At 34.0% G+C, this 71,811-nt stretch overlaps 5 protein-coding genes, 1 non-coding gene and 2 pseudogenes across 6 annotated transcripts; 4 read left to right on the top strand and 4 right to left on the bottom strand.

Moving 5' to 3' along the window:
• Positions 1–19,278: 19,278 nt before the first annotated feature.
• Positions 19,279–22,156, bottom strand: LOC140177695 (uncharacterized). Its single transcript, XM_072210842.1, has 4 exons — positions 22,049–22,156; positions 21,502–21,991; positions 20,825–21,219; positions 19,279–20,058 (listed from the first exon to the last, which is right to left on the bottom strand). The coding sequence occupies exons 1-4, from the start codon at positions 22,154–22,156 to the stop codon at positions 19,279–19,281; spliced, it is 1,773 nt and encodes a 590-aa protein (XP_072066943.1).
• An 853-nt stretch (positions 22,157–23,009) lies between these two features.
• Positions 23,010–27,292, top strand: LOC112732953 (calnexin homolog). The gene is made up of 6 exons (XM_025781787.2): positions 23,010–23,448; positions 23,546–23,615; positions 25,136–26,265; positions 26,389–26,460; positions 26,566–26,682; positions 26,807–27,292. Exons 1-6 carry the CDS (start codon positions 23,344–23,346, stop codon positions 26,936–26,938), a joined length of 1,626 nt encoding a protein of 541 aa, XP_025637572.1. The 5' UTR covers positions 23,010–23,343; the 3' UTR covers positions 26,939–27,292.
• LOC112739678 (small nucleolar RNA Z221/R21b) lies at positions 24,265–24,350 on the top strand. The gene has a single exon (XR_003170613.1). It is a non-coding gene; the product is annotated as a small nucleolar RNA Z221/R21b (small nucleolar RNA).
• Positions 27,293–29,732: 2,440 nt separating the features above from the next.
• LOC112732952 (succinate dehydrogenase assembly factor 2, mitochondrial) lies at positions 29,733–31,794 on the top strand. Its single transcript, XM_025781786.2, has 4 exons — positions 29,733–30,088; positions 30,158–30,284; positions 31,147–31,215; positions 31,323–31,794. Exons 1-4 carry the CDS (start codon positions 29,910–29,912, stop codon positions 31,467–31,469), a joined length of 522 nt encoding a protein of 173 aa, XP_025637571.1. The 5' UTR covers positions 29,733–29,909; the 3' UTR covers positions 31,470–31,794.
• A 1,625-nt stretch (positions 31,795–33,419) lies between these two features.
• Positions 33,420–34,489, top strand: LOC112735303 (uncharacterized protein At4g14100-like; annotated as a pseudogene).
• A 1,234-nt stretch (positions 34,490–35,723) lies between these two features.
• Positions 35,724–38,357, bottom strand: LOC112732951 (uncharacterized; annotated as a pseudogene).
• Positions 38,358–49,027: 10,670 nt separating this feature from the next.
• Positions 49,028–49,890, bottom strand: LOC140177694 (serine/threonine-protein phosphatase 7 long form homolog). Its single transcript, XM_072210841.1, has 3 exons — positions 49,424–49,890; positions 49,262–49,352; positions 49,028–49,174 (listed from the first exon to the last, which is right to left on the bottom strand). The coding sequence occupies exons 1-3, from the start codon at positions 49,888–49,890 to the stop codon at positions 49,028–49,030; spliced, it is 705 nt and encodes a 234-aa protein (XP_072066942.1).
• Positions 49,891–54,440: 4,550 nt separating this feature from the next.
• On the bottom strand, positions 54,441–57,299 carry LOC112732950 (probable beta-1,4-xylosyltransferase IRX10L). The gene is made up of 4 exons (XM_025781785.3): positions 56,873–57,299; positions 55,863–56,251; positions 55,453–55,694; positions 54,441–55,193 (listed from the first exon to the last, which is right to left on the bottom strand). Exons 1-4 carry the CDS (start codon positions 56,976–56,978, stop codon positions 54,680–54,682), a joined length of 1,251 nt encoding a protein of 416 aa, XP_025637570.1. The 5' UTR covers positions 56,979–57,299; the 3' UTR covers positions 54,441–54,679.
• Between the last annotated feature and the right edge of the window lie 14,512 nt (positions 57,300–71,811).

Raw genomic sequence — 71,811 nt, 5'->3', positions numbered from 1 at the left:
ATCAAGTCCCAATACTTGGCCAATTTTGTTGCCGAACTCACAGAGCCATACCCGGACAAAGAAAGCTCGGAATGGACCTTGTTTGTTGACGGAGCATCAAACCCCCACGCATCTGGAGCGGAGATATTATTAGAAAGTCCAGAGAGCATAATCCTGGAACATTCTCTATGGTTCTCTTTCAAAGCCAGTAATAACTAAGCTGAATACGAAGCCCTCATTGCTGGGCTCAGGTTAGCCATCGATTTACACATCACTAGCTTAAAGGTCTATTGTGATTCGTTGTTAGTAGTTCGACAAGTAAATCAAACTTTTCAAACAAAGGATCAAATTTTGTCAAAATATTTAGATATTGTTCAACAGTTGATAAGCAGTTTTTCAAAAATTGAAATTTGCCATATCCCTAGAGACCAAAATAACAGGGCAGATATTTTATCAAAGTTAGCCACTACACAAGCACACACAGCAACACTCTTGCAATCAACTTTAGATAAGCCAAGCATTCACACAGTTAACATTTTAAGCATTTCAAGTGACAAAGGTTGGCAGCTGCCTTATATGCAATATCTCCGAGATGGTTCCATCCCTGAAGGGATCTCAGATGAGAAGAAATTTAGAAGATAGGCCTCTTTCTTTACACTAATGAATAACTTCATATATAGGCGGCGATATTCCCGACCACTTTTGAAATGTTTAGACAGGTCTGACGCCGATCTTGCATTAACTGAAGCTCACGAAGGAATTTGTGGAATACACTCTGGGGCAAGAAGCCTGGCACAGAAAATACTTCACGTCGGTTTTTACTGACCGACGTTGTGGGAAGACAGCAGACAAAAGGTCAGAACTTGCGACCATTGTCAAAAACATGCTCCGATCATCAATATACCGACCGAACACCTCCATCAGTCAATGGTAAGTTGGCCGTTAACCAATGGGGAATCGATATCCTCGGGCCATTCCCCACTGCCCCAAGACAGGTGAAATATTTGGTAGTCGCCATCGACTATTTCTCTAAATGGATCGAAGCACAGCCTTTAGCCAGAATCACATCCTCCCAAATGATATCCTTTGTTTGGAAAAATATCATATGTCGATTTGGTATTCCTCGTCATATTGTAACTGACAATGGTCGGCCGTTTACCGACCATAATTTCCAAGATTTTTTGCAAAATCTAAGGATAAAGCAACACTTCTCATCTGTAGAACACCCACAATCTAACGGATTAGCCGAAGCTACTAATAAGGTCCTCCTTCATGCCTTGAGGAAAAAGCTCGACCATGCCAAGGGACTTTGGGTCGTGCTTGTTCCAGAAGTACTGTGGTCATACAATACTACGATGCATTCAACCACCAAGGAAACCCCATTTCGCTTGGTATATGAGTCCGAGGCAATGATTCCGCTGGAGATTTCACAACACTCCATGCGAGCACATGCCGAGCACCATGATCAGGCTCACCGAGCAGAGCTTGACTTAATAGAAGAGGTTAGGAATACAGCAGCCATTCGCCACTAAGCTCTACAACAGCAGATTGGCCGACGACATGCTAAAAGGGTCCAACCGAGATCATTTAACATTGGATATTTGGTACTTAGAAAAACTGAAGAAGCTCACCGACCTTCCTCCCACGGAAAGCTTGCAGCAACCTGGGATGGCCCTTACCGAGTGTTGGAAGTCCTCGGACGGGGAGCATATAAACTAAAACAATTGGATGGCACAAGAATCCCAAATACATGGAATGTCAATTCTCTAAAGCAATATTACAGTTAGCAAGAAGTAGCATGCTAGTACTCTTTTTCCTAACTTGAGATTTTTTTCCCAAAAGGGTTTTGCTCAAGAAGGTTTTAATGAGGCTAGCTTACCTGGAGTCAATTGTAAAGGTAGTGCTTTGAATAAATTTTACCTCTATTTATAAACTTTTCTGACAACATATTCTTCTTATAAGTCAAGTCAATTTCAATTTGTCAAACAATATCAAAAGTGAATTTGTCATCTCACCAGAAAAACAGACGATATGCTAGCAATGCTTAAGCAAATCACAGTTAAACAATCCCTTTCAAGGGTATCCGATAAAGTAATTAGGAACAACCAACACCTAATTACACAGATCAATTAAGGACAACCAAAACGAAACAGTTATCATTCATGGTTCCCGGATCAAAGCAAATATAAAAACAACCAAACGATGTACATTCAAAACACAAAACAAGTTAATCAACCAAATTATCACCCCCCCCTCTTCAACAACTTCTTCATCATCCACAAGCTGACCATCTCGAATCACCTTACTCTTTCAAATCCTTCAGCAAAGGCATCAAGAATATCCCCCTCTTTACTGCTTTCAAACTCCTTCATTTGTAAGGTCAACTCAATAACTTGCTTGTTTACGTCTTCCAGGTCATTATCTTTCTTTTTTATTAACTCAGCAACCCTCTCACGACTTTCCTTCTCCACTTTCAGCTCCCTTTCCACCTTAGAAAATTTTTTCTTCAATTCAGTCAGGGCTAGTTCCTTTGAACTCAATTGTTCCTTTAAAACAGCACCCTCTGCAGTTTCCAGTACAACTTTCTTGTGTTTTTTCTCCTGACTGCGGCCAATACAGGCCAAACGAAATCCCAGCACCTATAATCATAAGCTTAGAATTAGAATAAGCATAATCCTTCAAAAAAAGGTAATTACTGTAAACTTGACCTGAAGAAATTGATCGACACTTATATCCCCAGCTTCTTCCACCCGAGCTATATCTGAAAAACTTTGAACAACCTCGTCTGCAACCACATTAAAAGGGAACCCCCGATCCCAAACCGATGATCCATCCCCGTCGTTTTCAAAAACATGAAGTTTGTCTTGTTTTACTGTAAAGCTCGACAAATCTTCGAGATGCACCACTCCATCTTTGTTCTGTTCACCGTCGATAACAATCATGTCCGACTTTCTCTTCTTAAAGACAATCCCTTTCTTCTTGGGTGGGGGCTGGTTGACTTCACCCCCGACATCCATCTTTTCTGGGTTTAACGAAGAACCTTCGAAGTTCTTTGATTTAAATCGAGCTCTTAATGTAGAGGCAGACACTCTAGGAAATTTTCCAACTATATCATAAAGCAAATAATAATATCAATAAAACACATATTCAAATATAAATAAATATCAGTAAAATCTGATCATCTCACCAAAATATTTCATCACAGATGACTTATCCTCTTCCTATGGAAGCAATTCAGACACAGATATCAAACCTCCCTTATCTACCATCTCAATTAGAAATGATATGATACACTCGTTTCGACTAGTTATCAGTTCGGGACCCAATATATGTTGCGGTTGGCAACACCAATACAATGGGAATTTTTCCCCCAAATGCTCATCTAGATAAAACGAAAAATCCTCATCCACTGACTTCACCTTCAAGAACATTTCTTTGAAATCCTTGAAAGAAGATTTATATAATTTACAAACAGAAAAGCCAGGAGTACTATTAAAGTTGACCCACAACCCCTTCCACACTCCCTCAGCTTGGAACAGTGAAAAGAAAAGCTCCAGCTCCGGTTCAATCTCAAGAAATTGCATCAAAACCTGGAAGCACTTTATAAATGCCCAGCCGTTAGGATGAACTTGTGATGGAGCGCAGTTCATTTATTTTAGAATGTCGCATTCAAATTTTGTAAAGGGGAGTTGAACGCGTAATTCTTCCAGTACACAACTATACATAAAAAAGCTTTCAAAGTCCTTTTTCCTATGAAAAACACGATCAGAGCGATTGCATGGGAGCAATTCCAAATGAAATACAGGTTTCACTATCCTAGCTAGCTTAACCTGATTCACACTATCTTTATCAGAAAACAGGGAAGCCCGTATTTTGACGTCAGCATCAACCCAATCGTAAGACTCATCGTCTTCAACCTTGGGCAACAGTTTCCCTTTCTTCTCACTCATTTTTTGATAAAATCAGAAAAATGCTAGCAAAAAGAAAAAGAATAGCAAGAAGAATGTCACTAACCTCTGGTACTCATTGTGTTTAAAAGCTTCTGTAGATGTCACTTGGGTAGGCACACCAAGTTTATTGCAGGAAACAAAGAGTTAACCCCCTAGCCATTCATTTACTTAACTCTTTGGGTCCATAATCAAAATCCATACCATTAAATGAAACTCACTTTCGACGGTTAAAAACAAATCTTGGAACTTGTACCCATCTAGGAAAAATAATAAATAAAGTTACAAACGTCTCAAATAGTGGGAAGCCTTATAATTACAACCTCCCGTGCCCAAGCCTTTCCAGTTACCTCCAAGTAACTTTAAATGAGATATGCTGACCTGGGGGCTGTGATACCCTATGTACCGAGCTATAACTCATTAATTGTCATTCATAAAAGCTCAACCTATCTCTTTAAAGTCAGGTCAAGCTTGGGGGCTGTGATATGACCAGTAAACATCGGTTACAAGTTATAGCTCGGAAACGTCTAATTCCTAGTCATAACCGACGTATTCATAATAGCCATAATCAACCTTCAATCTATTAATTCTCTCCCCGGGCGTTACAGCACAAGGGAAACGGCCGACCTTGTCCGCTAGAGTATAAAACGGACGAGAAAACTTTAGAAGGTATGCAACTTCTTTTGAAAAATAACTCTTATCTATTCAACACTAACTTGAGCGTCGGAGTGCCTTTACAGGTACCCACCTTCACTGTTCCTCCATTGCCGATGTATATCACGCTCCAACTGAAAAGTCTGTCGATCTTCGCCAGAGGACGAGCTATACCTCGGATTAATCATGCAAGAACAATTTTAAAAACAATAATTATAGTTATGCATGATTGGTTCAAAGTAAAAAATTAATAAAGATTTTTAGTATAACTAATAATACATTTTCCCCTTTTTATATGGATATTTTATTATAATGTTAATAAAATTTGTTTGTACAACTAATAATATTTGAACGGATTTAGTTTTTGTATATTAATAATTTAAAATTATACGAAAATGAAGTCATTATTTATTATTAGCAGCATTTTTAACTTAATTATTGATATCTTTTTAGTTTTACTGGAAACTAATATAAATAAGTCTATAAATAAAAAAAATAAAAAAATTTAAAAATGACATATTCAAATTAAATAAATGTAACAAAGAAATTTAGATCAGCTTTTAAATTTCTCATAAATTGATCTAACCAAATCCTAATATTAGAATTAAATTATTTAAATAATATGTAAGCTATTCAAATTTAAACTTTAGATGCATATATATTAGAATCATTTTCATAATAATCAAATAAAATAATATCATCAGTTTGAACATTTAGATTTCTTACAAATTTAAACCATCATATTATTAAGAAAGCATCATTATCTGTTATCCATATAATGAGCACACTGAAAAACTAAATTAATATTTATTTCCCTTAATAGCATTACATTAATATCCCAGTCGGGTGATAGTTTCTTAAAAAAAGTCACAATATATTAAAAAAATATTTTTTATTATAAGAAATTTAAAAGAAGAAATTTTGAACACGATACCAATCTTTCAAGTTGCATCTCCAAGTTTAACATAATTGTTCGAAAGCTGAACTGAAAATTTTTAATATATTAGTATTTGATAGTGATAATTTAAATTTTGTGTTTTTAGCTTAAATAGCTTTAGTTTTAAAACTTTAAATAAGTGCTTTAAAATTCATCGTATTTTGGACATTGTTTTTTCTTTAAATGTGTGGATACTTTTTTTTTTGTTTTATAGGTCAAAGACTAATTCGTTATAAATTAAAATTTTATTTATAAGTTTGTTGTTGAAAAAATAGATTGTTGTAACACAAGGTGAGATTCAAACATCAACACTTAGACTTGATTTGGTAAAGCTTTTCGAAGAGTTATTTGTATTTTTTAAAAGTGCAAGCACCTTGTTTTGTGTCTGGTGAATTAAAAAGCTTATATACTTGTACTTGCAGTTTTTAAAAGTTACGGGTACTTTTTAAGGGGAATGCTCCCATAAAGTTGCATAAAATATTTTTTTAAGACGCTTACGTGTCGTCATATTATTGGACGTTTTAATTAACCGTTTTTTTTTATTTTTTAACTAACCAAAATAAAACCAATTTTTTATAACAATAATCAATATTCTGAAGACTGACCGGTCTAACCGGTTCAACCGAGAACCAGCGTGAAAAATGGTCCGGTCCACTTTCCAAAACCTACCCCTTCCCTCTAACACCCACCCCACCCCCAATTCGTGAATCACTATCACTATCCCCCTGAACTCTGAACCCAAGGTCAAACTCACCCAACCAAAATCATAAGTTCTCCTTGCAACGGTTCTGCCGCCGTCCGTGCTGTCGGCGCCTCTGCTTCCTCTCTTGTAGCTCATTGTCCTCCTTCCCCCTATCCCTGTCCTCCCTGGCTTCTCTCGAACTTGGAGCAGCTTGCCGCTGTGTCGCCACTCGCTGTCGTCTCGCTGGTCGCCGTCCATGTCTTCGTCGAAGGTTAGCGTCACTGCCTTCACTTCTTCGGTTCTTCTCTTCCTTTTATGCCCTGTTACTGATTTTTGAATGTGAAACTATGAATGGATTAATGAAAAATCAAATAATTGATTTTGTGCTATTGCTCTTTTTTTAATTCCTGAAATTTTTGTTGAAATTTTCTTGCTGCTGCTAAAAATAGAAATCAAATCATTATTGAAATTTTTGTTTAGCTTTATTGATTTCAGGTTTAGTGTGATTAGGGATTACTTGTTACTGTTTTGTAACGATTGTTGCTTAGTGCTAAAAATGGAAATCAAATCAAGTGTTGTTTGTTGCTGAAGGATAATTTTTGTTACTAAATGCTGAATGTTGTTGGTAGTATTAATACTGTGCTGTTATTAATTTTCTGGTTATGTTGCTGTGGGTTCTGGGTTCTGGCTCTGGTGTGCTGTTGTGTGTTTTATGGCTCTGCTGTGTTGATCATCTTTCTCAATTGTCAATGTTCACTCTTCACTTGCATTGTGTTGATCATCTTTCTCAATTGTCAATTTTTTTTATCAGAACTGAGAAGAAAAATGGCAATCTGAACCAGCAAAAGGATGTCCTTAGCATCAGTGTGTTCTCACAATCGCAGGAACAAGAAAACTAACTCTTTTTCTGCCCTCTAGTACCTCTTCATCTTTCCTTCTATTTCTGCACTCGTTCATTGTATAGTAAGTCATCCCTTTGGATTACTAGCATAATTGAATTAGAGATTTAAGAGAGATAGTTGATTTCTTAATACTGAAAATTCACCTTTAGTTTTGATCTAATTGTTTTATTTAGTAGAAACTAATAGAATATCTTCATGGCTTTATCATTGTTGTTTTCTAAGTTATACTAGTTTCTTGTTAGAGAATTAATGCTAGCTAGTCTGGCCTTCCATTTTGCACAAATAGCAATATGTAAATACGGCCATTTTATCAAAACTATAGTCACAATTAGAAATTTAATTTAATAGTATATGATGCAGATATGCCTACGATACAGATATTTGAGCTGAAACAAAGTATTTGTACATTATAGCATATGTTGCGGAATAGGATAATAACAATTAAGAGTATTGAGTATTGATATACTTGTTATCTCTCTTTGAAATGTTACTTTCTGTATTTACTGTTTTAATTTAGCTTTGCATTCTCTCAGGACTTCTTGAAACAACGTTTTAATAAGGAGGATATATATTTTAGGTAAGTTTGTTTGATTATTTTAAAAAGACAAATTTCAGTTAAATACATTTTTTCAGCATCATTTTTAAGCATCAACCTTCATTCACTAGCTTAGCTTGCATATTCTTTGCATTTGATAAGACCAAGTATTTTTGCTACTTCATTTGCTGATTATTCTTTATTTCATCTAATGGATCGGAGCAAAGAATTATCACAACGAGTAATAGTCAGTCATTTTCAAAGGTTTTAATTAATTAATACTAATAGCTTTTAATCGAAAACTGATATTTATTGCCCTTTGGTTAATTCATCTCATTAGGGTGCAATGGATGTTGACTCGAAACCACTCAATTCACAAGACAACGTTGAAGATTGCATGATGACTGGTATAGAAGAAAATGTTAACTGCACTTGTGATTGCGGTGGGCCGGTGGCAGCAGTAGTAAGTGTGTCTGTGACGGCCAATGATATTATAAACCAGAGCTACTAGTAAGTAGTGAGAAAAAATGGACCAAAATCAAGTGTGACCATATCTCTACTAAGTCAAATTTGACCAGAGAAATTTACTACTATCGTAAAATCAAATTTGACCTATTTATTTGCCCCTTTTTTTTTCTATTTATTTTCATTTTTTTCTCCTGGGCTTGCCTCATGATGAGCAATTATTCTCGGATTTTGCAAAATAAATCGTAGAATAGCTAACAATTTCTGTTTACCAAAAATTGGGTCCTTGTATTAATCTCTTAAATAGAATTTTTGAATTAAATTTTGATAATAAAATAATATTTTTAATTTATTCTTTATTGAAAATTTCGTTATTAATTTGTTTTATATAGTTATTTTGAGATTTTATTTTCTGGCGTATTGGGTATAATTTTATTTTGATACTTTTTATTTTTCTGCCTACGCATAGGTGTTTTGTAAGACCCAGAACTTTTAAAAAGTATTATTATGATCAAGTCTCAAATCATATAGTTATTTATAGCCTTAATTTCGAAAATCAGTTTATTAAAGATGATTAAGGCAAGTTTTGATTTATTGGATTTGAGATAAGTTATGATTATTATCCAATTTCACAATTATTGGATTATTTTCTATATTTGAATTATAAAGTTGATAGTTATGAAATAATAAGGATTTTATATGATTTGGATTAGATAAGTAATATTTTAAATATTAATATTGCTATTTTAGAAAAATGAAGAAATTAAGTATATTATTTCTAATTATTTGATTTGGCCATTTTATTGAAAATAATTTGTGAAATTGGTGAGCAAATGATATTTTCTATATATAATTAGTGTTGGATTTAATTTGGGTTTCAATTACTATATTATTTCCAATTTTAAGTGAAATTACCAAAATGCCCTTAACCCTAAATTTAAAAATGAAACCCTAAAGCCTCCAACCCAGCAGCCGAAACCCTACCTGCCTTCCCTTTCACCCACGGACAGCAACACCCATGGTTTCCCCTTCCACGACTGAAAGTAGCAGAATCAAAGAGGGAAAGGGAGATTGAGCTGCAGCGAGAGCGGGAGGAGGGAGCTCATCGCTGCCATCGCGCCGCGCCGCCGCAGCAGTCCATGTTGCCAGGGTCACCGTCGCACCACCATGTTGCCACCGATTTGCCGCCGTCGAAGTTTCCTGCGTCGCCACTAGTCGTGCAGAAGAGGGTTTGAGGGGAAGCAGCTGTCGTGCGCAAGCCAGAGGAGCTCATCCTCGCCGATCTGTCGCCGTCGGGGTCACCGCGCCGTCGTCCTTGCCAGCTCCGAACGAGAAGCACGATGGGGCTCCGTTTCTGTTTCCCTGGTCCGCCGTGAGTGAGCGACGTTGGGAGAGAGGAGTCCCTGTGGAGCCACGAGCTGCGTCGGTCGCCACCACGTCGCGTCGGAGAGGAAGGCTGAGACTGAGCGCCGCTGGGAGAGAGGACGACGCGAGCTGGAGGTCCGGTCACCGCTGTGCTATGGAGCAGACTGAACCGCGCCGTGCTGTTGGGGTTCTCACCGTCGCCGGAAAAGGATTCAGGCCGCCGCAGGTGTCGCGGTCGAAAGAGGAAGCTGTGCCCTGTGTTTTGACCGCCGGGAGTGGTTCTGTGACTTCCGGGATCACCGCCGGAGCTCCGGGCTGAGCCTCTGCCACTTGAGACCCTGCTGCCGTCACCGGAAAAGGTTGCCGGTAAGGGTTTTAATTGTGGTTTCTGTCCTTTTTGAATTCTGGGAATACTATAGTCACTGCGTGTTGGTTTCAGTTGGCGCGATCGGAAATTGTCGTCGCTACCGCTTGAGGTGGCTTCCGGGCTGCCGTTGAACCGGTTTGAAGACCGCCGCTTGTTCCGGTTCAGTCGTTCCTTCTTCGTTCGGTAAGCGTTTTCGATTTGGAAGCTCTCTAGTTACTATTTTGTCATTATACACTAAGGTTTTGCGGCATCAATTGCTATAAGATTGAGTTTCTATTGTTATATGTCGCGATTAGTGTTGTTGTGGTTACCGCGAGAGTGGCTTGGAGCCGAGGTTGCGATTGTTGGCAATTTCGGTTTAAGAGAGGAGGTTCCGGTGACGCGTTTGGGTTATGGTTTGCGTTTTGAGGTAGGGGCGCTTTTCGAAAACTACAGTTTATTATTGGAATTATTACATATGGATACTGATGTGAGATATGGTGTAATTAGTGATTGTATCTGCCTTATGTATTATTTGATTGACTCGAACTATTATGGATGTTGGCTTGGCTGAATTGTTGTGTGGCTTGTGAAATGTAATGTTTGAAGTTGATTCTTTAAATATTTGAAATGAGTTTAATCCGTTGAGGATTGGTTTGAATTGAGTCAATTATTTTGATGATGTGAAAGATAGAATGCTCTTGAAATCCAGCCTGGGTTGCTTTAATTGCTCTGGTTTTGATAAATGATTTATTGCGGAACCGATTCTTTAAAGCTTTATAAATGAGTTAAATCGGTTGATATTGAGTTGATTTTTGAAATGGTTTCCTTGAGGTATGCCATTGAGGCGACTGTTGGATTTAGCCTGCTTTTGAATTGATTTCTGGTTTTGAGCTGTTGAAAAGGAATGAGAAACGGTTTAGTTGGGACCCGAATCGGGTGGCAAAAGTCCAAGTTTTAGGGGAGGTGCTGCCGAAATTTCTATAAAATCCGAGTCTTTATTGAAATGTTGTCTGGAAAATGATGAGTTAAATACTTCTGCTATTTTATTTGAATTATCAAGAAAAGGATGATTCATGCTTTCGAAATGAGTTATTAAAGAGGAAATTGTGATTTAGTCTTGCTTCTTAAGAAAGGCATTGTATCTCTTTCAAGAGAAAGTTATTTAGATGAAACTTGTGTTTTAAAGCTGTTTGAATGCGAAAAGGGTTTATGCCTTTGAATTTGACTTGGGGGTTTCAATTAAAGAAGTTTCAATGACTTTGAAAGAACCTGAATGTCTATTGACAAGTTTTATTTTGAAATATTTTGAGAAAGGTTTTAAGTACTCTTTGAACTCTGAACTTTTGCAAGACTAAAACAATTTTGAACAGTTGAAACTCTTTAGAATTTAGCATGGGGGTTGAAGCTGGTTTTGCCTAAGTAAAGGAAACGGCTTTGAAAGAAGTAAATGATTACGTGACTCGGTTTGGCTTAGATCCTATTTTATTACTCAAATCGGAAAGCCAAGGTTTTAATGATTTTAAATGAATTCGGCGAAATGAGTTATGCTATTCTCCCCTAAAGACTTGGGACTCTGCCGAGAAACTTTGTTATAAAATCCCATTGTGGGATGGGTGATTTTAAATGTTCCCAAAATGAATCTTTAACTTTCCATAGTTTTGGAAGTTTCGGAAAGAGGATGCCGAGAGCGGCTTTGTTTTAAAAAGGGAACTCACTTTGAGTAAATTTGGCTTATGAGCCTGAGATGATTTGAGAAACGAGATTTCTAAAAGCCAAGGCTAAAAAGAGTTGAAGTTTGATTTCAAAGTGAAATGGCTTGAGAAAAGTGATTTGTGGCTAAAATGCCGGTTTTATGAATTTGATGATGTTGAATGGCGGAAGTGCTATTTTGTTATGGGCCGGAATGGCTGTGTATGATTATGAATATTGGCTGGTTCTGGATTGAACCGTGAGCCGGAATGGTTATGTATGATATTGATTTATGGCTGATTGCCGAATGAGTTATGGGCCGTATGGCTGACTATGAATTATGAATTTAAGCCGGATGGCTGAGATGGATGTTGATCCATGACTGGGACTGAATGAATATATGCTTGAAATGCCTAGGCAGTAGCAAGGGTTGTGGTTCGTCCCACTTGCTTCAGGTCAGAGATTGTGACGCCTGGGTAGTAGCGGTAGTAGTGGTGATTCCACTCGCTCCAGGTTGAGCTTTTAAACACCCACCTGGGTAGTAGCCGCAGTAGTGGTTGTTCCACTGGCTCTGGGTTGAGCGGGTAGTAGCAATGGGGTTGTAGCTCAAACCTACTTGCTCCGCGAGGGGTGTTTCTGTCCATGGTTAGCTACCAGGACGTGTCGGGTTGGCTATATAACCGACAGATGATATCATCAGCCACTAGGGACAGGCATGCATCATATGCATTTATGTGACATTGTTTGGGTGTGCATATTATACTTGGTTTGCCTATGTGATTAATTGCTAATTGTTCTACTTGCAATAACTGTTTGCTTGAGCTTGCATCTTCCTATTTGTGTTTGCTACTGGGACTCTGTTGGATTGTGGTGATTGGTTGATGGTTGGATTGTTTGGGCCTAGGGCCGTGGTTGGAAGGAGATGAACCGATGGTTGATTTTGGTTTCGTGTTTCTGGTTTGGAATAAAATATGAAAAGCTATTTTGGTACAGTATAGATAAACCTTTTTGAAAGGCTTTGATGTTTTGAGAATAGAATGGTTCCTCTTTCAGAAAAGATTTCCGACTTTACTTTTATTGTAAACCGTTGTTTTTGAAAAGAGGCATAAGACGGTTATTAATCACTGGTACGGTTTATCTTCATGTATCCTATTACAGTAATTCCCAAAAACCCTCTACTGAGAACCCTTTCGAGGATGATGTTCTCACCCCCTACATTTTTCCCCTTTCAGGATATGGGCGCAGAAGTCACGAGGAGTTTATTTAGTTGTTGAAATGTTCTGTATTGCTTTAGATTATTACTTGTTGTACCCTCGCCATTATCTTGATATATTCTATAAGAGAGATAGGCATTGTATTGGTTAATACTTGTAATGTTATTTATATATATATATATATATATATATATATATATATATATATGGATGTACTCTTTATGAGTCTATGTGAGTTGTATGGTATCTATGGATGTACGTTATCGAACAAAAGTATTTTTGGAGCGGCTTTGCGGTTTAAAGTTTTAAACAGGCTCATATTTTAGTAGTAATTAATATAAGTGTCGTCGTAATGTCCGAACTATCAGAGTCGCGCAGCCGGAAGTGCGAGCTTTGGTAGTTAGGGTGTTACATGTTCTATGAGTGTACAACTATTTAAAAAATATTTTAAATAATATTAAATCTTTTTTATATTTATTTTATACAAAATCATAAACAGAATAACTTTTTGTAACTACAATTAAAAAAATATATGATAAAATAATCATTAAATATAACATATATTAATTGAATTGTTACGATTAATAAAAAAATTAGTGTAAATAGATACATAATTAATATATAATTATGAGATGAATAGTATCCTAATTTAATATCAATTAAAATGATCATTAGATTTATGTATTAAATTCGTGAAAAAAGAATCAAATATCATTTATATTTTCACAAATTATATGACATTTTTAAATTAGGCTTTTTTTATTTAAATAAGCATAACAAAATAATTAATTCCCAAAATGTGCATGGATGAAAATTTGGAACAAAATACGTATGACCATCTCAGAAGCAGTACACATAAAATGGAGCTTTCAATTCACTTGCATCACCCACGAAATGGAACTTCGAAAGCAGGCTCGGCGGACGCGAAGTAGAGCTTGCAGGTCTCCTTCCAAGCTGGGTGTGCTAGACACGAAATGGAGATTTCAAGTGGGGTACACATGAAATGGGCACCAGATTCTGGTGTACCACAAACGAAATGAGCCAACTAAGTGTATACCGCAAACGAAATGGAACCAAAATTAGGCTATATAAACGATGCTGCCACCGGGTGTCTTGCCACAACTTCAATTCACTCTTTTTTTACTCTCTCTTTCTCACCGTGAAACTCATTTTCTAAAATTTTGTTATCTTCTACTTTTGTTGTTAATATGGCATCTGAACACATATATCTAATCGTATATCCGAATAGAGAAATCTCTCATACATTTGAGAGTGTAACATTTATTTGTGATGATCCATTTTGGATGATGATTCCTCCACAAATATTTTTGCAACAACTGAAAAATTTGATTCTCATGAATACTATGATGATTGGAAAAAAGAAGATCAGTAAGTTGGCTTACAGAATTCCAGTTGCGTTAGCCAATTCATTTGCTTATCAGAAAATGAAGATTAAATTCGACTAGCATGTTTCGATGATGTTTTCTTATCATCGTAGTATTGCAAGCATCTATTCCATGGAACTTTGCGTGAATATTCAATATATTGGTGATAGCTCATCTAGTTCGAATAATGTGAAAGAAATTCAAAATTTCGATACAGCTGAAGCCATTTCCATTCTGAAAATTGGTACGGTAGAAGCCATATAATATATTACCTTGTAGCTAACGGAAACATATACGGACTCGTCACGTCTAATACCCAAAAAGGAAGCCTGTAGTATATCCATGACATTAGCAACGTATGACAGCCAGCCATACCCTCCATGTTATAATCTATTGCTAAGCACATGGCTCGATATAACCAACAGAGAACGGCGTTGCCTCAACTATAGGTACTAATAGCGTCATAGTTGGCCAAAAGCGGAAGATAACGGACGTGAACCGTGTTGTTTGCCTTGCCCGGTAGTAGAACGTCGCCCAACAAATACAAAATGTAACAACATGCATACCGTATGGCGGCTTCATCTGGAGAGTCAAGCAGCATCTGTTGGAGACGACTCCTGAGCTACTTTAATTTTATGTTAAACATCGTTGTCCTGATATGTCCATCAGGAACTTCACCGAGGAGTTCTTTACACTATTGCCATATATCCCTCTGGTGGAACTTACTCTAAGACCTCAGAGTGCCGCTGACAGGCTCGCCATCAATTGGTAACTCCAATTGCATTATGACGTACTCCAAAGTAACAATACACTCACCCCATGGGAGGTGAAATGTGTGGGTTTTAGGACGTCATTTTTTTACAAGGGCGCTTATCAATAGGTTGTCGTATTCAAAACATTTTATCAACGATGCATAATAGAATTCAGCTCTTCTTGGATACGGTTCAAGTATCTGCCGCCTAATCTCCATACTTGGATCCGGCTGATTTGAAGTAAAAACGTCAACTAGTGTGCCATACAGAATAAGCACACGTGTTGGCTAAAATAGAAAAGGATGAAAACAAGATTATTCAAAATAATCTAAGATAAAATAATAATAAAATTACTACTAGCAAGACTACTAATAGCATACTCGACAAAAAATATTCACATAACTGCCTAAATTTATACATTTTTTATGGTTTAATTACTTTGTTGATCCCTATAGTTTCGCAAAATTTTCAATTAGGTCCTTATACTTTTTTTCCTTTTAATTGAATCTTTGAACCAAATTTTATTTTTAATTGGGTCCCTATACTTCTTTTTCCTTTTATTTGGGTTCCTACTTCCTACACTATTTTTTTTTAAATTGGGTCCTTATATAATTAAACCAATTACTGTTAAGAGAGACCTAATTGAAAACAAAAAATTGGTGCAAAGACCCAATTAAAAAGAAAAAAAGTATAGAGACCCAATTGAAAATTTTGCAAAACTATAGGACTAACAGAATAATTAAACCTTTTTTTATCAATAACAATTATTTTTTAATTAATAAAAAAATTAACCTTTAGATGTAAATGTGTAGAAATGTAAAACTCATCCAACTTATTATGATTTTTTTTCAACATTGATTCTACTACTGCTCATTTTAATAAGACTTTTTTACCACACCACAATTTTTTTTATCACACAAAAAATATTTAGTTTTCCTCAACACTCTGTCTCTCCTAATCCTAATGACCCGGCGAATTGGTCCCCTCCCCCTTCACCCCTTTTATATTAATTCAGGCACAACCCTCCAAATCCTTGCCACCTAAACCATCCACTGCATGCTCGTACGGAAACTGTGATTACTGAAATTTGCTGCCATTATTGCTACCTCGTCATTTCGTACCTGCCACCACTGTCTTGGATTAATTTGCATCTGTCTCCCCTAAAGACCTCCAATTCGTGGCTGATGCTCAAGAGGTGGCCATTTCGTGTCTGTCTCGTCAGGAATAGCATGTGAGCTGCACAGTCAATCCTGTCAGCTCTATTTTGCTAGCGCTTGTCCTAGAATATAGTGCAATTCCATTTCGTGTATGCTGCCCCTGAGTTGGTCATGCACATTTTGTTCGAACTTTTTATCTATGCGTATTCTAGAAATTAAGCATTTTTTAAAATTTATTTAAATAAAAAAGCTTTAAAATTATGAATATCTAACCATTAAACTCCTTAAAATAACAATAATTAGAACCTAATTAATTCGTATGTACATGTGCGATGCTAAACATAATTGGAACCTAATAATTAGAATTATAGTCTCTTAATAAAAATAATTTTTCATTTGAATTTTGAGAATAAAAGAATGTTCTAAATAATACCAAACGTAAATGAATATAATATATAAATTTATATAATAAAATAGAAAGAATATGTATATTAATATATTAGTATACAAACGGTAACAATTATATATTACTAAAATTATGATGTGTGCATTAATACTTTAAATCAATTTATGGAAGAAAAGTATATTATTACATTATTAAAAAAAGATAATATTCTAATTTATTATTATTTACATGCGTTAAATGTGATATATATAAATTGTCCCACAATCATACATATTTTTTAAAATTAGAAAATTAAATTATTATATATAACAAAATTACCATGACTACTAAGTTATGTTCTAACATTTAATTTAATATATTGTTAAATGGAGTATTATCTAAAATTTTTAGATATATTTTATATTTTTTTATTTTTTTGTAAGTATGATCTTATTTATAGTTGTCAGAATCGAACCGGTGATCAAATCGGTCAGACTATTGGGTCATTGGGTTATTGGTTCAATCGGTGAGTCACTGATTGAACCGATTAACCCGGTCTTATATAAATAAAAAATAAAAAAATCAAAATACATATTTTTATTAATATTTTAAGAATATCTAGCTATTTTAAAATAATATGGAATAGAAACAATAAGTATTTTGTTAATTTTATTCTATCATAAATATTTTTATTTTATTTTTATATTAAAATAACTATTATTTTTAAATTTTAATAATTTATTAATTAGTTTATATCTATTATACTATTATATACTACAAGTATTTATTAAAAAATAATACTAATAGATATTATATAATTATAAAAAAAAATAAGTGAATTTATAATTATTGTTAAATAAAAATATTATTAATTTAAGAATGAGTGAGTTTATAACTAAAATTAAAATAAAATAAATAAAAATAAACTATTTGATAAAAGATATCTATATGTATTTTACATATGTATTATTAAAAAACTAAATAGTTTGGTGGCAAAGAAGGACGATTTCTTTTCAAATGGCAAGGATTCGAAATTCAATTCACACTTTTTGAAAAATTTTAAAAGTTAAGCGGTTCGATCAGCCCGAATTTACCGAATTTGACCGGTTCTACCAATTTGTTATGAGTTTGACCGATTTGTTCTGGTTCTGTACTTTGTGCGGTCCAAATAACGGACCGGACCGATAATGAATCTGGTTCACCGGTTTTTCGGTTGAACTGGCCGATCCAGTCCGATTTTAATAACAATGATCTTATTAGAAATATCAAGATAATGTTCGAGCATAAAATTTGAAAACTTAAAATTATAGTACTTCGAGTGTGAAGTGCAAATCGATTTGAGACACAAACACAAAAAACTCCAATCCAAATAGTTCTAATTGATGAAAAAGTAATTATAATTTGTATATCAATAATAAATCAATTATATATTTTATACGATTCTTTCTTTTGATATTATTTTATAAAGGTGTTCTGTACAGTGTACAATTAAAAATTTAAATATATCTCTATTTGAAATAATTGTAAAAATATTTTTAAATTTGATGTAAAAAACTGTTTCTAAATTTGTCTTAATGTGTTATAGGAGTAGACCTAAGTTAAGATTCACATTCTGTGAGAATTTTGTAAAACAATTATCAAACATATGTATAATCACATAAATAAAAAATATGTTAAATAAGTTAAATATGTTATAAAAAATTTATTATAGATACATATTTCAAACATAAATATAAATAAATAAATATTTTATGTGTATCGCACGAATACATATATTAATTTATTTTTAAAATAGCTAATCAAATTAATTCAATATTAACTATTTCTTTTATTCTAAAATAGATCAATTCTATCATTATTAGTATTACATAAACTAATATTAGAGATATAAACTAAAATTTTAGTTACTTACAAAAGAATATGTATACATATTTTTTCATAAAAATCAAGATATTTATTTATTATATACTCGTTTTTTTATTAATTTTTTTATTATATACTTTTATTTAGGTTTTACTTAAATAACAAAAAATATATGAACTTCATTTAAAGTTAAAGTATCGATGAATTTTTTTTAATTAAACATATCTAAAACATAAATAAAAAAAAAAACTTTTTTCATATATCACACAAATACATACACCAATTTAAAATTGTATTATATTTTAAATTTTTTTATATCAAATTATCTGCTGTTTTTTTTTTCTCAAAGATAGATATTATTTTATTATTATAAAATAATAATATTTCCATAAGGAAGTACAAAAGAAGTTGGGTATTCCCAATTATCACCAAACTTGATTCGAAGACATATAGCTTAAGAAAGAGTAAAGTAAGAATAAAAAGAAATTATTAGCATTCATCAGGTATGGCTATTGAGTTCACGCACTAGACTGCTGGTTTCTTGCACTATCTTCGGCGCTGGGTTTATTAGCTTCTCAAAGACACACCTATTCCTCGCTTTCCAAGTACTCCAACATAGCGCCACAATGAAGAGGATCTTTTGTCTACCTTCGATTTGAGTCGCTGCCCAAGGTAAGACTCGTTGCCACCAATTGATGAAGATATCCTCTTCTCTCTGGCATAAGTCAGAGGTTATTAAACTTAGACTCCAGATTATTGAAGATAGAGGACATTGGAACAAGGCGTGAGAAATTAATTCATCTTTCAGCATGCATCTTGGGTAAGTGGCGGGGGTGGTTGCAAACCGGCTATGGATTTGTTGCAAAACCGGAAGCTTTTCATGAAGACTCTTCCATAAAAAAATCTTAATTTTATGAGGTAATTTCAATTCCCAAATGTTATTCCATACTCTGTGGTTCTGTATGTTATGAGGCATCAATGAAGTAGGAGAATGAAAGAACCCATAAGCAACTTTGTATCATGACCCAACTTCATATATACCATATTTTGTCCAACACCAATTAACTTCATCCTCCTTCTCTGTTGGTTTGATGGAAAAAATTTTATTGCATATATCAACCGGAAAAATTGACTCAATCAGGTTTTTGTTCCAGCTTCTATCAGGATTTAGTAGCGCACTAACATAATACACTTGCAGATTCGGTAAGATTGTCACTGCAGCTTGAGGGACATTAAAGGGCAATAGTGGTGGGAGCCAGGGATCATGGAAGATGTGGACATTAGCACCAGAGCCTATTTTCCATAACAAGCCTTTCTCAATCACCTTGCGGCCTTCAAGAACACTTCTCCAACCCCACAACGGTATGCTTCCTATCTCTGCATGTAAGAAATCTGTATATCTGAAATATTTAGCTTTGAACATTCTTGACAGTGTAGAATTAGGGTATTTCATTAGACGCCAATATTGCTTGTTCAATAAGGCCAAATTTTGTGCCCTTAGATCTTTGATCTCCAACCCTCCATCTTTCTTTGGTCTCGTCATTGTGTCCCATTTAATCCAAACCATTCTTCGTTCTGCGCCTTTTTGACCCCACCAAAATTGCGAGAGCATGCTATGAATCTCAGTTAACAGCGTATCCGGGAGCTTGAAACAAGAGAGTGTGTAAATAGGAATCGCTTTCCCCACTGCTCTCAATAGCGTGTGCCTGCCACCTGAGGACAATAAACTTCTTTTCCAATGCATAATCTTCTTCTGAACTTTATCCTTGATAGCTCCAAAGGTTGCTTTCTTTGATTTCTGAACTATGGAGGGCAGCCCCAAGTATTTGTCATGGGCTCCGATATGTTCAATATTTAGTGTTTGCGCAATTGCTAGTCTTGTGTTCTAAGGTGTGTTGTGACTGAAAAAGATGGCCGACTTGTTCAAATTGACTTTTTGCCCACTGAAACCCTCGTAGATCTCTAGCAATTCCAAAATATTTTGGCTTGTATTAGGTGAGCCCTTGCAAAAAAAGGATTGAATCATCAGCAAACAAAAGGTGATTAACTGTTTGGCATCTCTGATTAACTTGAACTCCTTGAATTAATCTGTTTTGCTCTGCCTTGTGTAGCAAGAAGGAAAGCCCTTCCGCACAAAAAAGAAATAGATATGGAGATAGGGGGTCACCCTGTCGGATGCCCCTATTTGGCCTAAAGTAGCCAAAAGGTTGCCCTTCTACAACAACAGAGTAAGAAACAGTCGTTACCAATTCCTTAGTCCAGTTAATCCATTTAGCATCAAAGCTCAGCTTTTTCCTGATGTACCATAAGAAGTGCCATTCAACCCTATCATAAGCCTTGCTCATATCTAGTTTAATAGCCATCTTATGATCTGCTACACTTCTCTTATTTTTCAAATAGTGCATACATTCGTGGGCAATTAGAATATTATCTGAAATGAGTCTACCTTTGAGAAAAGCACTCTGATTTGGGTTTATGATTTTATTCATAATACCTTGTAGTCGGTGCACCATAACTTTAGAAATAATTTTATACATAACTAAGGACAAACTAATCGATCGTACTTGAGTAATGTCACTGACATCTGGCACCGTTGGAATCAAACAAATTTGAGTATGGTTGAATCTTTTTAGAATTCTGCCACTGTGAAAGAAACTTCGCATTGCCTTAAAAACGTCACCTCCAACTATATCCCAGAAAAAGTGAAAAAACATAGCTGTAAACCCGTCATCACCAGGAGCACTCTGAGCATGAACACTGAACATAGCTCTTTTGACCTCATCCATAGTTACCGGCCTTTGGAGCCTATGGTTCATGGAAGCTGTAACCTTAGGCTCCAAATCCTCCAAATATGGATTCAGATCAACCAAATAAGAAGAAGTAAAAATATCGCAGAAGTAGTCTTCAGCTACCTTTGCAATATCCTCCGATTTTGATGCAATCTCATTGTTCCTCCCAACTAATCTCCAAATTCTGTTCCTTCACACCCTTGATTGAAATTTATGGTGAAAGAATCTGGTGTTCTGATCTCCTTCTTTTAGCCATTTGACTCTAGATTTTTCTCTCCAATAGCTCTCTTCTTTCATATATGCTAGCTCCAACTTCTCTTCCAATCTGGTAATCTCCTATTCTCCATTGATTCCAGCCACCCGCAGCTCCTCTAGGCTAGCTTGAAGGTCCTCAATTTCTTTTCGAGAGTTTGCTTTGTGAGTTATCTGCCATTGAACTAATCTATGTTTACATTCTTTCAACTTTTGGGGCAAGGAGAACATAGCCGAGCCTACTACTTTTATTTTCCACACTTCGCTGACAATTCTTTTGACAACATCTTCTCCACACCAACGTTCCTGGTATTTAAAACGCCTTTTACTATGCCAGGATTGAGGTTCAATTTCCATCAAGATAGGAGCATGATCCGAGCCTGATTCTGTGAGCATGTGCACCACTGCATTTGAAAACTTCAGCTTCCATCCCATCCCTACTAAATAGCGGTTAATCCTCTCCTTCACCAAATCCTCTCCTTGTCTTCGGTTTATCCACGTGAAAGGCCACCCCACCATTCCAATATCCACTAATTCGTTTCTATCAATAAAGTTAATAAATATTGCAATGGTAGTTGCTGATTTTTGGCCTCCACTCTCCTTTTTCGCTTGACTTATTATAACATTAAAATCTCCCGCTATTACCACTTTTTCTTCCAGTTGTTGACTCATTGTTGTAAGCTCCTCAAACTGTAAGGCTCGAATTTGTTCCAAACAGCTCAAATGGACACCAATGAACGTTCATACCCCATTGTTTCCGAACTCCTTAACTTCAGCTGCTACAAAGAATTCCCCGCTGTTTATAATTTGAACATTGATGCTATCCTTCCAAGCTAGCGCAAGTCCTCCTGCCATTCCTGACGGGTTAACAATATGCCATTTTTCATAGCTGCATGCCCGGAGTTTTTCTTCCACCTGTCGAGATTGGTTCTTTGTTTCACTTATGAACACAATCTCGGGGGAGTGGGATTTACATATCCCTTTTAGGGTGTGAATTGTCAGGGGTCTCCCCAAACCCCAACAATTCCAAACTATAGTTCTCATGGCGCATTGGGTGCCATTTGTAGGCTGGCACCCTCCACCCCCTGTTCAACTACATTTTCATCCTCTGTTCTTTCTTTCTTTGTAGATCCTTCAACTATACCACTCATCAACCTTTTTTTGGATCCAGCTTTAGTCTCCAACCTTCCAGTGCCTTATCTTGCTAATTTTTTTCACTTCCTGTCTTCCTCTGTTGTGAGACATTGCCCAATAGTAAATTGCATAGGTTGTCCTTCATCCTCCTTGACATTGGACTGACCAGCTATGATAACCTCCATGCATTTTGTTCTAGAGTTGGCTGATTGAGGTGTCTCAGGTGCTACCTTGTTGCCAGCGTTTTGTGGTTTCAAACTTTGTTCCTCCTCTTACATTGACATTCCTGCAAATTCCTCCAATAAACAGTTTAAGACCGACTTTTTCTTACGTTGAGTAGTCTTATTCTGATTCTGGGCTGAATTGTTAAATGTGTTTTTTCTTTAAGAGTTAATTCGTATTTTTATTTGACTGGTTTTAACCCATTCGCCAATATTATCCTCTTTTATCCTATCACTCTATGTGTCCTTCAAAAAATCATGACAGTTTTTCACCTCGTGCCCCACAAATTATCTGCTGTTAAAAACCTCAGCAAGTGTATTATGTATTGATTATTTGATTTGGTAATTACTCCAAAATAAATGAAAAAAGGCGGATCATGGGATATATGGATTTTGATATTTAGGCGCAGGCAGCACGACATAAGAGTGATGCAAAAAGGCAACGTGGCAAGATATTATTGGCTAATGTCACGCGGCGCGTTTGATCATTGGTCGAAACAGCTCTAAGCTAAGTGGGAAGCAAGTCTATAAAGTGGAACAAACCCGAAATGGGGATGCTGTCATCTCCCTCACTACACGCTGTTATTTTATTAGGAAATTCTAGATCTCACTGTTGTTAAGATTTCACTCTTATTATCATTTCAAGATTAGGGTTTCACTGTGAGTCAGCTAGAGAGAGTGAGAATCATGGGAGAACGGAAGTTAACCCCTCCGGGGATCGTTACAGTGCTTCTCCTCGTCTGCGCTGCATCGTTTCAGCTCCTCCGCGCTTCAGATGACGTCGACGACGCCGTATTTACTCTTTCTCATTCTTTTATGCGTTGGATCTGTGTTTTTTGCTTTTGCTTTTGCGTTGACTGATTTTGTCTGTGTTACGCATGTGCTTCAGATCTTCTACGAGTCGTTCGATGAGAATTTCGAAGGCCGTTGGATTGTGTCGCAGAAGGAAGAGTACAATGGTAAGCCCTAGCTCATTTATTTCCTTGTTTGTATGATTGATTTGATTGTAGTTACTCTGAGTTTAGTTCTGATTATTTTACTGGCTGTTTGTCGAAAGTGTGATATCAACATGCTTTTGTGTGTTGTCTTCAATTGATTACTGTATATGCTTGTGTTATTATGATGAATTTCAAACTTAAAGAAGAAAGAAACTAAACGAATCTCACTCAAAATATTGAAATCCGAATCCACCAGACTTCTCTCTGGGCAGTTTGACGGAGTTCCTTCTATAAATGCTTTACGAATTGTAGAAACGACTAGCATTTTGATACATGGTTGGACGAACCGACGATGTTCAAAAGTATACTTTCTAGGTCTGTAATTTTGGAATGGCAAAATTTATTAGAGGAAGTGTAATCAAAGTAATAAAGAGATCCTATTGGCTTATTTGATAATATTCTTGCAACAATTTTTTTAAATAAATTAACGACTGTTGCTGGTCAGAATTTTCGCCAGATACTAATAACTAATAAGCATGTAAAGAAAGCATGAGTATTCTAGAGAGATCAATAAATTGTGGTAACTTTTGTGTTACTTCTCTCTCTAAGTCAACTCTTTAGATACATTTTTTGTGTTGTTTTTGTCGTTGCATTGAACATAGAATTTCGTGGGCTGTGATGAGTACTAGAGGAAGTCATGCACCACTCTGATGATTCAGTGTTGACAAGCTTCTCATACCCATTAAATCTGAGCCCTCCTTTCTTCAGAGTCCATTATTGTCTTTTTTCTTGTGGTTCATTTTATTTTTCCCGTTTGATTTTACTGCTATCTGTCATGTGTGTTGTGTGGATGGTGTCTGGAAAGTGGAAAACAAATTGAATGAAGAGGAAATCAAGTGATGTGGGGTTTTGTGACCCCAACCATGATGCGGACTGTATAGCTTATATAGCTTCTGGAGATAAAACTCTGGTTTCTGATGGTTTCTCTTATTCATAATTCCCTTTCTTCCTCTTTTGTCCCAATATATATTTTCATTTATACGCTCGGGTTCTCTCAACTTTACCTTGCTCATTATATTGTGTGATTGTGGTCAATGATTTTTATTCAAGAAAACTTAGTGTAAAAATGGAATCTATGTAAAGATCAATACCATTTATTTTCGGCAAATATCTCGTTGCTACAATTTTGTTTACAATATACATCCTTAATTTCCAAATGATTGTGTGTAAAGGAGAAGGGCCTCCTCTTATCACCTTGAGATAAGTGCTTCTCAGTCTGTATTTTGGAATTTTGCATTCGAGTCCTTGTAATGTCTTCTTTATATTTAGACTTGTATATGCAACAAGTTTGGTGCACTTGTTTCCCATAGTGTGGGGTGCTTTAGTAATGCATATTTGAAATTTCACCTGTTGTAAATTGACATCATAGATGTTTGAATTTAAAATTAAAATTACCAAAATGCCATTGGAAACTACCGTGATGTATAATTTTTTTTTACCTGAAAGTTGAAATATTTTTTTATTTGCTCCCTTTGTTCTAGGTGCGTGGAAGCATGAGAAGAGTGAGGGGCATGATGATTACGGACTTCTTGTAAGTGAGAAAGCAAGGAAGTATGCTATAGTTAAAGAACTTGATGAACCGGTGACTCTCAAGGATGAATCAGTTGTTCTTCAATTCGAGACTCGTCTTCAGAATGGTCTTGAGTGTGGTGGTGCATACCTAAAGTATCTTAGACCACAGGAGGCTGGATGGAAACCCAAAGGATTTGACAATGAATCTCCTTATTCTATCATGTTTGGTCCTGACAAGTGTGGAGCTACAAACAAGGTGCACTTCATCTTCAAGCATAAGAATCCCAAGACTGGGGAGTATGTTGAACACCATCTCAAGTATCCCCCTTCCGTTCCATCTGACAAACTAACCCATGTATACACTGCTATTCTGAAGCCTGACAATGAATTGCGTATCTTGATTGATGGGGAAGAGAAGAAGAAGGCAAACTTCTTATCTTCGGAGGATTTTGAACCTGCTCTTATCCCTCCCAAGACAATCCCAGATCCTGATGACAATAAACCTGAGGACTGGGATGAGAGAGCTAAAATTCCAGACCCAAATGCTGTAAAGCCAGATGACTGGGATGAGGATGCACCCATGGAAATTCTTGATGAAGAAGCTGAGAAACCTGAAGGATGGTTGGATGATGAGCCTGAAGAAATTGATGACCCCGAAGCCACAAAACCAGAAGATTGGGATGACGAGGAGGATGGTGAATGGGAAGCCCCCAAAATTGATAACCCCAAGTGTGATGCCGCCCCTGGTTGCGGTGAGTGGAAGAGGCCAATGAAGAGGAATCCTGCTTACAAGGGAAAATGGCATGCCCCTCTCATTGACAACCCAGCTTATAAGGGTATATGGAAGCCACGTGATATTCCAAACCCAGACTACTTTGAACTTGAAAAGCCTGATTTTGAGCCCATTGCTGCTATTGGTATTGAGATCTGGACAATGCAAGATGGCATATTGTTTGACAATATCTTGATAGCTAAAGATGACAAGGTTGCAGCCTCTTATAGAGAGACTACATGGAAGCCTAAGTTTGCAGTTGAGAAAGAGAAACAGAAGGAAGAAGAAGAATCTGTGGCTGCTTCAAGTGGTCTTGCAGACTTGCAGGTAATGATGTTGATTTGAGTGTTTTCCAGCTGTAACTCATTTTTACTGTGCAGCATGTCTCTAATATGGCTCTTCTGCCCTCTCCTATTTCTGATGCGTTATTTTATTTTTTTAACCATGCAGAAGAAGGTATTTGACCTCTTATACAAGATAGCTGACATTCCATTCCTGAGTGATTACAAGCTCAAAATACATGTAAGATTATCAACAAAATACTCCTATCTTTTGTGTATGTTTGTGCACACATCCTGTTATGTTGCACTCATTGGAGTTTAACGTGAATCCTGTGCTTCTGAACAGGATCTCATTGAAAAGGGTGAGAAGCAACCAAATCTCACTATTGGAATTCTCGTGTCTGTTGTGGTTGTCTTCTTGACAATCTTCTTCAAGCTCATATTTGGGGGAAAAAAGAAGCCGGTGAGTAATGAAATTCATTGATGTATGATTGTATCTTACCCAGTAAAATTGGTCTCCTCCAGTATTTATATTTCGGACAGTGTGTGTAGAACATTATGTTAATCCGTGGGCATGTCTTGTGTAGGCAAGCGTAGAGAAGCCAAGCCCAGCACCCAAAGAAACTAAGGCCAATGAAAGTGGCGTAGAGAATGAAGAAAACAAAGAGAAGGAGGAAACATCTGCTGCCGCACCACGTAGGAGGACAAGGCGAGATTGAAATGGTTGAAAACCTTTTCGCTCACGGGGGCTGCCGACCAAGATCATCAGAATAGAAAAATTTTGAGCTTAGTTGGACAATAGGTGTTTAGTCCATAGGCACTTTGTTCTCATTTTTATCCTTCACCTTATTTTAAAGTATGCTATGCATATGGGAGTGTAAACCAGATATGTGTTATGCCGGTCGTTTGAGGACTTTTTTGAAGCTAATTGAGGTTGTAAAATTATTTTTCTCTTAATTGTTTTTGCTTATAACGGTGAAGAGAGATCCAATCATCTAGCAAGTAGCAACACTTGTGTGGTTTAATGACATTGTAAGGTGCTTAAATGAAATTGCTAGATTTTAAAGAAACAACTGAAAGTTGCTATTTAGAATTGATAGTTTGTTTACAGGTAATGTTTACTTTAAAAATTCATCATTTAACTCACCTATTTGTTTCATCTAGGCATCAATCAAATTTTCAAACAATCAAATTACACATCTTCTCAATTTTTGTTTTATATGTTTAATCAATGTTTTAGCTAACTTTCAAGGTAAATTACTGAGTACTGAAAATTGTATATTAATTAAAATAATTCAAAATACCTAATTAGTAAATTCTAGTGGCCACTTTAACATTATGCTCATTGGAAATAGACGTTGGCAGAGTGATTAGCACACTTATCAAATTTTAAAAGTGATTAGCATGCTTTCAAATTTTAAAATTGTTTGGAGTTTTTTTCGCTGACATCTTTCAAAATTTTTTTATTAGTGCGAATTTTCTTTTTAATGAGTAATCATAAAAAAGTTTTATAGTTTCAAATTTAATTAAGAGTAAAGAATTAACCCAATCCCTATCTATTTTTACAATGATGAGACGATCCTTATCCAATAAAAAAGAGCACTTCGATTCTCAAACTATCATGATAATGTTGATGATGGTAGAGAAGATAATGATTATAAAGTATAATTGTACAATAGAAATAATAAAAGTAAAAATTATAATGATGATGATAAAAATGTGGCAATAGTGATGGTGTAGTTAGTTTTATTATTGAAAAAAATTTTGAGAGGTTAAAATCCCATAAATTATAAATAAAAGTATGGGTAAAGACCTAAAGTATTAAATTGGTCTTCTATGTTTGAAGGTAATTTTGTTTTGGTTTTAAAGTTTAAAGTGTCCTATGTGAATCCAAAAAGTTTTATTTTTTTTTTTTATAATTTAAATAAAATATTTTCTATAGAACTAAAGAGAATGATAAATAAATGTATTGATACATCTACGGTTGATTTTTTGCCTCTGGAGCTTGTACTTGTTCTCCAGATTATCAATCTTGTTTCCGTTAATTATTTAACTTTGACCTTACAGTGAGACTATATTGAAGCTAAATGAATTTTTTTTGGATTCAAATAGGACATCTCCAGTAGGGAACTCATTCCAGTTCCTATTTATGGCCTACCTGTCATAAAAAGTAACTCTACATCAGCTTTTGCGTCATAAACAGTAAATAAGAACTCAAAGCATCTCTCTTCTCCATTAGGAGGAACTAACTTTAGTTTCTGTTTGTGGTCCCACTTAATGGATTTGGATTTTCTAAAGTTTAAATTTCACTTTAGAGAGTAAAGTGTGATCTCTCACCATTGATTTCATAGGTGGGACCAAATAATAAATATGAAAGAGAAAATATTCAAGGGTAGAAAATCACACTTTACTCTCTAAAGTGAAATTCAAACTTTAGAGGATCCAAATCTCCACTTAATTAATTAATTAAAATACTTAAAATTAATGTAATTATTTTTTCAATAATATTATTTAAATTTATAAATTTAAAAGTAATTCACTATTAAAAGATATTAATATTAAAAAAATTCATATATAACAATAAATATACACTATATAATTTGGGATTACACTAATTTATAAAATTACTTAATACAAATAAAAACATAAATAATTAATATAAATTATTAATTAAATAAAGATATAATTATTTAATATAATTAATTATTATAATTATTACTAAATTAATTATTATTTAATAATTTAAAATAATTATTTAATTAATTAAAGTTTTATACAATTAATTATTTTTATAATAACTTACCAAGTGGCAAGTTATTATTGGACAATATGAGTTCCTAATCAAAGGTACTCACTCTTTTCAAAAGCTGTGTAAGAACTCCTTCTCTCTTCTCTCCAACGTTAAGTTCCTGCTCCTGTTATAGGTTTCAACTTCTTGTTTGTTGGAGTTGCTCTTAAAATCTAAAAGATTATGTCCAAACGTAACGGACTAATTTAATACTTTATTCTAAAAATATAAAATTTTATAAAATTAATTTTTATTATTATTTAACAGATTTTTTAATAAAAAATCATATTATCCCAAATAAAAAGTTGGAGATCGAAATCTCCCTTATTTTTAAATAAAAATGGCCTTGTTTGTAAAAATAGATAACCACTAAATTGAGTATTTACTCTTTAATTAATACACAACAATTTTTGAAATGAGAATGCTAGACAATGAATTGAAATTTAAGTATTTGTTGGGATGATATTAAGTTAAAAGATTTTTTATTTTTTATTTTTTAGTGTGTTTGATAAAATTTTAATAGTACCAGTAAAAATATTAAAAAATAGAAAAAGCATTTTTTAAAAAATTATAATTTATATTTTTTCAAATATTTTTTTATTTAAAAAACATTTTTAATAAAATAAATAATTAAAAAAATAATTTTATATTATTATATTTAAACATAATTATTAAATATTTTTTTTTTTTAAAAATCACTTGAAAAAACATTTTTGTAGAAGTTCATGCAAACAAACAGAGTAGTTTGTGTGGCGTAATAACTAATAAATTAATAATAGATGAGTGCGGTGTGTCAGGAGGAAGGAGGGCCACGGTAGTACTGTGTAAGCCATACAAATACAACTAAAAACACAATTCAATTTTCACTCATTCATTCCTCCTATTTTCCCATTCGCAATCAAATGGGTTCGCTGAGACGAGGTGTTATCAACCTCCGCAGATTCCTCACTTCATCTAATCCCACCGCATCTCCTCTTCCTCGCTATTCTCTTTCTTCTCCTTTCAGCTCCCTCCCTCCCGATCCTCTCTCCCTTCATATCGATTTGTCTGACGAAGAAAGCAAAAGGCGCTTGTTTAACAGGTCCCCCTTCCCCTCCCCTCTTTTCTTTCTATTCTTCCTCTTTTGATTTTGTTCTTTCTTTCTGAACAGGCTAATTTATAGAAGCAAACAACGAGGGTTCTTGGAACTCGACTTGGTTCTCGGCAAATGGGTGGAGGACAATGTTCACTCCTTGGATGAAAATCGTATTCGAGCTCTCGTTCATGTCCTCGACTTGGTAATTCCCCATTTCCTCCCTTGGTAATTCACCGCCATGAGTAGTTTCCTTCATTCTAGTATTGATTGGTTGTAAATATTACCGAGGATCATCTGAGTTCCACTTGGATCCATTGTACAACTGCACAAGTATGTTATCTTCTAATTTCACTGGTACACCTAAACTCCGTCATTACGATATGGAACTCTTTGATTTACACCAACTTGATTGTAATTGATAGGGTCAGGAATTTTGAAGTTTGCACGCTTATCCATTAAATTTGTATATATTACTGTGTGTTTTGATTCTGATTATCTACAAATGTACTTCATTTGATTAATATGTGCCTTTGAGGGGAAAGAAACATTTTCACATTCAATTCAGGTTGGATTGCCATTGATGTTTCATCTTTAAGGCTTATAGGAAATTTTCATTTTAGAGTTTGGTATGTTAAATTACACCTGGAGCTCGTTTATCCAATCAGACATACCATAAGAGGGAGGGTTTTGGTTTTGGTTTTGGTTTTGAATCTCTGGAATGTATGTATCATTGCAACTATTTTGTATTGCAAGCTAGGCAAAATTCTAACTTGCAGTTGCATCATTGTTTAACTAGTGAGGTTAATCTGAAAAAATCTAGTTAGGCTACATCACATTTATTGCCAAAAAACTTCCAAACTTGCACATGTAGGATCCAGATTCCAAACAAGCTTGCGAGTCTGTAAACTGAGAAGGATGAGTTAGAAAATTCATATGATGTTTTTGTTATTTTGCAAGCTCTGATCTGATGGAAAAGAAATAGATAGAGAGCTGCTAGGCTAGTTTGGTTGATATATTTCTTTGCTCGAGTCATGGCACTTCAAAATCCTATTTCTGTTCTATAGGAGAATCCAGATCTATGGAAGTGGCTATCTGGACAGGAGAAACCTCCAGAATCAGTTAGCAGTAATCCAGTGAGTTTCATTTCATTATTTAATTGATGGAGTTTCAAGTTACTTGTTTGATTTGATTTTTGCTTTCCTTGGGGTTAAAATTCACATTTGAGTTATCTATTGCTTAGGTTTTTGCTGCAATGCATGAAAGAGTTATGAAGAACCTTGAGAGCCATTCTTCCCCAGAAACAAGAGCAACACCTGGCCAACCATGGGTAAGGGGTTGGGATGATATCAAGAAAGGTCGGGACGGTCCCATTGCTGGGAATCAGTAGCTTGAGAACACAAGATCTTGTCATTTGTAACAATGAAAAAAAATGCCTTTTTTACTATTTTTATTACTATAAATAAGTAACGGGTAACTGCAACTCAAAGGTTTGTATTAGCAAGTGGAGATATCTTGACGTTTTGTTCTAACAGAGAATCTCATCCCGGAATTTATTTGTTTGGACAAAAGGCTAATGCTCAAATGATCTACTACTTATGTTAGGGAGCTATATAGGAGGAATACTAGGTGACAGCAACTTTGTGATTTGTAACTATCAAATAGCCATCAATGATGGTTTTAATGGTGTGAGATGGGTATGAAATTTCATCCAATGGTTCACTTTTTTTTGCTGGTTACATGCTGATCAGAATTTAACAAAGTTACTGCCTCCTAAACTTTTTCAGCTATATAGTGCTCTGTTATAAACTTATAATTAAACTATAAGTAGATATATACACGAGGCATTGAAAATTAACTAATAATTAATTATGGTGTATTTGATATTTTATATAAAAAATATTATATTTTATCTATTATCTATTTAATTATTTTATTATAATAAATTTGACTATTTTAATGGTTAATTATTTAATAAAAAGATATAAATTAATATGTATAAATATATATAAATATATAATAAGTAATTTAATAATAAATTTTAATGTATGCATAATATTTTTATAATTTTTTTCATGCAAAAGTTACGGTATTTGAATTCTTTTTGACATATTTAATGCTGTTGAAAAGTTTAAGAAAATAATTTTTTTTATATCCATAAGAACTTGCTCACCTTTATATTATTAATATTTTTTATAATTAATTTTAATATTAAAAATAAAAAATATAAGATGTATAAAATATTAAATATGTCCACAAAAATATTGCGAAAGTCTATTCATATTTCATACTCAAAGCGGAGCGTGGATAGAATTGGTCCTGCTTTATTTGCGATTAAAAGATAAAAAGAGAAAGGAAAAAAGGACGAGTGAGGATTGAGCTCGGTACTCGCACTGATACTCACAGCAAAGCACGAGAATGGCCTCTGCAACCGGCATTAGACCATTTCCAGTAGGGAACTCATTCAGTTTCTGTTTATGGCCCACCTGTCATAAAAAGTAACTCCACATCACCTTTTGCGTCAACAGTAAATAGGAACTCAAAGCATCTCTCTTCTCCATTAGGAGGAACTAACTTTAATCCCTGTTGTGGTCCCACTTAATTAATTAATTAATTAATTAAAATACTTAAAATAAATGTAATTAAATTTTTTTAATAATATAATTTAAATTTATAAATTTAAAAATAATTCACAGTTAAAAGATATTAATATTAAATAAATTCATATATAACAATAATACACAATATATAATTCAAGATTACACTAATTTGTAAAATTAATTAATACAAAGAAAAACATAATTAAGCTCTATAGTTGACGACAAACATTATGAAATTGCCATATGTATTCAATCAAGTCCTCTTTCAATTGTCTATGCTACTGTCTATTTCGAAATTGGATATTTTTTTGGAGAAATATAAAAATTAAATTTATTTTTTAACGTAAGTAAATTTAATTAATTATAATTTAATATGATATTATAAATAATATTTAATATTAATTATGATATAAATAATTAATATAAATTATTAATTAAATAAAAATTTAATTATTTAATCTAATTAATTATTATAATTATTAATAAATTAATTATAATTTAATTACTTAATTAATAATATAAATTATTAATTAAATAAAAATATAATTATTTAATATAATTAATTATTATAATTATTATTGTATTAATTATTATTTAATTATTTAATATATTTATTTAGTTAATTAACATTATATATAATTATTTATTTTCTAACTAACTTGCCAAATTGTTGATTGTTTCATAGAAGTCCCTGTTTAGAGGGACTCCTCCTCCTTGGAATTTGTGTGGGAACTCCCTTCCTTCCTACTCCAACGCATAAGCCTTCTTTCCTTCTTACATAATAGTAATTGGGCTTTAATTTTTACTCTCATTGGAGATGCTCTTAGACCCGTCTGTGTGTTTCTTCTACTTCTTCCTCTGTTTCTTCAGCTGTCGCCGTTAATGGCAGAGGAGCCACTTCCAGCAACATGGCCTGATCAATTCCACTCGGTGCTCTTCAACAACAGAAGCGGTTCTCTGCACAAGGTAGACTTATGGTACGACTGGCCCAACGGCCGCAACTTCAACATCATCCAGCACCAGCTGGGTGTCCTCACCTACGACCTCGAATGGGATAACGGCACCTCCTACTGCACCCTCCACCCATTCAACACCACCTGCAAGGTGGTCCATTTCGATGTTGGCATTCTCCGCCCCAACTGGCTCGACGGTGCTACTACCTTTCTGGGTCAAAAGAATGTTTGACCATTTCTGCTGCAATGTTTGGGAGGAACCAGCGACAACATACACCACATCTAATTCAAAATTTTACGCTATCAAATTATTGGGGTTTTTATCTTATAAATTACTCACTTTTTCTTTTTTTTTCTTTTAATTTAATGTGAGATTAATTCATGACACTTTTTACATTTGTCACTTAACATTTCAAGAAACAACCAGAAGTTTATAAAATAAGAAATCTGTTAATTTAACACCTTGAAATTTTGAATTAGATGTGATATCTTCTTATTTACTTTTAACATTTTAAGATTTTGAGTTAAATATAATATCTTTTTATTTGATCTTTTCTCGTTTAGTTACTCTCGAAAATTTCCTGGGTGGTTAAGAACTCCTTACCGTAGCCCAACAATTTGTAATGAATGCTGTTGCCATTGGGTGATTCCAGGAATGGATGACATTTGAGGTTGGTGCGGTGCTTGATGATCCCAATTGGCAGGCATCTGTGTATTGTTTACAAGCAGCCCCCTCTTAGAACCATCTCTTGATGTTGTTTCTCATGGGACATTGATCAGAGGGATACCCCATACATGCCATACTGCTCATGCTTAATAGTTGAGTTGAAGTTCTTTATCAATGTTGTTTAGAATGATATGAACTGTTATTATAGCCCTTTGGGAACTTTAAGTAGCGAGTACGAATGGCCGTGTATATGTCATTCAAGCTGATGCCATAGCTTCATTGCATGTTATTTTCAAGAATTCTTTCTCTCTTTTGGAGAATGTTCCTGTATAAATCATGGGAAGAAATTCTTTGCATCAAATCTTAGAAAACTCTACCATCTTTCTTGTCGACATTGTTGAAAATATAAAAATATATTGCTCTTTTTAATAATGTGAATGGAGACTGAAGAGAGTGAAATGAACTCTTCCACTCTTGATTAGCCAGGGTTTATAAACATGACCAATAATGTATTCCTCTATGAATGAAACATAAGGTACAAAAAGAAAGAAAGAAAAGAAAACAAGAGTAACACATTAAACGCCACATTTCAGAGGTAATGAGGAGTGCAACCTAGTATTGGGTGTTGAGGTAGAAGTACAATCCAACAAGTGCTGCAATTCCCACCAAAATTGCAGTAAGAAATAAAAGTTAAATCCAGCAATGTTTGTGTAATTCAATTTTTCTTGCATATCCTTCAAAAAGAAAAAGATGGAGGATTCACCCAACGGCTTCATCCCTCTGGAGCTCTGCCTTTCTAACGGATGTATCATTTGCAACTCTTGTGACAGCTGGTGCATAAGGCTTAAATCTTCTTGGTGCTTATGTAATGAAGTATTTGATGAAATTAAGCAGAGGAAAAAATAATTACCGGGGCAGAAGTAGTTATCATGCAACTTATCAAAGGGAGTCCTATCGTTATCACCATGAAAATTTCGGATTTCGAAGTTCAAACAACGTGTATATCATCATATCATGATTGAGAATGAGACAAGCCCCGCAATCGCCATGGAAATCCTTGGTGCTGCTGAAGTAAGGTGTTTCTAATTGGGATGATGCAAGAGGTTGATTGAGCCCGAGAAGAACGATGACTTGAGACCCGAAGTCATGGGTTCCATTTCAAGGGTGGTCGTAATCCACCACCACCATTTACTGAACAAGGGCCACACTTTGCAGTGGTGTTGAGGCCATTGCTGTGGCTGCCTGTGCCATTTTTTGCTACTTTCTTTGCTGTTCCTTTTTCTATCTCTCTGAAGAAGATGAAGAAGATAAGAGAATGGTTTTGTGTGGAAAGAATGGTTTTTTCGTTCGTCTCTTCTTATCCAGCACAAGTTCTTCTAGATTTACTACTAATAAGTAATAACTTTTAATCTCACAAAACAAAATTTGTATCATGAAACTTTCCTAATTTATTACAGGCAAGACTGCAAGAGTGAGTTTAGTGATTATGTTGTTCATAGGGGGCAAATTAAAGTAAAAAATTATGAGGTGATATAGTTTAAGGTACATAACAGCAAGCAAGGTGCCTAATCTATATATCTTTGGCATTGAGTTTTACTGATAAACTTGAAATGTAGAAGGGTCTATAATCTTAAAATATATTCTATATGCTGATGAGATCACTATGCTTAGCCTTCAAGCAGTGAAGAACATTGTCAAAGCTTTTTGTGAAAGAATCCAACACTTGATGCTCCAGTTGTGATCCATCAGAACTCCAATCAATCCCCAGCCTCTCAATTGCATTGTAAACTCCTTCAGCCTCTGATACATTTGAATAAATGATCCTTGAAAGAGTACCATGCTCCATAAATGCTTCAAGAGCTTGGGGTGGTATAGTTGATATCTGTGGAGACATAAAAAATAAGAGTTTTTCTTCTTACAATGAGATGATAATCTTAGCATTTACTAACCTACATTCATCTATAATTGTTGGCTGTGAGTTTTTTTTTTTTCATTTGTTACCTTTGTAAATCTTATCTTATATTTATATTATCACAAACACATTATTCAAGGTAAATATAGAAAGGCAACTGATATGGCTTACTGTATCTGGTCCAATAAGAGAATCAACATATAAGGTGTCAGGGTATACTACACTTTTCACATTGGTTGATGCTCACATCAACCTCTGCTTCTTGGCACCTCTCTTCTCCAGCCACTCCCATCGCGGGACCTAAAACTTTTTCTGGTCAAGCTGGTACGGCAAAACTGCTTGTGCAACTGAGGAATTGTCAAGTAAACCAAACATTATTTGGTTGTCTGATATTTATACAACAAAAACAACTAAGTATTTTCTCATTAGGTGAAGTCAGCATTATGATTGGTTCTAATCATACCTTTCCCCTAAGATCAAGAAACTCAGAAGTACCAAGTTGCTCAAGTTTCTTGTCAATTGTAATGTCCACTCTACTGATGTAGAAAGCAGCAGAACTTGAAACCTTGAGAGATCAGCCATCTCAGAAGCTTCAAGACCATCCAAGTAAGCATCGATTACTGCTTCGTATTGAGAGAGACAGAATATAAGCTGTTAAAAAATACACAAAAACAATGAGCATATTGTTGCTTCTGTATGCTGCAAGGATAAAATTTTGGTGACATCATAATGCGCATAACAACTTGCAGTGACATTTACACTTATTCCATGAGAAATGACCTCCTTTACAGAAGAGATGGACTCTTTAGTTGCAGGTATTTTTATATAAACATTTGGAAATCCAATCCTATTGTGAAGCCATTTTGCTGCCTCAGTTGTCCCTTTGGTGTTATTTGCAAGTTTTGAAGAAACTTCAACAGAAACATACCCATGTAACCCATTATTTTCATTAATTGGCTCCAAGGGTTTGCATGCATCCTTTAAGTCCTTTACGACCACTTCCCAATAGGCACTTTCTAAGTCCTTCCCTGACCCTACCAAATTCCTGATTGACCACAAATCAAATTATTAGCCCTTTGAATTACGTTACTAACAGTCAACGAATTTCTGTGTCACAAGTCTGAATCTTTTTTCTCAATACGGAAGATCAGAATAATGAGTTCACCAATTTGATTCAATAGAATTTACCCAAATTTTTTTATCTAGAGTTTATACCTTTGGCTTAATCATAAGAGATAAAGTAGATAAAAAAGTATATCACAACCTACTTCAAATCTATATTCTATGCAAAACATTATGTATTGAAAATCAAGTACAAAAGAAAACTTACATCAACTGTTCATTGTAAGCATTTGACAAAGTTATGGCTCTTTCAAAAATCTGCCAAGTAAGAAGATTGTAAAGGAATTAAATGCAATACACAAAAGAAGTTTTCTGTTAAAGATGTTGATGAAGATAAATCATAAAGTACCGCGGAGTTGCTAGTAATACCCCTGATTCCAGCAGCAATGAATGGAGGAAGCAAATCGGAGATGGGACGAGAAAGATTATCATAGTAAGGGCTCTGACTGTGCTTCTCATACAGATCATGCAGAATAGTTCTGTTACCATTACTAATCTTTCCCCCAAACATTGCAATCTGTGGATTCGTAAGTGCAACTAAACTAGAACACAGATAGAAAGTGTTATTTATTTATGGCATGACATGGAAAAGCAACTAACATTGTAATAATATATCCTGGTATGGTGCAAATGCAACTGTTTTGGTAGTTACAAAAGAAGCAGCATTATAACTAACTTCAATCTGAAGGGTCTAGTGTGGCATGTGGAACAATGTGATTGACCATGTAACTCATGAAAGGTTTTGGTGTGAAAGGAACTTATTATTGTGGAGGGGGTTGCTGAAGCCGTTGCAATTTGTCATTTGGCATCACGTGATGCGGACATGATTCAAGGAAGGTGAAAACTCAGTGCAGTGGACTTCACGTGAAGTTTTGATAATTAAGAGCCGTTAAATGAAAATTTAGTCAAATCAGTCAAATCATCTAACGGCTCTCAGTTATCAATTTTACGTGAAGTCGACTGCACCTGAGTTTCCACCTTTAAAGAAACGTTGAAAAGGAAAATTTTCTGAATCTAGTAAATTGTAATGGATGGTTCTCAGTGCATCTGATAAGATTCTAGCAACAAGCAGCATTCTTTCGTTCATTCATTTCATTTAAGTGAGGATAAGGCTTGCTCGTAGGGATGGCGACGGAGATTCTGCATTCATTGGAGACTTGAGTTTTTGTGGACATTCGCGGATTTTTCTAAAAAATAATAAAAATTGAAAAAATTAAAGAAATTAAAAAAAATAAAAATAATTGAGAATTTATCTAAAAAATAATAAAAATTAAAAAAAATAAAAAAAATAAAAATAGTCTTCAATTGTTAATACAAACATAATTTTTATAGTCTTCAAAAACTTAAATTGTAATAACCAACAAATATTTGATATCAAACATATTCACAAACAACTAGACATAATTCATTATGTTATAAAAACATAATTTTAAATCCTTTTTTTTATCACATTGTGTAGCACTCAAATCCTATGTTAGTTGTGGTGCCAAATTCATTTTAAAGTCAATCTTAAGAATAAATGATCATTTGTACCCATAAAAGATGATAACGCTGACATATGTACTCATGATAGATCGAAACTGATCTTGTATCCACAAAAGTTGCCTTCCATGTGACAAAAATACCCTGTTTTGGTTAAGTGCTTGCTTTATTATTATCCGAACCTACGTGGCACCTCAACCCTCCAAAACCATATCCCTCTTCAATTCCATTTCTAATTTCAACCACCTATTCCTCTTTTATGACGGCAGCTTCCTCCTCCTCTGCCGCCACTGCTGCTTTTCCGTTACTTGGCACTATCGATCATTCCCGCGCTTTCCTTCCCAAATCCCAACTCTCCCTCTTTTCCAAACCCCCTTCATCAATCAGTGAGAAGCTCCAAACAATCACAAAACATCTATGGGTATGGAAAATACCATGCCATGCCTCCATCAAAAGCAAGCTTTGGAATTACTTGGCACTTTTGTCCAGAGAAAAAAAAAAGTACAAAGTGAATGTGAATAATATTACTCTCAAGAAAAGCACTTGAACTCCAAAAGCAAAAATTCGTCTATAAATAAAAGTTAGTTCTGAACAACACAAATACAAACACATATCCTACTAATTTTTCACTACTCTAGCAAATAATAATTTAGCAAATAATAATGGCTTTGCTTAATCTCTTTTCCATCTTCATGCTTTTACCCTCATCATTTGAGGCTTCACTTTCATCAGCATCGAAGTCCAAAACTAAACTCCATTATTGCACAAGCCTGCATGAACATCGAAAACCAAAACTCAGGCCTCACCAACATCCAAAACGAGCTCGTCGAGATCAGCCCCCAAGCCCTACTTCCGTGTTGAGCGCTGCACTCGATGAACAAAGTTCACCACGTTCTCCGTGAGTAACTGCGAGCAACTAGACATAGAAGACTATAAAGAGCTTCTAGACTATTCCGTTTCGGAGCTGGCATGGTCCATGGGAGGGATGAGAAGAATCCGTGGCAGAAATACAAGCGCGTAATAGAGTTGATAGATGGTGTTGATTTTGCGAAAAGTCGAACACCAGCGATGGAGAAGGGTTTAAAAAAGAGGGAGAGTTGGGAAAGAGAGCGTGAGGATGAGACGAAGGTGCAAAGAGACGGAAGAGCGGTGGTGGCGGCAGAGGAGGAGGAAGCTGCCGCTATGAAATAGGGATGGGTGGTTGAAATTAGAAATGAAATTGAAGAGGGATAGGATTTTGGAGGGTTGCCACGTAGGTTCGGATAATAACGAAGCAAGCACTTAACCAAAACAGGGTATTTTTGTCACACGGAGGGCAACTCTCGTGGGTACAAGATCAGTTTCGATCTATCATGGGTACATAGGTCAGCGTTATCATCTTTCATGGGTACAAATGGTCATTTATTCCCAATCTTAATTACACATTAAAGCCTCTAATGTATTCGGGTGCAACCTACTATAACGTGGTGTAATAAATCGACTACCCGTACTAAATAAAGATTCAGAGACAACTTTAGAGATAAGAATTGCCAAAAAATTTCTAGCAATAGCTTGCAAAGTAGGAAACTTTGCTCCATTTGATTCCCACCAATTTAAGATATCAAAATTATGCTCAATTTGTGGCACTGGTCTCTTTCAATATAATAATTCAACTCGCTCTTTGTATCAATAAATGAATATTCCTCACTTGCATGTGCAGCAAAATCAGCTTGCCAAGATTTATAACAAAATTTTTTCTCCCTTGAACTAGATGGAATTGGTGGTGGCGGCGGCATATCTAATTGAGTAACTTGGTCTCTCTCTCTCTTTCCTTTGTTGCATATTCTAAAACTAAATCTTGCACTATCTTTTTCATTTGACCAATTACATCACATGCTTTCGTCTCACCATATATTTTATGGAAAAAAATTTAACAAATACATCTTGTACCTAGGATCTAAAAGAGTCTCAATAGACATAGCTACATTAATCACACCCCAATACTTTTCAAACTTAGCTATCATGTAGCCATTACTTCAATTACCTCATTTTCATAATTTTTTCACTTCATCAAAACCAACTTAATCACACAAACTTTAGAAAAATAAAGATTTGATGTATGATAAGTTGTTTCAGAAAATAATTTAGTCACATAAAAAAAATCTTTAATCTTTGAAAAATTTCATTTGCCATATTCCAATTCTTATCAATAGGCAAAGATTTGTATTGACTTTCACGCATTGACAATCTTTCAAACACATTTTTATATATAGTTGCAACTTTAAGCATAAAAAAAATTGAATAATAGAACAAAATTTTTCATAATGTGTAACTTAAAACTCAAAAGATAATGAATGTGTTTAGAAATTTTAATGAGATGGAATTGAATTGAATTCTGAAAAAAATTGATTTGTAATTCAATTTTTGTTATCAATTCTTAAATTTGGAACAAAAAAAATTGAATAGAAAATAATGGTTAAAGTATATGTAATATTATTATGTTACTCTTAATAAGAGTAAAAAGAAAGAAAAAGAGAATTTGGTATATTTGCAAAACCAAATTATGTTAGGGTTAATTTAGATATTTTAATTTAAATATAAATTTTATTAGATTGAATTTGTAAATTAGACCTATTTTAGTCAAGTTTACTTTGGACTTAAAAGATGAAAATTATAATTTTTTAAAAGAGTTTAAACTTTAAATTTATGTATTTTTTATGTTTCAAAATAAGAAAAAGAATTCAATTTTTAAAGAGAATTCTAATTCTATGGTTTCTAAACACGCTCAATGTGTTTTTATTTGTGTGCTAAGTGTAACATTGACGCATCATAGCTATATTAGCTAACACTAGAGATTGATTAGATAATATATAAACCAATATTAAATGTAAAGTATTTTATATTGTAAATATTTTACAAAATATTTATTTGACAATTTGTATATAACTTTATATAATTATTCAACTAAAATATAATACAAATTAAAAAAGATAATTTTTTTATTATAGTTGTACAAAATTATATCTTTATTTATTGTTTTTATTTTTATATTTACTTTAATAAATTAAGAAAAAAAATGAATGAGAATAAAAATAACAAAAATGTAATGTAAAGTTTTGAATTAATTTTATATTCATAATATATTTGAATATATTTAGTAAGAAGATATATTAAATTTGAACTTGTTTAATTTACGGGAGTTTTTGACAATTCATACCTGATATTAAGAAATGAATTAATAGTAGTAAGAGGTAGGCCAAATAATATAGTACTAAAAGCTCTATACATCATGTATAAATTGTGAATTTGAATATTTATAATTGAAATTTTTTATAATAATAATAATTATTATTATGACACTTTTAATGTATATATTTATTATATTTAATTATAATTTTATGTTTTAGTTAAATAATAATAAGTAAGACCTTTTTTTTAATTTTTTATTAAAATATGATTGGTTGATTCCTATTTTTTTACAAGTAATTAGAAGGGGTAAGTATTGTTTTGATCCCTAATATTTAGGGTCAGAATCGAAATTGTCCTCAACGTAATTTTTTATTTAGAATCGTTCTTAACGTTTTATTTCGTATTAAAATCGTCCTTTTAACTTTTTACGGACAAAAATACCCTCCACCACCACCAGCACTTTTACCACCATCAACACCTCCCTTACTCCCATCAAATATTAATAACAGATTCAAGAACACCAATAATAACACATTATTCAAATTCAGAAACAACAATATCAAATTCAACAATAAAATCAACACACAACAACAATGAAATCAGAAAAATAATAAATCAAAATCAGAATCAAAAGCAGAAGCAAAGCAGAAACAAAAGCAGACACAGACACAGAAGCAGAAGAAGAAGCAGATGCAGATCCAGAAGCAGAATTAGAAGCAGATGCAGAAGAAGAAGCAGATGCAGAAGCCGAAGCAGAAGAAGAAGCAGATGTAGAAGCAGAATCGAAAGCAGATGTAGAAGAAGAAGCAGATGCAGATGCATGAGCCGAAGCAGAACCACCGGCACTGCCTGTGCCTCTTCCCCTTCTGTCACTGCCTCGCGCTTCGTCCTTTCTCCTTCCTCGCACGCCACCCACCGCGAAACGAGCCAAGCTCTCTCCCTGGCTCGCGTCTCCTCTCTCCCTCGCGAGCTCTGATTCCTGACGGCGACGGCGACTCTAAGCTTCGCCGGCGCCGTCCCCCCTCCTCCCCCTTCCCCTTCCCCCTTGCCCCTCTCCCTTTTCTCTTTTCCTCCCCCCTTTGCATCCTTTTCCCTTTTCCTTTCTCCCTTCTCCCCACGTTCTTTTTTTTAATTTTATAATTTTTTTATTAGAATAGGGGTATTTTAGTAATAAATTAAAAATTTTATTAAAAAGAACGATTTTAATACGAAATAAAATGTTAAGAACGATTCTAAATAAAAAATTACGTTGGGGACGGTTTCGATTCTAATTCTAAACGTTAGGGACCAAAACAATATTTATCCCTAATTTAAATTGTTAATATGACATTATTAAAAAAATGGCTTAAACTTGTTGTGTAGAAAATTGGTATCAATTTTTATATGTTATAAATAGATAAGTAGATCGAAAGAAGAGGAATCTGTGCCATTAATATATTGTAACGTGTATAAACTAATTCAATTTTTTATTTTGATATTGTTGTGTGAAACACACATATTGGACAAAAAATTGTTTAACGGAAAGTTAGAAATTGACAATACACCTCTCACAGATTGACAATACGTCCTATAAATTGTATTTTTGCTAACAAAAAAAAATTTTTTTCTTATAATACACTCTCGCATATTGACAATACGTTTTACGACTCATTTTTTTATATTGAAAATGTATGTGTGTTATACTTCGTTATGGACATGGGGGTGCAATACAGGTACGTGGGACAGCTTTATTTCAAGTTTAGAAGTGAGAAATTGGACCGTTCGATTTATTTGTTATGAAATTTTGGGGTCACAAATCGGACGGTCCGATTTGTGTGGAGGGAAAATTTTGAATTTTGGGACATTGTAATCGGACCGTCCGATTTCAGTAGGATTAATTTTTTTTTTAAATTCGCAAAATGCAAATCGGTCCGTCCGATTTTAGTATAATATAAAATATTTCAACGGATAAATAGAAATTGGGTGGTACGATTCCTTATATATATATATATATATATATATATATCTCTGTGTGCCATTCGAGTTTCTAAATCTCTTCTTCTCTTTCGAGCTGTTATTCTTCTTCCTTGAGGTGTATCTCCATTGTTTCAGTTGAGTGTTAAAAAACTGAGAGTGGAGTTTATAGTAATGTGAGTGAGAAATATGGATGATAGAGTCCTGTTAAAAATATATTATTTTGGTCAGATTTTGTTACAAACATCTGAAGGAGTGAAATTTTTCTGTGAAAATCCATTAGATATTGTTATTCCATTCATAATCTCATTCGAGGAACTAAAAGGTGTGATTTATGAGAAGATAGATTATGAGGTGTCAAGAAAAATATCATGCATTTTATACAGGTATCCTATACCGGTATTTGGCGGATTCATTCAATTTCAAACCAAATATATAACTGATGAAGCGAGCATGCAAGAGATGTTTTCAGTGTATATGGAAAGTCGCGCTTAGATGCCGTTCATTGAGTTGTATATTGAGTTTGAGCAATCTGAGGCCGACCGAAATATCGAACGGGAAGATTACATTAGTAACAGTGAAGAAGAGTTTGAAAGCAATTACGAAGTTGTTGGTCCAGAGGGAGACGAAGTTCAAGGTGATGGCACTATGGAGGCAAATGTGACAGACGTGGAAAATGCATTGGCAAACGACCATCCGTTTGAGGAACCATCTTTCATGCGAGCGTTGGATTTGGAAGCCATGCATGCTCCGGAGTTTCCTCAATATATGAATGCAAGTACGTGATGTAAAATTGAGATAATTACTTGATGTAAAATTTATTTATATTAATATAACTGTAGTGAGTATTGATTTTTTATATTAATATTAAACTATAAATTAATATGATGGTAGATATTGATTTGACATATGAAAATTTATTTATGTTAGTATGAAATTTTTGGTATGATTGATTTACAAGTTATAGAGAGATTTGACTTTTAATTTCAGTTATTAAATATTTGTTTATAAAATTTTAAGGTACGACTGTTTTTGTGGCAAAAATTCCTATTGGCAGATGGTGAATTTTCCATGGAAATAGAATTCAGTTCCAGGGAAGCTGTTATTATGGCGATGAAAGATTATACTATTCGAAGAGGTGTAGACTACAGAGTGTATGAGTCGGAGCCGCTGACCTTTTATGCCAAGTGTACGCAGTATGGATCAGGCTGTGATTGGCTTATCAGGGTTAGCATGATCAGCAGAAAGTACTGTTGGGTTATAAGGAGGTATAATGGTAGTCACACTTGTACCAGAGCAACCATTTCTCAGGATCATTCGAAGCTGGATTCAAACACTATTGCAGAAGCGATAAAGCCGTTGGTTGAGGCTGACCCCTCGATAAAGGTGAAATCAGTTATTGCGGAAGTGCAGTCAAAGTTCAATTACACCATCAGCTATCGGAAAGCATGGTTGGTAAAGCAAAAGTCAGTGAAAAAAATTTTTGGAGGTTGGGAAGCATCGTACGAAGCTTTGCCCATATGGTTTGAGGCAATGTGTCATAAGGAGCCATCAGCAGTCGTCCATTTTGAGACTATGCATGCATATCAAGGTGATGACTTGGTTATTGATATCCGGGTGTTGCATCGAGTCTTCTGGAGTTATTACCCATGTATTAGAGCATTCAGACATTGTAAACCCGTTGTCCAGGTAGATGGGATCCACTTGTACGGAAAGTATAAGGGTTGTCTGTTGGTTGCAGTTTCACAGGATGATAACAACAATATCGTCCCAATTGCATTTGCTATTGTGGAGGGAGAGACTTCTGATGCATGGCACTTTTTTCTTAGTAACCTGCGACAACATGTGGTGACTCGAGATGGTGTGGGACTGATCTCTGATCGACATGAATCCATCAATGCAGCTGTGGCCCGCAGTAACGGAACTTGGTCGCCTCCCAGAGCCTTCCACATGTTTTGCATCAGGCATATAAAGTAGGGGTGTTCATAAAAAAACCAAAATGTGGTTAACCGGTTAAAAAACCATAACCACATTTTGGTTAACCAGTTTAATGAAACAATTTAAAAACCATATCCATATTTTTTAGAATTGGTTAACCAAAACCAAATTAAAAAAAAACCGGTTTTTAATCGGTTAACCAAAACCAAAACCAAATTAAAATCAAAACTTAATTTCAAAACCAAATTACATACTCTTTCTCTCTCTCTCTCCCCCTTCCTCTCCCTTTCTCTCTCCCTCCCTCTCCCCTTTACTCTCTCTTTCTCTCTCTCCCTCCCTTCTTTCTCTCTCTCTCTCTCTCTCTCTCTCTCTCTCTCTCTCTTTCTCTCTCTCTCTCTCTCCTCTTTCTCTCCCTTCTCTCTCTCCTCCTATCTCTCTTTTCCCTATTCTCCCTCCTCTCTCTCTCTCCTCTCTCTCTCTCTCTCTCTCATTTTCCTCTTTCTCCTCCTCTCATTTTCTCTCTCCCTATCCTCTCTCTCTCTCTCTCTCTATTCTCTATCCCCTTATCTCTCTCTTCTTTTCCCCTATTTCTCTCCCTTTTCCCTCTCTCTCCCCTTTCCTTCCCCTCTCTCTCTCCCTTCTCTCTCTAACTCATTTTTCTCTTTATCTCCTCTCTCCTTTCCTTCTCTCTCCGCTTCTCTCTCTCTCTCTCTCTCTCTCTCTCTCTCCTTTTTCCCTCTTTCTCTCCTCCTCTCTCTCCCCTATCTCTCTCTTTCCCTATCTTCCTCTCTCTCTCTCTCTCTCTCCCCTCTTCCTCCTCTCTCTCCCCTTTCTCTCTCTCTCTCTCTCTCTCTCTCTCTCTTTCTCTCTCTCCCTCTCTCTTTCTCTCTTTCTCTCCTTCTCTCTCTATCTCTCTCTCCTTCTATCTGCTCTATCACTTCCTCTCTCTCTCTCTCTCTCTTTCCTTGCCCTCTTTCTCCCCCTACGTTCTCTCTCTTCCTCTCTCTCCTCTCCTTTCTCTCTCTAATCATCTCTTCCCTTTTTCTATCTCTCCCCTCCTCTCTCTCTCTCTCCTCTCCTCTCCTTTTCTCTCTCTCTCCCATATCTCTCTACTTTCTCCTCTCTTTTCCCTTCTCTCTCTCTTTCTCTCTCTCTCCCCTCTCCTTCCTCTCTCTCTCTCTCCTTTACCTCCCCTCTCTTTCTCTCTCTCTCTTTTTTCTTTTCTCTCTTTCTCTCTCTCGCTCATCTCTCTTTTCTTTTCTTCTTTCTCTCTCTCCTCCTCTTCCTCTCTTCATTTTCTCTCCTTCTCCTCTTTCTTTTCTTACGCTCTCTTTTCTCTTTCCTTCTCAACCTTCTCTCAATCTCTATCCCTCTTCTATCTCTTTTCTCCTCTTCTCTCTAAAGCGAGAGAGAAGAGAGAGATGAGGCGAAGATAGAGGAGGTGAAAGAAAAAAGGAGAGAGATAAGAAGAGAGAAGAAGGATAAGAGAGAGAGAAGCAGAGAGAGAAAGAGGACAAAGAGAGAGAAAGAGAGAGGGGAGAGAGAATGAGAGAGAGAAAGAAAAAGAGAAGGAGAGAGAGAAAAGAGAAGAGGGGAGAGAGAAGGAGAGAGGGAGAGGAGGGGAGAGAGAAAGAGGGAGGGGGAGAGAGAGAGCATGGGGAGAGAGAGGAAGAGAAGGATAGAGAGAACGAAATGGGAGGGGGAGAAAGAGGGGGAAGGGGAAGGGGAGAGAGAGAGATAGATAGAGAGGAGGGGGAGAGAGAGAAGAGAAAGAGAGGAAGAGAGAGAAAAGAAAGAGAAGAGGAGAGAGAGAGAGAAAGAGAAAGAGAAAAATTATTTATAGAAAATATTGAAAAGAGATAAGAAAGAAAAAGGAACGAAAGCAATGGAAGGGACTTCATTATTTACAAATGTTACTCGTATCATTTAGAAAGAAAAAATTAGATTAAAAAAATTCAATTAAAAAAAAGTTTAAAATTTTGGGTTTTTGTATGTAAAAATATTAATTTTTGTGTAAAAATCTATTTTTACATGTAAAAACCAATTTTATGGTATAAAAATCAATTTTTTAGTATAAAACCCGGTTTTTGGGACAAAAACCGGTTTTTTGTGTAAAAGTTTGGGTTTTATATGTAAAAATATTAATTTTTGTGTAAAAATATATTTTTACATGTAAAAACCAATTTTATGGTATAAAAACCAATTTTTTGGTACAAAAACCAGTTTTTTGGTACAAAACCGGTTTTTTGGTAAAAAACCGGTTATTTTTTTAAAAACCGGTTTTTATTTTAATAACCGGTTAAAAACCGGTTTTAAAATTTACTAACCGGTTAATAACCGGTTTCATCATGTAAAACCAATTTGGTTAATTAACCAATACTATATATTTGGTTAACCAAAAAATTGGTTTGGTTTTTTGATTAACCAAACCATGAACACCCCTAATATAAAGTCGAATTTTTTGAGAAAGTTTAAGGCACCTTATCTGCAGAAACTTGTGGTCAATATAGGTAACATCTAGTAATTCGAAGTTCATAATTAACAGAGTTATCTCCATACAGTGATTCTCATCTATTTTTTCCTCTGTTTTTTCTTATTACACAGGATATTCAAGGATAGTCTGCGAGTACGAGTTGTGTTTTCAGCATTTACGGGAACGGGACGAGGCTTATACTAACTGGTTAAGTCGTATCCCCCGCGAACAGTATGCATTGGTATTCGACGGGGGTTACCGATGGGGTCACATGACCACGAACCTAGTGGAATGCATAAACCCAGTCTTGAAGGGTGCACGAAATTTTCCTATCACTGCACTTGTCAAAGCAACATTCTACAGGCTTAATGTGTTGTTCACCCAAAAACGATCCGAGGCGGTGGCTGTGGTTCATCATTCTCTTGCACTACAAGATCCGACAAGTTCAAGTGGTTGCCATATTTTGTACGGTACCAATGCATGTAAATCTCTAAAGGATGCTGTGGAGGCACTGGAATCTCAGTAAGAACGTGATTATACCTATTTGTCCACTGCATCACCCAAAATGAATGAGTCGGGACTGTGGCCCAGTCAAGATTCTTAGGACCAGTAAGGACTTCCCCGTGTTCCATATCCAAACTCCGTTCCTGGTGAGGAACTACCTGAATGAAACCGAACTATCACGTAATCCGATCGGTTGCATGCCACTCAATGCATTCAAATGATACTAATGGCACCGTAGCGCTCCACACAACTGAGTCAATGTAGATTTTTGGAGGAATTGTGTCTGGCTCAATGCGATCAACGGCATAGGCCTGCCACACAAACTGCACACAATAAAAGAAACAAATAATTACTAAACATCTAACAATTACACTAAAATGAAAACAAATACTCCTTTAATCAAAACAAACCTGGCCTTCCTGAAGATCATCAAATGCCTTCCTAAAGTGAGCAAGACTAAGATATCTATAGCATCCACCTCCACGGTCCCAGTTATGCCACCTAAGATAATTTATTTCATTAACACAATACGATGCTAAATATGAATATACGATGTAAGTTAATAATGTTACCTGTTTGCAAGCGGAAAACTGTGGGGCTCCCTAGGAACCGGCGCAAGATGTGGTAGACGGAGCCAAGCCCAAGCTAGCAACAGTGTTAGCGGACCGTCGATTTCCTTGCAGTCAAAACGAGAAGCCCTGCATAACGACCTGTACAGGTGTGCTAGGCATGCTGATCCCCAACTATACTGTCCGATACTGCCAAAATCACGAAGTAAAGGCAGAAACTTCCAGTGCACAGCTGCCCCAGACTTGTCTCCAAACAATATCATACCAAATAACAACATAATGTGGCACTTCACGTACCTCTGAATACTGTCTTCATCAATGCATTGTAAATACTCCTTTAAATCCCGAAGCCATACCAATTTTATAAAGCTTCCTCTACAGTCTGACTTTCTCGGTGCAATTCCAAAATGGTGCAAACACTCAGCCTCTAAGGCTTCCTGACTACTCATAGTCACTCCTGTCACTGGCATACCGTTTGTCGAAAGACCGAGAATCAAAGCCACATCTTCTAATATCACAGCACACTCACCAACTGAAAGGTGAAATATGTGTGTGTCTAGATGCCACCTCTCGACAAGAGCATTTACTAGTGATTTCTGGCATTGAACTATTCCAATTTAAGAAACATAATAAAAATCGGTGAACCGTAAATGCTCCTCTACTGCATGATTGTATCTATCTAGAGGCAATAGGTAATTACATGTCAAATTTTGTGAACTCTACAAAAATATAACAAATTATTAGTAAATCAATAGTAAACTCTAATTCAATACTAAAAGTTTATAATTCTCTAATAATAATAACTAATTTATTGGACTAATACTAATTTAGTAACTAACATGGATGCGCATATATATAGAAACAACTAACTTACTAATTATTTAACTATCATTATTAAAAACATTTCGATCGAACTAATTCTCTAATAATAGTAGCTAATTAATTTATTATAATAATGCTAATTCAAATATTTACATCAAGAATATTAATAATTATTAATAATACTAATTATTTAATCTAACTCCAACATACTGTTACGTAAATATTTGAATAAAATTTTTGTTACATAATTATTTATTTACATATTCATAGTTGAACGGATAATAATAATTCCTAGATCACCAATAATTATAATTACTAACTATTAATAACAACTAATAATTAAATAAATCCAATTCTTATTTAACTAATAATACTTCACTTATTAAATCTTCAACTACAATAATATATTTATATGAATTTAAATATCTAATAATAAATAACTAATTATTACCGTAACAAAATATATCAATAATATATATCATATATTACACAAAATTTAATTCTTAACCATAATTCCCAAAATTTTTACAAATAATTAGACTAAACGTAACTAAACATATAATCTCCAAAATTATTACAAGATCTAAACATATATTTTTGACTAACCAATCATATTAATCTAATTCAAACATTATTATTCATTACAACTAACTAAATCTAAATATATATATTTTTAACTAATCCTTAAATATACATTCTTAAACTTCTAATAATAATAATAATAAATCTGTAATAATAATAACATAAATATTAAAATAAAAAAATTTTAAAAAATTAACTTACATAATCAGAATGACAGAGATAATTGATAATATGTAGTTCAGGACGATCAACATTTTTATATTTTTTTTTGGTATTGTAATTTTTTTTACAGTAGAAGAAGCAAAAATTTATGATAGTGAAGATGAAGAAGAAGAGAGGAAATGATAAAAGTTGAGTTACCGAAAAAGAAAATAACTTCTAAAGAAGAGTGGGGATTGAAGGGGAGATAGGCATGGAGGGACAACACTGCTAGAGGAGGCTGCATGCTCGACACCTGGCCTACAACACACAAATCGGACGGTCCGATTTGTGTCTCTCTAATCAGACCGTCCGATTATCTACTCTAAATTCGGACCGTCCGATTTTAGTTTTGTTGATACTACATTCATGTATTGCACCTATGTACCCATATCGATGTTCTACACCATTCTTAACTCTATAACAAAAATAAAAAGCGACGTTTTATGCTGATGGTATTTTATAAATAAAAAAAAATATTTTTCTCTACAATACACTTCTGTCGAATTGTTTGTGTCACAAAGACTCCTAAAAGTTTGTTAAACACCAAATCACCAATATTTGAGTGATTCATCAATACTAAAATAATATATAAAATAATTAGATAAACTAGTTAGCTCTAACAAATGAATACTATATCTATCATTTTTTATTAAATTAAAACAACATTAAAATGTTATATTAGTTTTTTCTGTTGTGCATGATTTAACTTTACATTATGTTTAGTTTAAGAGAAAATAAGAGAAAAGAAAAAGAATGAAAAAAAATGAGTGAAAATTTTTATTTTTTTTTGTTTGGATACTTAAGAATATTGAAAGGAAAAAAAATTTTGGTGTGGACTCCACTAAAAAATTTTTCTCTTTATTACAAGTATGAAAATAAGAAAAAAATGTTATTTTTGTGTAATTTCATAGTTCTATTATTATTAATAATTATCAATATAAATTTAATTTTAATAGTTTTAATATATTATTATAATAGAAATTCACATTTAAACATTATATATGTATTAAATAAATAATTTAAATCAAATATATAAAATTATAAATATTTTATAATATTTATAAAATGCAATAAAATATAACTAAATAAAAATATTTATACTTTATTTTATTATTATAAGAGTATTAATGTAATTTTATACCATTATGATTTTCTTTCTTATCACTTTTCTTTTTATCTAAATATTTTTTTTTATTTTCTTTCTATCTATTTTCTCTTCATCCAAACAACACACAAATAACTCTACTTTTTTTATTTTTTTTTCTTATTTTTTTTCTCTAATTTTTTTTTCTATTTTCTTTCCTATATCCAAACAAAACCTTAATGATATGTTATTCCTCGATGTTCCCTGATAGAAACCAAAGTAAACGCTAAATGGAATAAAAAAAAAAATTCAAACAGTGTTACCTATAAAAAAAAAAAGAAAATGCTACTTGCACAATAAAATTCAATTTTTATTCAACCTTTAAATTTAATATTTTATTATTTTAATTTTTTAATTAATTATTTTTTTTAAGGAACCACTCTTGTTTTGAATACTTGTCACCGTAAAATTTGTAACCACTTGCAATAAAAAAGGATTTTGCAAACCAAACCATAATATTCGTAACAACTTTTTGTGTACTAATTTTTAAAAAATCAGTGAAATTTTCAAAATTAATTAAACTCACTTCAATTATTTTTTTTATTCAAAACATTTAAAATTCATGCCAAAAACACATCTAAAATTAAATAAACAACATAAATACATTTAAAATTATGTATTAACACATCTAAATTATTGTCATTGTAGTTCTAAATTACATATTGAATACAAAAAAAAATTAAACTCAAATATACATCCAAAATTATAAGAATACACTCTAAATATTTTATCAACACATCCAAAACTCATGTAAAAAAACTTATATATGTACATAAGAACATAATGAACAAAATAAACACATCCAAAATTAAGTATTGACACATCCAAATTAGGTTAACATTACAACTTTCAAATCAAACATATGAGTGTGAAAAAAAATTATAATCACAAATACATTTAAAAAAAAGAAAAAAAACACAAACACTTCCAATATTATACATAAATTTTAAAAAATAGAACTTTTTATTAAGTGGAAAAAGAAGGATAACATATCTTTATGAATGAACTCAACCAAATTTTTTTAGAATTTTGCAAGCAGAATTACCAGAGACAGAAGGAGTGCGACGTGGGGGAAGAGATAGGGGAGGCGCGGGAGAAGGGGGCGGTTGTGCGTGGCGCGAGATAGGAGACCAGGGACGGGGAGGAGCCCATCGATTGAGGAGGCACGGGGTGTGTGCAGGAGAAGTGCGCGTCGCGGGGAAGAACGCGTCGCCGAAGGAGGAGATCGTCGCAGAGGAGTGCGCAATGCGGGAGAAGACGAAAGCGGCCACAGACGAGGAGGGGGAGGCGTTGCAGCTTTTGGATCTTTACAAAGCGAAGATTTTACTAGTGATTTAAGATGGTTTAAGATTTATTTTAGAATTTTAAATTTGAAATTTTGAATTCTAACTAATTTGATTTTTGGATGTGTATTTAAATTGTAATATATTAATAATTAAATATATTAAATTTAAAACAAAAATTTAAAATTAAAATTAAAATTTTAAATTTCTGTTTTATTTAGTTTATATTTTGAATGTGTATTTAATTTTAAAAAGACACTAAATCTATTTAAAATTTTTAGATGTGTTTGTTTTATTTTTTTAAATTATTGTAATAAAATGTTAAATATTGTACAATTTTTAAAGAATACCTAGTTGAACTGAAAAGAAAATTAACGACTCAACTAATTGAGAAGGTAAATCACCCGATAGCTATAGAATAAGACTTCTTGTTGATTTTTTTTTTAATAAAGAAAAGTTCGTCATTTATTATTATTGATATAATTTTAACGTTTATAGATATCGATGGAGCATCAGATTGACCTTATTAAGTTATTCCACAAACACTGCCAACAAAATAAAAACAAATTGGCCTTCCTAATAGGAGGGGCATTAGATTATATGACAAATTTATACACACCATGAATCAAAATCAATTCAACTATAAATAAATAAATAAATGGATCACAAAAGAAAATCGAATTTAACAACTAGCCAACTACAAAAATGTAAGAAGAATAAGCAGTATTTATCTCTTTACCACCAACCACCCTATCCAAAACAAATGTGAAATGGTACGTAGTCAATAGCTTCCTCAAAATAAGAATAATAATAATAAATTGGATAATTTGAAGAACAAAACCAGAAGTTTACCAAAACATGAAACCATGTTAATTTTTATTGTTCTCATGACAAGCACAAACAGGTCAATCCATCAAAGTCCTCATTTGAGATTGTAGAGTTAATTACTATAATCAGAACAGGAAAACATAGATATGAGACATTTGTATTGCCACCAATTTGATTTTGATTTCAATAGTCGTGATCAGCAATAAGTGCAAGCATACTATGATATCAATCAACCTGCAAAATGGATTACATGATCTAATGATTTGTCCAACAAGACATCAAAATTTACAATGTCAAAAAAGAAAATGCATCTCAAGTACCAAACCCCTATGAACAATTTGGGAGGACTAACCAAGAAATATAAAATATCCTGATAGCCTCAGAAAACTGTTACAATTGCTACCAAGGTTTAAGGTCACCCACAGGTCCAGCAGTCCAATTCAAGACCTTCTCCCCTGGTTTCAAGAACGCATTCTTGTCGTGTGGCAATTTCCGGGCAAGGCCATTCAAAACTTGATGGAAAGCATCTCCCGGTTGAGCAGGTTGCGGGAAAAGCATAGCTTGCTTCATGGAAGGGTTAGCAAGCAATCTTTGTTTCCTTAGTATAACTTCTGGTGGGATGGATGTGAGTATAGTATCCAACTTAGGGACATCCTCCTCATCGACAAACACCCCAATCTCTTCCCATGGAATTGCATCAGCAAATGGCAGGACAATATCATCTGCAATAATAACAGGGATGCAACCAAATATCACAGCCTCAACCAATCTTGGGCTCCAAGGGGCCCATCCAAGCGGACACAAACAAAACACGGCTCGTTGCATGTCCTCATAGTATGTGGTTGGATGTTCGGTGGAAATGTCAAATAATGGATTGTCCTTAAAGTTCTCCCACACTGCTGCTCTTGCACCTCTGTAAGATTCAAAAACAAAGTCAGGATAATTTTTCCATCTGAGTTTGATCTGTTATGAAAGCATAAATGCATTAACCAAACATCATTTTTTATTTTCTTCAATTTTCAATCAGAGGCTTCGGCCATGAATATAATTAATCTCAATATGGTTAACCAGTTTTTATTAATTATATAACTCAGTCATTCATTCTTCATAAGATGAAAATAAATGAAAAGGTCCCGCATACGAAAATTCCAACGAACTTGTAAAAGAACAACCTTGCATAGTATCCACCTTCAGGGTCATTTCCAACATCATAAAAAAGTCCTCTGAAGTAAACAAAAATGGACCTGGGGGTCTTATCAGGAATTAAGTGTGTATGCATTTTTTGTGGTGGAGCATATGGAGGAATGGTGATTGAGCCCTCTTTCAAGCATACATGATTCCTCTGTCCAAATGTTTGAACCAATGTTGCACGCTGTAGCAGCGGAAGAATCCCTCTCTCAATTGCCTTTTCTTCCTGAGACAACATAAATAATATAAATGCACAAAGGATAATCCACAACCTGCATTAATGGTGGAAGTGGGAGTACTTCTCAAGAAATTACACATTTGGTTCAAATAGTTAAGTAGCACTAATAGTGATATAAATAATAGAAAGTAAAAATTTATATACTAAATTTCTTACTTGATAATGAAAACATGCCCCAAAGTCATGAGGAACTACAAAGAAATGATCAGCACCTTCTGTCCGGTTCCAATATGGCCAATTTGCAGAAATAAGCTGTATGGCACTTCTCATCATTCGTGGTGATTTGAAGGGCAAAGGGAGACCATTTGGTGTCAAGTCACAGGTAGTATATACAGGGGTATAAAACCAATCAGCTTCTTCAGGATTAAGAGTTCGGACAGGGCTAGATAACAGAAACCGGTGCATAAAGATCTCGGCAGCAAACATATGGTTGAGGCATCTCGGGTCCTTTTGCAGAATTTTCTTATTATATTTACTTGGAAGTTCATAAACAAAAACTTTCAACCTTCCCACTGGATCATCTTCCAATACATCACCAGCACTACCTACAATCAATTTGACAACAGCACGCTAAATGCTTAAAGAATGATCTCTCCAGAAACAAAATTGCTTAATGCAAGTGTAGAAATAGCACACAAGACTGCGTAGAAGGCTATAAGCACCTTACATATGCAGTTATGCATTTTCAAAGCTCTAGACCTAATTGTCGGCACTGATCTTTAGGAAGATGTAAATAAAATACCAACTAGAGCAGAACTACAAAAGACAAGAATCTGTCTGGGGCACGACCTTCAAGTGAAATCCTTCTTTAACTAGTCGAAGTAATTTCAATGCATAACTTACTATTGCTAAACACAGAGCATTTACGGAAAACAGGTAAGAGTCAGCACAGCCAATCCGTCAATTCGGAAGTTACTCAATATAGTTAATAGGTAATTATAGCATTGCCAATCATTGGAGAAAACAACCTCAGCTCCTAAATGGATTATGCTACGTCATTAAACTTGAAACAACAGATGTTTTAGTATTTATAGTATCTAACTAGAAGGCTTGGAACTTCAAAAAATTTGGATCTTAAGAGTAACTAACAATGCTTTCTGATTGAAATTGCAACCTCAATCCAAAATAAAGAAGTAGAGAAAACCAAAATCAGAAGAAAAACCCACCTGATATCCTTTCGGTGGGTTGGTTCCTGCGCAGCTCGACCGAATCAATCGCAAAGAGAGAAGCAGAAAGAAGAACCCCAAGAAGAGCCCACTTCAAAGGTCCCATTTTTATACTTAGCTCGGTGACACAACCCCAAGATGAAAAGGAAGAAGGGTAAGTGAAGAGCTATAATAATAAGGAAACGAATGTTTGCGAGGAGGTGATGGTTAAGAAGTCGCGAGGGAAAGCAGTTGTGGGAGGGTTTCTTAGGAATGGGGCTTCTTCTTCACACAGCAAATCAGCTTCAACGAAAGGGAAAGACAAGAGAAACAAGTGAATTTGCTTTGAATCTTGGGCTTGGATGGGGATTTTTCTGGTTTAGTGCGGTTATCTTCAAGGCAGGTTGGATGACACGTCAATCTCAGACAACCATTTACGTCAACTTGTATTCTAAACGACTCCATTATTCCCCTAATATATTTTCATTTCAAAAAAATAGTCAAGATTTGGATATATTTTTTTTATATTAACTAGTTAAGAATTTAATTTTAAAATATTTTTTATGGTTATCTAATTAAATTATGTATTTAAATATTAATTAATCTTATTTATGTAATAATATACTATTTGTTAGAATATTTTTATACAAAACAATGTATAAAAATTATATTTTTAGTTAAATATACATAAATTAACTAATTATTTTTCTTTATTATATATTTTTTGTTTTTATTGAAAACTTTGACAAATATTCTAAGTATTTGTTAGTTAAATGTTCAAATTTGATATTATCAATTTTTTGAACTAACATGAGTAATAATTATTGAGAAATTATTATTTTTATTCATAAAACTTAGAATACTGATAAATCTGTTTATAAAAAAAATAAAATTTATTTTGTATCTATAAAAAATAAATTTTAATGGATAAAAATTTTTAAATCTTAAATATTACCTAAAAATTTCAAATGCACCCTCTTTAATCCAACACAATCCCAAATTTTTAATTTCTAACACTCATTTCACTTATTATTGTCTCACTTCACTCTTCAATTCTATTTTACTGTTCTGGATGAATTTTAGTTTGAGCCTGGCAAAATCAAGTTTTCCAAAAACCTGATATGCTATGATACATTTTGGAGAAAACACACAACTCAGTCCCTGTCCATATCAAATTAGGACAATACGATCCCTCACCAAAAAAGTAACCCACGCCGGTCCCTATCTATGCATAAAATAACTCATTGCGCCCCCTCCCATGTATCCCCGTCCATAGACAGGGACCGGCGTGGGTTACTTTTTTGGTGAGGAATCACGTTGTCCTAAATTAAAATGGACAGGACCGGGTTGGGTGTTTACTAAAAAAAATATTAAAATTAATAGTATCAAAAAATATTACAAATTTTTTATTTTTATTAAGATATAATTAGTTAAAAATATGACACTTCTATATGTTGAATATATTTTAAATATGATACTTCTCGATATTCATCCGATACAGTAAATCAGTAAAATTGTTCGCACTTCATAATTGATATAACATGGAAAAATATGTATTAAAATATTGAATCATTTGTTATATTGACACATTGTGTAATAAATACAAATAATGCAACATAATTGTTAAAGATATAAAAGATAAGAGAAGATTAACGGAAAAGAATGACACAAAAGTAAAAAAATTGATAATACACAATAAAATTAGTGAATATTACCTTGGTCATAAGATGTTTCATGTTGGCTATGTGAAAAGATTTTAGTAAAAAGAATTGGTAAAATATCTATTATACCCTTAGTAATGAACTAGTTATATTCGAAATTTCCTATTAACTTCTTTATTTTTTCACTGGCGAGCAGCCACGAAGCAAAGTTAGATTCTATACTTTCCAAAGAAAACAAAATCTGATATAAGAGAATAATAAATTTGTCAATAATAAAAAAATTAATTTTTTCATAACAAAAAAAGTATTTTTTTATGAATATTAAACTTATTTTTATATGGTGATTAATTTTTTGTGTTAAGGTAATATAATTGTATAAAATAAGTTCTATATCTACATTATTAAAATATTTTAACTTTTTAAATTTATTGAAAAATTAATATATTTAGGTGAATTTTTTCTAATATATTAATTTTAATAAATTGAATAAGAATTAATTTAAAAATGAAAGAATATCATGGCTTAATTTTTTCTATAAGAAAAAAATTTGAATATTTTTGTTGAAAATTGGCCTTTTACTGAAAAAATTTGGATATTGCTGTAGGTGGAACAGGTCTAATATATAAGGTGGATCATAAGTCATAACTAAAACACAAAATACGTGTTGAACACTATATGTGTGCCATGCTTGGACGAATTTTTGACGACGCTGTAGTAACATCCCTTGCGTATCCAATTGTCAAATATCAATATTAGACAAAACACCACTTTTATTTCTATACTTACTAAAAATAATTTCTAAAATATCAACTGTAGTAAAATTTTAAAAATTAGTCAACTAGTCTTTATATAATTTTTTTATAATATTAAATTTGTAATATTTTTTGATACTATTAATTTTAATATTTTTTTTAGTAAACACCCAACCCGGTTCCTATCCATTTTAAATTAGGACAACGCGATTCCTCACCAAAAAAGTAACCCACGCCGGTCTCTGTCTATGGACGGGGATACATGGGAGGGGGGCGCGATGAGTTATTTTATGCATAGATAGAGATCGGCGTGGGTTACTTTTTTGGTGAGGGATCGCGTTGTCCTAATTTGATATGGACAGGGACCGGGTTGAATGTTTACTCCACATTTTGACACGGTTTATAAGTTTTATTGTGCTTTTCAGTTTGAGCCACAATGATATTTGTAATTATGTTTTAGGACCAACTAACTCTGATTTTGTATTTCACCCCTTATTGAGTTTTTTTCAAAGAGGTGGAGTTGGGCCATGGAAGAGAAAAAGGCTCGCGTTTTACCAAAGCTTTTTTTATGGAACATTATGAGCGACAAAAAATATTAAATACAAAGGGCATTGCTAGACCAAACAATAAATCAAAATAAAACATGTTGAATTTCTAAATAATTCACAGTTTTATGAAATTGGATAGAGAAACGAAATGAAAGTCCAATGTCTCAGCATAAAAAATGAGACGCATCTTCGTTAATAGTGAGAAAGTGGAAGCCATTGAAGAGGGTGAAAGTTCAGCAACTGAGCATCCAGATCGGAGGTGGTAGGTCAGACGTCTACTTCTTTTTCTTTCAGATCCAACCATCTCAAGGTGTGTAGCTCTCTTGGCATCAATAGAAGCCATTCTAGACTTAAAACAAAGCACTGCTTGCTCGTAGCTATTGAATCTGTGATACTCCAAGAACGTGAAATTAGCAACCTACTTATTGGTATCTTTTTAACTTGAGTAAACATCAGGACAAAATTTCTTCGCCACAGCAAAGAATAAATATCTCTGCATTACTTCTTCCATCTTAAACAACCTCTAGGAATATCACAATGAACCCCTATTCCCTGTATAACTCGTATATCTATTTATTGAGTATTCTTTGCAATGAATTTTGAAGTTGTTGTTACTTAAATGAATTTTTTATTGCCACAAAACAATATGGACTTCGAACACCACTTAAAATTGTCAAACAACAAAAGATAAATGAAACCACATTCGGCCCAAATAAAAATTAAATGAATAAAAAGCAATTTGCAAAAAAAAAAAAATTTCCACGTTGACTCCTAATTTTTTAAACATTTATATATTCTACCACATATGTTGGTCTCTAATAGAATATGCTGAGAGACTGATTCACTGTTCTGCTGGTGAAATTGGAATAAACACTTTGCCAGCACATCATTCAGTAATTGACACAGCAAATTTCTTTCATATACAATGCCACATACCATACTAGGTTCATGGGGAACCTGATTTTGCCAGGCCCAGGCTAGAATTTACCCACTGTCTTTACCCTGCCTTTCTCACTTCCATCGTCTTTGCCCCTTTTCAATCTTCACTCTGCAAAAATTCAATTGATTTTCTGCTGGAACAGTGCCTCCACGACATAATTCAACTAACCCTTTATTCCTAGACATTGTCAATACAGGTAAATCATTTTATTCAATTTCTTACCCCACATTTACACCCATCGTAGTAGTATACATTATAATGTGTATTTGTAAGATTTCAAGGACAATGTTGCACTATGAGAAAAACTCTTGACATAGGTAATAAGAGAGCTAGTGTTGGCGAAGGACTGAAAGTTGGCCCCAAGGAATATGTAAAGGTAGGGTGTTCATAAAAAAACTAAAATGTGGTTAACAGGTTAAAAAACCATAACTACATTTTGGTTAACCAGTTTAGTAAAACAATTTTAAAAATTATATCCATATTTTTTAAAATTGGTTAACTAAAATCAAATTAAAAAAACCGATTTTTAATCGATTAACCAAAACTAAAACTAAATTAAATTCCCCTTACTCTCGGTCATTTCTCTCTCTTCTTTTCCCCCCTCTTTCTCTCTCCTTTCTCTCTCTCCCCCTTCCTTCCCCTCTCCCCTCTCTCTTCTTTTCTCTCTCTCTCTCTCTCTCTCTCTCTCTCTCTCACTCTTTTCCCTCTCTATCTCCTATCCCCTTCTCTCTCCTTCCCCTCTTTCTCTCCTCCTCTCTCTCCCATGTCTCTCTTTTCTCTCTCTCCTATCTCTCTCTTTTTCATTCTCCATCTCTTTCTCTTTCTCTCTCTCCCCTCCCTTTCTCTCTCTCTCTCTCTCTCTCTCCACCTTTCCTTTCTTTCTCTCTCCCTTGTCTCTCTATCCTTCTCTCTCTCTCTCTTCCCTTCCCTCTTTCTCTCTCTTATTTGCTCTCTCCCTCTCTCCTTCTCTCCCCTCTCTCTCTTTCTCTCTCTCTCTTTACCCTCTTTCTCCCCCTCTCTTCTCTCTCTTCCTCTCTCTACTCATCTCTCCCCTTTCCCTCTCTCCCCTTCTCTATCTCCTCCTCTCTCTCTCTCTCTATCCCCTCTCCCTCCTCTCTCTCTATCTCTCTCTCCCTCCCCTCTCTTTCTCTCTCTCTCTCTCTCTCTCTCTCTCTCTCTCCTTTTTTTCTTTTCTCTCTTTCTCTTTCTCGTCTTTTTTCCTTTTCTTCTTTCTTTCTCTTCTTCTCTCTTTCTTTTCTTCTCTTTTTTTTCTCTCTCTTTCTTTTTCTCAGCTTCTCTCTTTTTTTTCTCTTTTTTCTCTCTAGTGAGAGAAGAGAGAGAGAAGAGAGAGAGAGGAGAGATAGAGAAGGAGAGAGAAAGGGGTGAGTTGAGAAGAGAGAAGAAGGGGAAGAGAGAGAGAAGAAGAAGAAGAGAGAGAAAGAGGGAGAGAAAGAGGACAAAGAGAGAGAGAGGAAGAGGGGAGGAGAGAGAGAGGGGGAAAGCAGAGAGAGACAGAAAGAGAAAAGGAGAGAGAGAGAGAGAAAGAGAGGAGGGGAGAAGGAAGGAGAGAGGGAGAGGAGGGGAGTGAGAAAGAGGAAAGGGGAGAGGGAAAGCATGGGGAGAAAGAGAAAGAAAGGGGAGGGAAAGAAAGAGGGAAAGGGGAGAGAGAGAGATAGATAAAGAGGAGGGGGAGAGAGAGAAAAAGAAGAGAGAAGAGGGCGGAGAGAGAAATGGGATAGAGGTGGAGAGAGAGAGAGAGGGAGAAGGAAGAGAGGAGAGGAGGGAGAGAAAAAAGGAGAGAGATGGAGAGAAGGAGATAAGAAAAAGTTATTCGTATCATTTAGAAAGAAAATTATTTACATTAGAAAAAATTATTTATAGAAAATGCTAAAAAGAGATAAGAAAAAAAAGGAACGAAGCAATAGAAGGGATTTCATTATTTACAAATGTTACTCATATCATTTAGAAAGAAAAAAAAATTAATTTTTAGATTAAAAAATTCAATTTAAAAAAAGGTTAAAATTTGGGTTTTTGTATGTAAAAAAATTAATTTGTGTAAAAACCGGTTTTTAGTTGTAAAAACCGGTTTTTTATATAAAAATTGGTTATTTTTTAAAAATCGGTTTTTATTTTAATAACCGGTTAAAAATCAATATCAAATTTTACTAACCGGTTAATAACCAGTTTTATCATGTACAACCAATTTGGTTAATTAATCAAAACTATATTTTTGGTTAACCAAAAAACTGGTTTTGTTTTTGGATTAACCAAACCATGAACACCCCTATGTAAAGGAGCAATTGCCAAAGGTCGGGTTTGGAAAGCTTGGATGTGATGGAATGCCATCTCATGAAGTAGTCACAAAAGTTTATGAAGGAGCTCATGGTGAGGACCCTATGGAGGGGCGATCTCGTTATTAAGGCTGAAGAGAACACCCAAGTTGAAGATCAGGTCCTTGAAGAAGTTTAGGAGGTTGAAGGTGGTTTGATCATAGCCTGAAAAATTTTTGATGTCGTTAGAGTAGAAACCAAACATGTGGGTTCCTCCTGAGGTTGATGTGACTAGGAAGGATGCAAACCCCACGAGTCACCACCCTGTTATGACTTGCACAGTTAGAGCCTTTATGTCTGTTGCCATGGATGAAGCTTTTCTTACTCCTCCTCCTACTACTTCAACTGCAATAGCTATAATGCTTTGAGAGTGAGAGAGAGAGAGAGAGAGAGAGAGAGAGAGAGAGAGAGAGAGAGAGAGAGAGAGAGAGAGAGAGAGAGAGAGAGAGAGAGAGATTGCTAGAGGAGGTGAAGTGGAATTGCCATGGTGATGGTGAAACTAAGGGCTAGCATGGATAAGGATGAGATAGGATGAGATATTGGTGGCTCATGTTAGAATGGAGTGGTAGTAAAGAGTTGGAATTGAAAATTTGGGATTGGGTTAGGTTAAGAAGAATAATTTAAAAATTTTGGATAAATTGTTAAGATTTGAGTAGTTTTGTCCATTGAAATTCATCTTTTATAGGTATAAAATCAATTTTATTTTTTTCGTAAGTAAATTTGTCAACTTCTAAATTTTTATTGGTAGGAATTGTAGTTTAATTAATAGGTGTTATAATTATTTTTTACATTTTGATGGCAAGTTGTGGTATACAAATAAGACATTCTTTTACAAAAATAGCAAATAAAACATCAATTTGACTCTTAAAAATTTATAGTTTTGAATTTTGATAAAATGATCTTGAAAATAAGAAATGATTATTTAAAACTTTGAAACAAAGACAAAAGATTTATGACCTTTTGTTCTTCTGATATTTTAGTCTCGAACTATTTGAAAATACTTCTAAATTCCTAACCTCTTTAAAATTAGACATATGTATTCCTCCGTCTATATAAATCAGTCAGGCTTAAAGAATATGTGTGACATGGCTCCTATTGTGCTGATCTAACTGTTACGAATGCACACGTGGTGGGAGAGAGCCAATTTGCTCCCCGGATCCAAACTCCTCCACTTCAATGGATAACAATTCTGAGCAACAAATGGGTCGTTCATTAGTAAAGCAGCTAGCTTGCTGCAACAAACCACTTGTGATAGGGCTCTCTACATTCTCCTCAAAACATGTCTTCTTTCCCTCTCTGACCACCTTTTCGACAATGACACTAAGAAGCTCTAGAGGGCCTCTTCTACTGCTTTTGGAACTCCGACAAGCCCCTCCCTTAGATTGAACTCGCCAACCGCCTCTCCTATCTCCTTCTCTCTCTCTCTCTCCTCCATTTCATTCTTTCTCCAATACCTCTCCACCTTTTTCCTCACCATACGCCGCGAGTAGCCTTCCACTGATGCCCTTTGTCTCAACAAATTATACCTTTTCCTCTGCAGGTTTATTTCTACTCTCTTGTTTCTCTTGGAAAAGAATTCCTCATATTTAGAACTTGTTCGCCGGTACGTCGACATTTTGGACAAGGAGACTTTCTCCGTCGAGGATAAGTTTCAAGGTAGTAATGGCGTTTGTTAACATTTTGCCATTATTTTTCTAGAGAAGTTTAAGCCGTTTCTTCCTATTAGAGTTGAGATTCTCGATATTCTATTTGTGCCATTTTTTCTATTATAGGGAGGATGTCAGATAGGGTTTTGTTAGGGAATATTAAGTTTGTCTTGTTTAATGTGTTGCTAAAGAATGGGAAGAAATTGTTGGAGGCAAGGATGGGTGGCGAGGAGGTTGGTTCGGGGGACGATGATAGTGTTCTTGAGACTATGGGTTTGGTTATGGGGTATTCTGGTTAGATTTATGGTATTGGTTCTAATCCTGGGTGTTGTCAATGGAATAGGAAGGTACTGTTTGGGCTTCCTGAACAGTTTTTGAAGCTTGATAAGGATGCTGTAGCCTCTGGATTTGAGTTCTCAATTTTGCATTCCATTGATCAGAATGATGAAGATGTTGAGGTACCAATTCTGGTTCTCATTGATAATATCATGGAGGTGGATGCTCAAGAGGCCAAGGGCAAAGGTGATGACTTTGCTAATGCTAACGACGTCATTTTTAAAATGGGATCTAATTTGTCCTGTTTTAAAATCTCCGGCTCCACGTGTGCAACTATAACGGTCAGATCAATATAACAAGGGTCACATCACATATTTTCATTAGGTCTAACGAACCCATATGGATGGAGAGATACATATGTCCAACTTTTGAAAAGATTAGAGACTTAAAAATATTTTCAAATGGTAAAGGACTAAAATGTCCATAAAACAAAAGGTTAAAATCCTATTTCTTCTTTTCTCTAAAACTTTAAAATTAGTTTAATTTGATAAAATATAAAAATATTGTTTAAAAAAAGAACTTTAGGATTAAAAATTTAATACGATTTTTTGTAAGCTTCTTTAGTGAAATAAAATATTTTTATATTCTAAATTTGATAATTTTATGTTAAGTGATTTTTGTTTATATAAATGAGAAAGTTCAACAAAATATTAAAAAGTTTTAATTTTTTCTTTTATTTTTTATATGTATTTAAAATGAAATTTTAAATATTTTTAAAAAATGTGCACTATTTGTCATTTATATATAAAAAAAAGAGTAGAATTTGTCAACTTAAATTATTAAAAAAAATCAAAATATCATTTTCCTAAGACTATTTTATATTAAAAGTTAAATATCTTTAGGATAAAAATAATAATTTAGTCTATAATTGGTTCTTTTATGTAGAAAATATTTTTCGTTTTATGCAATATAAATGCGATGTGATGCCAAGAGACATAGCATATCCAAAAAAATGAGTAAATTGATGGAGTGAGGGACTATGAATCAACGATGTAAATTGTGCAAATAAACCAGATATAGATATAAGCAAAAATTGTCCACAAACAAAGTTTTGAACTACATCCTAATCGTAATTAATAATTAATTGTGGCTTCAACTCGAGATATCCATTAATTTCTTCCTATCTTTTTTCCTCTCCACAAATAAGGCATTAAGACCTAATGAGTCAGTGTATAATTTGGTGATGGGCCTAATATTTAGTTTTGATTGAAATATGCAGTTAACAAATTAAGTGCACTCTCGTTCCAATACCTTGCATTGGTGTCATTCAACTCTCTCATTGTTACAGCAATTTCAACAACAAAAAAAATTCTGTCATTGTTATGTTATATTAGAGCTGCTCGCGCATATGCGTGCGCGAGACATATTTTTTTTATAAATTTGATCTTTTATATTAAATATGATTATTTTAAGTATAATCGATGCATGGTATAATATATGATAAAAAACTAATGAAATTTTAAATTTGAATAAGTAACCTATATAGTAGTAAATATAAATAAAAGATGAGTATGTTGGTACATGTGTCATTGTAGTTTGTGTTTGTGTTTGTGATAGAGATTTAATAAAATTTGACATTTTAATAAATTAATACTAAATAATTTAGATTCAAATTCTTAAGGTCATGTACTTATCAAAACTAATATGACTAAGAGTCTTACACAACATAAGTAATTAGACATAAAATATAAGCTGGCTAACCAAAAATGAAATAGATGGCATTATGGTAAGCTTTCTTGTATAATCTGTCATTGTTAATATATATATATATTAATTGAATATGATATTGTAGTTTATGTTTGTTATAGATGAGAAATATTGATAAATAAAAGCTACCAATGATTGACATATCTATAATTGGCATTTTGAAATAATTTTTACTTGTTTAAGTATGTCATATAATTAAATATTCCTGAAAACCTCATGATAAACCACATTATTTATTGCAGTAGAATTTTCTAAGTGATCATGGAATATGACAATTTCGAGTCATTTTTTGTGGTTACCCTTAATACTATAACATAAAAATTTTTGTGTGTAAAAACTAGTTGTTTTAGAAGTAAGCCTACATAGCCTAGTAATTATCCTCGATTTTTATTTATAGTCATTGCATATGATAACATCAAAGAAAATTTACGACGTTGAAACTTGAAAGGTAGTTTAGTATATGATGGAGTTAATGTCATTCTTAAAATAAAGACTTTTTTCCCGGTATTATTTCTAGATAAGATTTTTGCTTCAATGACTTCCTTACCAAGCCTAGTAATAATCAACCTAGTTCCATTACAAAGTTCAGATGAATGATCAATATTTTGGAGCAACATAGTCGGGCATCCTTCTTTGAATAGAAGTTCATAATTTAGAAGTCCAGAAGATTTTATGGTTGCCAAAAATTCAGGAGTTTGTATGCTAGCAGCTATGTTATCAGTTCCTTCTTTAAAGCAAGGTGAGTCAGAACTGAGATATATTTTGTTCTCATTATTATTCAAAGATAGCATATAATCATTTACCTGATCAACAATGTTAATAGTTGGGGCAAGAATAGCTCTACCTTTCAAGTGATCTGAATTAGTATAGTCTTTTAGATAGTCGCTATAATTTGCCTAAACAATAGCTTCAATAGGGTCATTAAAATCACTGATTAAAATTTCAGGTGGTATAGTAACTAAATCACATCCATCTTTAGAGTTGCCAAGATTCCCATCACTTAAATCAACAATCCATTTAGCAAAGTCTTTTAAAACTTGAATGCTTTCTTCGTCATGTGAAGATTGCAATTGCATGTTTTGTATTAATTGTAAGATATGACAATTATGCCACAGGTAAAAAAAATTGATAGGTGCATTGATAATATCCTGTCTAGGCTCCCTTTGTTATAACTGGAAGTATATGTCTGAAATCTCTACTAAAAACAATTATTTTTTTCCCCAAAAGGTGTGATGAAACTTGATTCATTTGTAAAGCAGAGCAAGTCGCTCATTGTTCCATCTAAAGCTTCAAAATAGAACTTATTCATCATGTGTGCTTCATCCCAAATAATGAGTTTTGTTCTTAAGATTAATTCAACTAATGGGTTGCTTTGTTTAATGTTGCAAGTAGAAAATTCATAAGGAGTTAGTGGGATTGAAAACCTAGAATGAGTACTTCTCCCTCCCGATAACTAAAGAGATGTGATACCACTCAAAGCAACAGTTAATACTCTTTCACCTTTCGATCTAAGAACAGCTGACAGTGTTTTTCCAAAGAAAAATTTTTCTAGTACCTCCACATCCATATAAAAAGAAAACATGACCAGTTTCTGAATTTACAACTTTAATTGTTTGATCATATACATTCCTTTGTTCAATTGTCAATTGTGATAAATATTGATGGTGCTATTAAGTTAACAAAGGACGATCATAATTGAGTTTTTCCAACACTAATTTATTTTGTGAAACCCCTTATGGTCTGATATGAATGTTATCCGTATTAAAATACGAGATTGTTAGAAATTCTTGAAGTGATTTTAAATTGCTATTAATAATTTTCTCAATCTCAATAAGAGTCATCTTTAATAATTCTTCATCTAAGATCACCAAATCTAAAAAAGATAAAAAAAAATTATGTATTAGAATTGGATCTTTGTGAAAATAATTCTGGGATCTCTGTGAAAATAATTCTGTCAATGTCTTCAGTGATAGGAAATTCATATTTTTGTGCAAGAAATAATAATATATATGCATGTGGTAGGCCTCACTTTTAGAACACAATTATATATATCACTGCAATCATGAAGAGTAGATTAATATAAATTTATAAGTGATGAATAGAACGACAAATAGTTTAAGTTAACATATAACTTTGTAGGTTACCTACTTTAGCCAGATCAAATAGCTTGTTCTTGTAAATGTCCTTAATAAGTTTGTCCAGCTTTGCTTTGAATAGTCTACATACAACATCAGGTCTATCTTTTGTTTTTAAATTATTTTCTTTACAATAATACCTTATTTCTTGCCATTGAGGATTGCAAGTCACTGTTATAAATAAATTTGGGTACCTAATTGACCTACAAATTATCATTGCATCTTGATAGTTTTTGTTTAAAATCAAGAAACCTGTGTATCCTTGCTTAGTTCGAGAGTTCTATGCAAATATGTTTTACCATGAAGAAAATGTTTATTCATATGTCAAAGACCAATAAATTTCTTTAAACAAGGATACCATCAGTGAAGCTCTCGGGTACTATGACCTTGGAGCTAATGCTTACACTGCAGGTAAATGGGATGACGATCTTGGTATCACATGCCAAGAGGTTTTAGTAAGCATATGCACGAACATTTCTCTCATGGACGGTGTCACACCCACTCATAGAGCACTAAGACCGGCTAGGGCATAGCTACACCGCATAATCACTCACATCTTGCTACCTTAAAGTGGTTTTTATCATCGGGTCACATTCTGTGATTGCTTAATTCTTTATGCAATCCTTCATATAGCTAAAATTTCTTTTGTATACTTAATGATGCGTCATATGTATGATTGCATATTTTTAACCTGCATGTTTGAATACTTTGATGTCAATTTTAATGGTGAGAAACAAGAGATCAGAACCTCTTACCTTAAGGTCGGTGGTGTAGTCAAACAAGCAAAAAAGAAAGAAACCAAGGCTGGCAAGGAACTTGTGCTGGAAGAAGAAGAAGATGATAGTTTTTTCCCACCATATGTTGTAAGGACATAATCCTCCAATATGGATTTATTAACAGGGGTCATCAAAGATGTGCTACAAGAGTTCATTAACATGTCCAAACACCGCATCAATACAAGTGTGAAAGTAAGAAAGTTGGCTGTTCAAAACAAAAACTCCCTAAAAAAATCAAAGAGGAGAGTTGAAGTACTGTTAAGATACATTGATACCATAGGAGATGAGCCGGCTGTATTAGATCAAGATGATGAGGAGCTATTTGGATCAAAGGATGAAGATTTTGATGTCTGAAGATTGTCTCTTACGCTACTGCTAACTGCAAAACTCTTTTTAATTGTGATATTTTGAAATACTATTTTTAAGTTTGTTGGATTACTATAATAGATGAAGTAGAACTATAACTTTGCACTATGTTTTAAGTTTCTTGGCACTGTGTTTTATTCAAGTCTAAGTGTCTAACACATTTGTGTGCAGGATCAGGATGTTATACTTTGTTTATTGGCTCTAATTTTTTGTGTAGGATATGTTTTATTTTTCCATTCTTAATGACAAAGGGGGAAGTCAAAGTAAATTTATATTTTTAGATTAGAGAGAATAAATTTTTTAGTATGGATATGGATGATTAAACTGCATTATATCTTTCTGCTGATTCTGTAGTTTTAGATTGATCAGGAAAAAGATGTTTGGATGCTCCTGACTGAATTATAAATTTTTTATACTCTGATTTTAAAGCTCTAAGCATATTTTTAAACATACATGATATGTTCTGATGCTTTGATTCTGAGTCTGAATTTTCATTACAAGCTTGATATTCGAAAATATCCATTTATATTAGTTGAAGTTTTACTGCTGTTTCAATAAGTGATTTCAGGTCATGAAAAAACACACATTTACGGGGAGCTAACCAAAACAGGGAGATCAATTTTTGAAAATCTGGTTCATCAAAGAAAATTTTCTTAATCTATTTCTTGTCTCCTTCGGATCAAATTAAAATTCATTTTACTTTAGGATGTTTGTCATCAAGGAGGAGACTATTGAGTTTGAAAAATTAATAATATTTTGATGATGACAAACATTTGGTGTTTGGGTTGAAAGCCTAATTATTTTTATGATGTGTGTGAATGGTTTGTAGGCCCAAGTAATTTGCAACCAAGAAAGGGCCAAAACCAAATGGAAGAATTCTCTTTTGCACTAACCATTGCCCCAGCGGTGCTGATGGAAGAACAAAGGAAGAAAAAGCAACATTGTAAACAAATGAAGATATCTCAGATTAGGGTTCAACAAAATGAAAAAGGTAATCTTCAACATCAAACGTCAAAGAAGAAAAAGAGAAAAAGTCACATACTGAAGTTGCAAGGAAAGATCAAATCCAATGTTCATTCAAAAGTAAATCACAACTTTTCAGTTCTATTTATATGCAACCATTTTAGCTTGTTGAAGCTACTCTTCTCAATGTTGCTCATTTGGGAAAGAAGAAGAGAAATGAGCTCTTCTTCTCTGTTTCAAATATCAAGGGCTGAGAATAAGTCTTGGAGCCAAAGCTAAAATCAATGGTGAAGATTGTTGATGGAAGAAGAAAAAGGAAGAAAGAGAAGAAGAGGCTAGATTTGAACCAAACTAACTCTACAACCATGAATTGCCGCTGCCATTGCTTGCCCTTCTATAATCACTATTCTGAACTCATTGGGAGAAGAGAAAAAGTTCATAGATGGTCAACTACTCAGAAGTGGACTGGTCACACCAAGCTCAAGTTTTGAAAGTTTTTTCCATGTACAAAAGAGGGTAAACAACTAGAAATTAAAGCAAGGAGTGAGAGCACACTGTTTGGAGTTTCATAGCTTTTTGGCTATCCTTCTTCTCTTTCTTGGTTACTAATTGAAATATTCTGTTCTTCAGATTTATCATTTTATGTTTTATTTCAATGAAAAAACGCATATTTGAGAGGAATTAGTAAAAGCCATAGAGAGAAAAGGCAAGAGAGTTGATGAGCGGATAATTTATACGCTTTTTGACATTGTTTTTAGTATGTTTTTAGTAGGATCTAGTTACTTTTAGGGATGTTTTCA

This window comes from Arachis hypogaea, chromosome 13, assembly GCF_003086295.3.
Source record: "Arachis hypogaea cultivar Tifrunner chromosome 13, arahy.Tifrunner.gnm2.J5K5, whole genome shotgun sequence".
Lineage (NCBI taxonomy): Eukaryota > Viridiplantae > Streptophyta > Magnoliopsida > Fabales > Fabaceae > Arachis > Arachis hypogaea.
Note: the sequence above shows the minus strand (reverse complement) of the source record. Positions and strands in the feature narration are given on the sequence as shown.

Bases quoted from the DNA above. Each gene is read 5' to 3' on its own strand.
- LOC140177695 (XM_072210842.1), bottom strand. From the start codon at position 22,156: ATGGCAGGAGGACTTGCGCTAGCTTGGAAGGATAGCATCAATGTTCAA. The intron at 21,992-22,048 runs GTATGAACGTTC...CGAGCCTTACAG, and splicing joins AGGAGTTCGGAAACAATGGG to TTTGAGGAGCTTACAACAAT. The intron at 21,220-21,501 runs GTAAACATAGAT...TTTGGAGATTAG, and splicing joins GCCCCAAAAGTTGAAAGAAT to TTGGGAGGAACAATGAGATT.
- LOC112732953 (XM_025781787.2), top strand. From the start codon at position 23,344: ATGGGAGAACGGAAGTTAACCCCTCCGGGGATCGTTACAGTGCTTCTC. The intron at 23,449-23,545 runs GTATTTACTCTT...CATGTGCTTCAG, and splicing joins CAGATGACGTCGACGACGCC to ATCTTCTACGAGTCGTTCGA. The intron at 23,616-25,135 runs GTAAGCCCTAGC...CCTTTGTTCTAG, and splicing joins GCAGAAGGAAGAGTACAATG to GTGCGTGGAAGCATGAGAAG.
- LOC112732952 (XM_025781786.2), top strand. From the start codon at position 29,910: ATGGGTTCGCTGAGACGAGGTGTTATCAACCTCCGCAGATTCCTCACT. The intron at 30,285-31,146 runs GTAATTCCCCAT...TCTGTTCTATAG, and splicing joins TCGTTCATGTCCTCGACTTG to GAGAATCCAGATCTATGGAA. The intron at 31,216-31,322 runs GTGAGTTTCATT...TCTATTGCTTAG, and splicing joins AATCAGTTAGCAGTAATCCA to GTTTTTGCTGCAATGCATGA.
- LOC140177694 (XM_072210841.1), bottom strand. From the start codon at position 49,890: ATGCCAGTGACAGGAGTGACTATGAGTAGTCAGGAAGCCTTAGAGGCT. The intron at 49,353-49,423 runs GTAACATTATTA...AAATTATCTTAG, and splicing joins AGTTTTCCGCTTGCAAACAG to GTGGCATAACTGGGACCGTG. The intron at 49,175-49,261 runs GTTTGTTTTGAT...TATTGTGTGCAG, and splicing joins ATGATCTTCAGGAAGGCCAG to TTTGTGTGGCAGGCCTATGC.
- LOC112732950 (XM_025781785.3), bottom strand. From the start codon at position 56,978: ATGGGACCTTTGAAGTGGGCTCTTCTTGGGGTTCTTCTTTCTGCTTCT. The intron at 56,252-56,872 runs GTGGGTTTTTCT...AATTGATTGTAG, and splicing joins ACCCACCGAAAGGATATCAG to GTAGTGCTGGTGATGTATTG. The intron at 55,194-55,452 runs GTTGTTCTTTTA...TGAATCTTACAG, and splicing joins GAAGGTGGATACTATGCAAG to AGGTGCAAGAGCAGCAGTGT.